The sequence below is a fragment of the Pelobates fuscus genome, chromosome 3 (genome assembly GCF_036172605.1).
Source record: "Pelobates fuscus isolate aPelFus1 chromosome 3, aPelFus1.pri, whole genome shotgun sequence".
In the NCBI taxonomy this organism is placed as follows: Eukaryota; Metazoa; Chordata; class Amphibia; order Anura; family Pelobatidae; genus Pelobates; species Pelobates fuscus.
Genome location: NC_086319.1, coordinates 251,169,333 through 251,241,421, shown reverse-complemented (window position 1 = coordinate 251,241,421; position 72,089 = coordinate 251,169,333). Strand labels below are relative to the sequence as shown.

At 42.7% G+C, this 72,089-nt stretch overlaps 1 protein-coding gene across 1 annotated transcript; it reads right to left on the bottom strand.

The window, feature by feature from the left end:
- Window positions 1–23,483: 23,483 nt before the first annotated feature.
- Window positions 23,484–36,590, bottom strand: LOC134601058 (nucleotide-binding oligomerization domain-containing protein 1-like). Its single transcript, XM_063445475.1, has 4 exons — window positions 36,254–36,590; window positions 29,728–29,814; window positions 28,237–28,404; window positions 23,484–23,997 (listed from the first exon to the last, which is right to left on the bottom strand). Exons 1-4 carry the CDS (start codon window positions 36,535–36,537, stop codon window positions 23,679–23,681), a joined length of 858 nt encoding a protein of 285 aa, XP_063301545.1. The 5' UTR covers window positions 36,538–36,590; the 3' UTR covers window positions 23,484–23,678.
- Between the last annotated feature and the right edge of the window lie 35,499 nt (window positions 36,591–72,089).

The window sequence follows — 72,089 nt, the reverse complement described above, 5'->3', positions numbered from 1 at the left end:
TATATACTGATTTATAAAAAATCCAACTGTGGGGAAACGCAAAGTGTTTAGCCTAGCTAAGCAAGAGGAGTCTAAGTCACTGAGGATATTCCACTTCAGAAGGAGCCCAGAAATATAATTAGAAGACATAATAAAGAATATGTAGACATGCAAAAGCAACTTTCATGTATTTTAATAAATAATATATGCTTAATTAAAATGTGTTAAAATAGTGTTCAAATTCCTACACCTTTATGGGCCTCCATTTATCCCCTTACCTACTTCGCCCATTTCATATTATATAACGTAACTATATGGAAATATTACCATTCATTCATATTATTTAATCTCATAATGTCATTTTAATCATCTCCCTATCTCAAAGATATTTGTTTCACCTTTCAAATTATAATAAAAAGTAAAAGGGAGTCTAAAAAAAGCCTAACTGTAATGCCAAGAGTCCAAACAGCTAGTAAACACAACAGATTTTCTACGGGCAGGGCCGGCGCTACCATAAGGCGGCCCAGGCGGCCGCCTTAGGGCGCATCGGCCCTGGGGGCGCAAAATCAGGCTGACCGGAAGGAGGGAAGCGCACTGCGCTCCCCTCCAACCGACGACCTGTTGTAGCGTGGCCGAGCGCCCGGTTCTGCGGGCGCGCGAGGGAGCACTCTCCCATGTGTGCTTCCTCTTCAGCTCCCTCGCGCGCCGTATACTGATACCGGAGCCGGAAGATGACGTCATCTTCCGGCGCCGGCATCCCTACGCGGTGCGCGAGGGAGCTGAAGAGGAAGCACACATGGGAGAGTGCTCCCTCGCGCCCGCCCAGGAGCCAGCCAGCCACCAAGGGAGCCAGCCAGCCAGCCACCAAGGGAGCCAGGGAGCCAGCCAGCCACCAAGGGAGCCAGCCAGCCAGCCAGCCACCAAGGGAGCCAGGAAGCCAGCCAGCCACCAAGGGAGCCAGGGAGCCAGCCAGCCACCAAGGGAGCCAGGGAGCCAGCCAGCCACCAAGGGAGCCAGCCACCAAGGGAGCCAGCCAAGGAGCCCAGGAGCCCAGCAGCACCACTGGACCCCAGGGAATCCCTTCAGCACTCCAAAAAGGTAAGGAGGCTGGGGGATTAAATTAAAAAACAAAAAACATGTGTTAGTGTGAGTGTTAGTGTGTGTGTCTGCTAGTGAGCGTCAGTGTGTGTGTCTGCTAGTGAGCGTCAGTGTGTGTGTCTGCTAGTGAGCGTCAGTGAGTGTGTCTGCTAGTGAGCGTCAGTGAGTGTGTCTGCTAGTGAGCGTCAGTGAGTGTGTCTGCTAGTGAGCGTCAGTGAGTGTGTCTGCTAGTGAGCGTCAGTGAGTGTGTCTGCTAGTGAGTGTCAGTGAGTGTGTCTGCTAGTGAGTGTCAGTGTGTGCGTCTGCTAGTGAGTGTCAGTGTGTGCGTCTGCTAGTGAGTGGCAGTGAGTGTGTCTGCTAGTGTCAGTGAGTGTATCTGCTAGTGTCAGTGAGTGTGTCTGCTAGTGTCAGTGAGTGTGTCTGCTAGTGTCAGTGTGTGTGTCTGCTAGTGAGTGTCAGTGTGTGTCTGCTAGTGTGTCAGTGAGTGTGTCTGCTAGTGAGTGTCAGTGATTGTGTTACTGTGTGTCTCTTACTGAGTGTGTGTGTGTATTAGTGAGTCTGTTTGATGTCTGTTAGTGAGTGTGTGTTTGTCAGTGAGGGTGTATGTTTTGTAAGTGAGTGTGTATGTATGTCTGTCGCTGAGTGTGTCTGTCAGTAAATGTGTGTCCGTTAGCTGGTGTGTATGCATCTGTTCGTGAGAGTGTGTGTGTATCTTCAGCACTTACCTTTCTCCCTTGGCGCTGGGGATCCCTCCGCCTCTCAGCTCCGAATGCTCTTGCCGCGCACGCATTCAAACCGCCCATAGGAAAGCATTACTCAATGCTTTCCTATGGACGTTCAGTGTTTTAGAATAGCGGAAGCTCCTCTAGTGGCTGTCAGTGAGACATCCACTAGAGGCTGGATTAACCAGCTGCAGGGTTAAAACTAGAGGGACCTGACACCCAGACCACTTCATTGAGCTGATGTGATCTGGGTGTCTGTAGTGGTCCTTTAAGTGTGTGTGCATCTGCATGCACTGGCGTACATACCGCAGTCGCAGGGGTCACAGCCCTGCAACCCCTGTGACCAGGTGCCCGCCGCCATGTGTTACGGCCCCGGCCCGCGCAAAGTAAGCGCGGGGGGGGGGGGGGAGCACGGATCAATTTGCGCACTGGGGCCCCATGGGTCATGTGTACACCACTGCACCTACCCTGGTGTCTGCCGCAGGCTGTGTGGAGGGGGCGAGGATATGAATGACATCATATACCTGCTCCCTGTGTACCACACAGCGCGGCTGGCGCCCTGTGATGGGGCTGGGCTGCAGGACAGGACTCCAAGGAGCCAGACAGCATGCATCCAGGGGACAAGATTGAACTGATGTAAGTATGTAATTGTGTATGTCTCTGTATGTATGTATGTCTCTGTATGTATGTATGTATGTAGGCCTCTGTATGCCTGTATGGCTTTGTATGTATGTTTCTGTATGCCTGTATGTCTCTGTATGCCTGTATGTCTGTACAAAATGTATGTGTCTGTATGTTTCTGTATGCCTGTATGTCTCTGTATGTACAAATGTATGTGTCCGTATGCCTGTATGTCTCTGTATGTACAAATGTATGTGTCTGTATGCCTGTATGTCTCTGTATGTACAAATGTATGTATCTGTATGCCTGTATGTCTCTGTATACCTGTATATATGTATGTGTCTGTATGCGTGTATGTCTCTGTATGCGTGTATGTCTCTGTATGCCTGTATGTCTCTGTATGTATGTATGTGTCTGTATGCCTGGATGTCTCTGTATGTATGTTTCTGTATGTCTATGTATGTATGTATGTGTCTGTATGCCTGGATGTCTCTGTATGTATGTTTCTGTATGTCTATGTATGTATGTATGTGTCTGTATGACGGTATGCCTCTGTATGTATGTCTTTATATGCATGTATGTCTCTGTCTGTGTCTGTATGTCTCTGTATGATTATTTCTGTGTTTGTATGAACCTTATTTTAAACGAGGGTGAGGGGCACCATCTTCGCCTGTGTAACTAAAAATCCTAGCACCGGTCCTGTCTACGGGTTAAACCTTTTCATTATAATAGTTTTAATGGTGATATTGAGGCTGGATATATCCACTAACCAAGAAACAACTAGACAAGAATTGGTTCAAACTATAGTAGTGTAGTAGTAGTAGTGATATAACCATGCAGAACAGCAGGGCTCAAAATTACAAATTACCAATAAGCATTGTCTAATAGCGAATGGAAATTCAATCCAATCTGATGTGAAACTGATCCTCACTGCTTGGGAGGACCCAAGGTGCAAGGTGACAACATGGATGATGTATGTGATTGACAGTTGTAAATTAAATCACTGCTGACATACCTGAGTAAAGGAATAGTAGTTGAATAATAAATCTCCAATAAAATATTAACACTTAATTCCTGTTTAAAAAAAAAACATTGGGAAAGAAGCGACAGATTTTTGGGAAGACGATAGCTACTATTGACATTTGAAATGAATAGTAATGACACTGAGAAGATAGAGAGCTAGGGATTAAACATAAAAAGCTGTAAATCTAAAACAACATGCTGTTCATTAACATACTGAGATGATAAAAAACTTTTAAAGGGGTATAGAAATTCTTTAAAAAATCTACTTGTCCACGGGACTAAAATGGTAACCCAATCCACTTGTACGTCAAGGCCATCCCCCGGAGCGAATAGGGAGGGGGGAGCATGACTGCTGCCCTGAGGAGTTAGCAACCAAAGGATACAGTTGGTTTTACAGTTGAAAGCATTGAATTCTGGGAAAAATTACCAGACTACTGGTGAACAATGCTAAGGGAACCTGGCAGTGTCTTTCCTCTGGTAGTCTCTGTAAAAATGACTATTAAATTGAGTTTCACTCCCTGAGGAAACCTAGCAGTGCTGCTTCTCCTTAAAAAAAAAAAAAAAATACTTTTACCTTCTACTGGGAGTACAGGATGGCCCACACCCCTGCTGGGTCTAGAGAGGCCCTGCTTACCCTATTGCAGGCCTTCCAGAGGACCCATGGGGCTGAATCCTTCAACTCGCTGCTCCACAGTGCCCAGGGTGAGCAGGCTGCTTAGGAGGGGCCGGTGAAGGAAGTGCAGACTAGGAGTGGACATCGGGCCCACCATTCCAGAAATGCATTCCAGACTGTCCCCTAGTCCAGTGAGGAGGTCCAGGTTCGGAGTACCACAAAAGGGTCCGGGGCCGAGTGAGGCTGGCTCCAGGCGGCAGGATGCGGGCAGCGCGAGGCGGAGGAAGGGCAGCAGGTGCTGCAGAAGTCAAGATGGCCGGGCTGGGCCTGGGCAGCAAGATGGCGGTCCCCAAGATGACACCGGAGGTGAGGTGAGGTCCCACAGTCCTCACCCTTCTCTTCCGGTGGCTGTGGAAGTGACGTCGGCGTGTGCGGCCGTACGCAGGAAGAGGCGAGGTGAGGTCCCACAGTCCTCACCCTTCTCTTCTGGTGGCTGTGGAAGTGACGTTGGCGTGTGCGGCCGTACGCAGGAAGAGGCGGAGCGCCTCTCGCTGGAACTCAGGGGGCGCGTACGTGACGTCTGCAAATCTCGCAACGCAGACGTCACAGGCCCCTGCCGAATCCGGAATTCCCAGAGATCCTTGGACTGGGGAATCAAAGGAGAAGCACAGCTGGCTCCCGGCAAGTGGGGCAGGCCAGCTGGTGGTGACGTGCTGGTGGAGGATCTCACCAGCTTCTGGACCGGAGGCCAAGGAGCACCAGGGAGGGATGCAGGATTCCCCTCCACATGCCTGGCAAGTGACGAACTGGAACTCCCTGGGGTGTGAGCCTCCGCTCCACTGGCAGAACAGCAGGTAGGCAGACTGCAGAACCCTCACAGCAAGAAGGACCGGAATTATAGCCTGGGATAGAGAGACCCCTTCTCCTGAACCGTGAGTTGGAGTGTGCTTGCGCTTGGCAGGAGTTAGGGGGGGACTAAGGGCTAGTGGGGGATGGTCAAGGAGAATTGGTGTAATTGCTGCGCTTAGCGCTTGGCCGGTCGGCGCCTGCAGGGACCGTTGGGGCAGCAGACATGCGCAGGGCTCAGCGCTTCCCTCTGGGGCTCCCCCTTCAGGTACAAGTGAGGTGAGTACTTCAGGGGGAACTGTCTGTGACATTGCACCCCTTGGGTTACATGTGTCTTTGGAGGTGAGAGAAAAGATACTTAAGGGTGTGTATGTGGACCTACTATCCTTGGTACCATTTGACAAGGAGTAGGCGGATAGACTGCGTCGGTGTGACGCAGCTGAGGGCGAAAAGGTAAGCAGATCCCCCATACCTCAGGGAATTGGTTGCATCCTATCAGCTAGGTTTCCGGAAAAGGCCCCGTCACTTTTTTTGCATCTGGACTTGATTTGGGGGGCTTATAAGGTGTAAGGGGGCAATGCTGGTTTAAATACGACCAGCAGTTAAAAAAAAAAAAAAAAATACAGCGGTTAGGTCAAACTTGGATTTCGGTGTGAAAGACAGAAACCAGCAGTTAAAAAAATAAAAAATAAAAAAAAAATACAGCGGTTAGGTCAAACTTGGATTTCGGTGTGAAAGACAGAAACCTCATTAATCCCTGTCGTCCATCGGGTTATTACTTTCCATCGGCCGCCGGCACTTCCGGAAGAGCATCGGCGGGTCACAAGAAGGGCAACTGTTGGCTCTTTAATGTTTAAGCCTGAGTGCTCCCACTGTGGTGGGGCTCACCCAGCCGTCCGTTGTTTTAAGAGGTGAAAACCCCACCCGATGTCGGAGTCCAAGGATTACGTTCCTTAGGGAGAGGACGCCATTGAAGGCAGAAAGACAGGTGCCGTGGCTCTCACTCTGTCTCCGGCGTTCCCATTTACTCCATCGGGGGAGGCGTCGTTGTGCCTAGCCTGTCCTCGGTTCCTGGCAGCCGAGCTAGGGGAGGAGGTGAGCTGTAGAAAATCTGTCTTATCCGTCGGGGTCCTCGGTTCATGATGGGATTTCAAAGGAGGACTGTCGGGTGCGATACACTTCTTTTGATCGGGCTTTGGATTTGGTTTGTGGAGTAGTACCCGGGGGCCCTGTTGGCAACATCTGATATCCAGTTGGCTTTTCGGGTGCTGCCAGGTCACCCAGATTGTTTTCATCTGTTGTGGTGTCAGTTTCAGGGTGATTTTTCTTCGACATGTGCCTTCTCATGGGTTGTTCGATTTCTTGTTTTTATATTTTAAGTTTTTAAGTTCCTTGTTGGAATGGATCATAGCGTGGGTGTCGGGCTGTTCTTCCCTCCTTCACTATCTCAACGACTTCTTGTTTGTTGGTTTTCTAATTCATCACAGTGTAGTGGTTTGTCCATCTCTTTCTGCACTAGTCGGGTTCTCAGGTTTGTACGGACTTGTTGTTTCACTTTCATAGGGTTGTGGCGGATTTTGGGGTTCCAACTAGTACGATTTTTCTTCCTGGGGATTTAGATACAGACTAAGCTTCAGGTTGTCATATCTCGTGTCATACCTATGGAGCTCCCTATTGGGCTATTTGAATTCTGTAATCCCAACAGGGCCATTTGATTTTTGGCTGTAAGTCATGCCCATTGGGCGTGCTTTCAGTCACTTACTTTCCTTGACTGTGGTTGGTATTCATCTACCTTTTAACTTTACTTGCCTTTTGGGGGTTTTGTTCCTCATGGGTTACAATGGTCAGACATTTTGGTGCAGTAAAACAGTGTCTAACTTGGCCTTTGAGCTGCTTACAGAGGCTGCTATGATGTTGGCGTGGTCAGATTCCTTTTTGGTGCTATTCCCGATTGTAGTGTCGGCCAAGCTCTGGGTCTCAGCTTTGGCAAAGAAGCAGGTTCTTTACCATGCAAAAAACCTTAGTGTGGTTCATGTTGTTAACCAGTTATCTTTGGGTTCTCTTCTGGTATGCGCTTTATTGCGATGGTTGGTTCTGCATTGCTTGGAATTTAATATTTGTTAGGGTGAAGGTGCCAGGTGTGTCTAATGTATTGCCGACTCTCTTTCTCGCTTCCAGGAGGATGAATTTCAGGAGGTGACTCCAGAGGCAGAAGCTTGTGGAGGGCCCTGAATTCTTCTGGAACCTCAGTTTTGGAACTTGACTGACTTGATTGAGAGATCCCCGTCTCCTAAGTCTTGGGCAGCATACTAGATGGTGTGGGATCAATTTGGTTGGTCTTCTTCAGAAAGTAGGTTGTTATCCACTTAGCCTTTCTTTCTGACTTGCGGCATCGAGGGACATCCGTGTCAGTGGAACAGTATATGTCAGCTCTTTCAATCTTAATGCACTTCATGTGAGGGGAAGATGTGACTAAAGCATTTGCGGTTCAGCGGGTATTGCACTGTTGGAGACGTAAACTGGTGGCGGCCGTTAGGCATCCTGTATTTGTGCACTTTCCATTAGACATAGGTGGGATCCTGCCTGCTATTTATGTTTTCCCATTTTGTGGTACTCCGAACCTGGACCTCCGCACTGGACTAGGGGACAGTCTGGAATGCATTTCTGGAACGGTGGGCCCGATGTCCACTCCTAGTCTGCACTTCCTTCACCGGCCCCTCCTAAGCAGCCTGTTTGCCCTGGGCACTGTGGAGCAGCGAGTTGAAGGATTCAGCCCCATGGGACCTCTGGAAGGCTTGCAATAGGGTAAGCAGGGCCTCTCTAGACCCAGCAGGGGTGTGGGCCATCCTGTACTCCCAGTAGAAGGTAAAAGTAATTTCTGTCTTTTTTTTTTTTTTTTTTTAAGGAGAAACAGCACTGCCAGGTTTCCTCGGGGAGTGAAACTCAATTTAATAGTCATTTTTACAGAGACTACCAGAGGAAAGACACTGCCAGGCTCCCTCAGCATTGTTCACCAGTAGTCTGGTAATTTTTCCCAGAATTCAATGCTTTTAACTGTAAAACCAACTGTATCCTTTTGGTTGCTATGCCAACTCCTCAGGGCAGCAGTCATGCTCCCCCCTCCCTATTCACTCCGGGGGTTGGCCTTGACGTACAAGTTTTTCACCTCTTAAAACAACGGACGGCTGTGTGAGCCCCACCACAGTGGGAGCACTCAGGCTTAAACATTAAAGAGCCAACAGTTGCCCTTCTTGTGACCCGCCGATGCTCCTCCGGAAGTGCCGGCGGCCGACGGAAAGTAAGAACCCGATGGACGACAGGGATTAATGAGGTTTCTGTCTTTCACACCGAAATCCAAGTTTGACCTAACCGCTGTATTTTTTTATTTATTTATTTATTTATTTATTTATTTATTTATTTTTTTTAACTGCTGGTTTCTGTCTTTCACACCGAAATCCAAGTTTGACCTAACCACTGTATTTTTTTTTTTTTTTTAACTGCTGGTCGTATTTAAACCAGCATTGCCCCCTGTACACCTTATAAGCCCCCCAAATCAAGTCCAGATGCAAATAAACGTGACGGGGACTTTTCCGGAAACCTAGCTGATAGGATGCAACCAATTCCCTGAGGTATGGGGGATCTGCTTACCTTTTCGCCCTCAGCTGCGTCACACCGACGCAGTCTATCCGCCTACTCCTTGTCAAATGGTACCAAGGATAGTAGGTCCACATACACACCCTTAAGTATCTTTTCTCTCACCTCCAAAGACACATGTAACCCCAGGGGTGCAATGTCACAGACAGTTCCCCCTGAAGTACTCACCTCACTTGTACCTGAAGGGGGAGCCCCAGAGGGAAGCGCTGAGCCCTGCGCATGTCTGCTGCCCCAACGGTCCCTGCAGGCGCCGACCGGCCAAGCGCTAAGCGCAGCAATTACACCAATTCTCCTTGACCCTCCCCCACTAGTCCTTAGTCCCCCCCTAACTCCTGCCAAGCGCAAGCACACTCCAACTCACGGTTCAGGAGAAGGGGTCTCTCTATCCCAGGCTATAATTCCGATCCTTCTTGCTGTGAGGGTTCTGCAGTCTGCCTACCTGCTGTTCTGCCAGTGGAGCGGAGTCTCACACTCCAGGGAGTTCCAGTTCATCCATGCCAGGCATGTGGAGGGGAATCCTGCATCCCTCCATGGTGCTCCTTGGCCTCCGGTCCAGAAGCTGGTGAGATCCTCCACCAGCACGTCACCACCAGCTGGCCTGCCCCACTTGCCGGGAGCCAGCTGTGCTTCTCCTCTGATTCCCCAGTCCAAGGATCTCTGGGAATTCCGGATTCGGCGGGGGCCTGTGACGTCTGCGTTGCGAGATTTGCAGACGTCACGTACGCGCCCCCTGAGTTCCGGCGAGAGGCGCTCCGCCTCTTCCTGCGTACGGCCGCACACGCCGACGTCACTTCCACAGCCACCGGAAGAGAAGGGTGAGGACTGTGGGACCTCACCTCGCCTCCGGTGCCATCTTGGGGACCGCCATCTTGCTGCCCAGGCCCAGCCCGGCCATCTTGACTTCTGCAGCACCTGCTGCCATTCCTCCGCCTCGCGCTGCCCGCATCCTGCCGCCTGGAGCCAGCCTCACTCGGCCCCGGACCCTTTTGTGGTACTCCGAACCTGGACCTCCGCACTGGACTAGGGGACAGTCTGGAATGCATTTCTGGAACGGTGGGCCCGATGTCCACTCCTAATCTGCACTTCCTTCACCTGCCCCTCCTAAGCAGCCTGCTCACCCTGGGCACTGTGGAGCAGCAAGTTGAAGGATTCAGCCCCATGGGTCCTCTGGAAGGCCTGCAATAGGGTAAGCAGGGCCTCTCTAGACCCAGCAGGGGTGTGGGCCATCCTGTACTCCCAGTAGAAGGTAAAAGTAATTTTTTTTTTTTAAGGAGAAGCAGCACTGCCAGGTTTCCTCAGGGAGTGAAACTCAATTTAATAGTCATTTTTACAGAGACTACCAGAGGAAAGACACTGCCAGGTTCCCTCAGCATTGTTCACCAGTAGTCTGGTAATTTTTCCCAGAATTCAATGCTTTCAACTGTAAAACCAACTGTATCCTTTTGGTTGCTATGCCAACTCCTCAGGGCAGCAGTCATGCTCCCCCCTCCCTATTCACTCCGGGGGTTGGCCTTGACGTACAAGTGGATTGGGTTACCATTTTAGTCCAGTGGACAAGTAGATTTTTGAAAGAATTTCTATATCCATTTAAAAGTTTTTTATCATCTCAGTATGTTAATGAACAGCATGTTGTTTTAGATTTACAGCTTTTTATGTTTAATCCCTAGCTCTCTATCTTCTCAGTGTCATTACTATTCATTTCAAATGTCAATAGTAGCTATCGTCTTCCCAAAAATCTGTCGCTTCTTTCCCAATGTTTTTTTATTAAACAGGAATTAAGTGTTAATATTTTATTGGAGATTTATTATTCAACTACTATTCCTTTACTCAGGTATGTCAGCAGTATAACTGTTTCCTTCACATATCGCTGAAGCGATCTCTCCAGATAAAATTGCTGCCAGCGCAACCCCCTGATTCCACACCACCTAACATTGACCTGGTGATGAGTAATCCCAAGATCCTGGTCATACGACCTCTGGTCTACCTGACAAGCTGCCCAATAAATAAAAGAATGCCCAAGGATCCAAACATATAGAGAATATCTAGCAATAAAGAAATCAACCGAACATTAACCATACCCAGGCACCTATCAAAGGCCGAACATACAATCGAAAACCTGCTCATTCCCACCGACCCAGCAGCCAAATGGAAGAGTCTGACAGACCTAACCTGCTTGCCTGCAGAGTCAGACCGATGCGGAATGAATGAGTTGAATAACCACTATCATTTTTTATTTTTGTTTGGGAGTCCACTCCTAACGAGCGCAACACCAACATAAACATTCTAGTGAATGGATAATAACCCATTTGCATGCACTGGAACATATCTCCAATTATGGACGCTCCAATCCTAATCACTCTGCCACTACCCGCTTGATCAGTATTAAATCGCCAAATTAGAAATTTCACTTCTTTTTGAAACTAAAGAACCTCCTTCCTAAAAAGGGACTCCCTGCCTCTCTCCACACACAGTGACCTCTACTAGCCAGCGCAGGTATTGCAGAGTAATCTCTGTTTATACATAGAAATATGCCGGCATTTGTATTGCCGGTGTTCTATCAAATTTCCCTACCTGTGAAAATCCCCTACCCTCGTTACTTCCGGTGAGGGGAATCAGCTGGACCCTGTGCTGCACATGCGTGCTAGCACTCCTGCTACTCCTCCACAGCAAGGTCCTGGAAGGTAAGTAAAACTAGTTTTACACTTTCATTATAGTTAGTGCATTTACTAAGCTTAGGACATGGGACATTTAGGGTTAATGTTAGGGTTCAAATTAGGGTTAGGATTAGGGACTTGTTCACATCTAGTGATATTTCACATTAGGGGAATATCTTTAAATAGTGATTTCTCACACTCTATTTTAACCCTTCCCCCAAGGGTTAGGGTAAGAATAGAGTGTGAGAGAGGTTAAAATAACTTACCTAACCCTAATTTGAGCCCTTACTTAACCCTAAATGTCCCGTGTGCCTAAGCTTAGTAAATGCATTAACTATAATGAAAGTGTAAAAGTAGTTTTACTTACCTTCCAGGACCTTGCTGTGGTGGCGTAGCAGGAGTGCTCCCCTCACCGGAAGTGGCAAGGGTAGGGGATTTTCACGAGGTAGGGGTATTTGGTAGAACACCGGTTTTACTGCAATACTGGCACTGGCCAGGCAGCCTCAAATACCATAAAATACCAGCCAGGTGGCAACCCTAAGAGTAATGTGTAAAAAAAATAAATAAAAATAAAATGATTTAACATTTTTTTTTTTAAATCAATGGGCCTATTCCATGGGCCTGGGCCTGGGCCTGGAGCTGCAGCTCCATCAGCCCCTATGTTAATCCGGCCCTGTCTGAGGAGGGTATTAAAATTCCAACACAGCTTCTCAATGAATACGCATTAAAAGAGTCGTAATTCTTTAACTCACTCAGAAAGTGGCACTATTTAAAATCTCATATATGTTACAACAATAGAAATACAATGGCTTATTATATTTCAAATATTTCAAATAATGTGGTTGTGAAAAAAGAATTGGCCAGATGGTACAGCATACTAGAAGAACTGGATAAAACATGTAATTCAAAACCTTTTGAGAGCTGGCAAAGGAAACTGGACTTCTGATTGAATCTAGAAGACTGGATAAATAGCGGAGTTAATAAGATTACTCACTGCTTAAACATGGTTGAATTACATTATAAAATCATGCTGGGACTTAGTCCCAGTAAGAATAGCAAAATATAATTTAGATATGAACCCAAACTGTTGGAGATATATTGAAGCAGAGGCTTTCCAACATATATGGTGGAGTTGTAATAAAATTAAACAGGCATGGTCCGATATTTTTGGCATTCTCTCTAATGTAACTAACACCCACCAACGATTCAAAGGGCCCTATTTCATATGGGTTTATATTTGTTATTTAAAAATGACAGGGCTTTATTTATACAGGGTTTGCTGGCTGCAAAGATCATTATAGCTAGGAATTGGCACCGAAATGATATAATAAGAATAGAGAATATAATGAATCAAATGAAACATCAGGCCCAAATCTAAAGGGGATTCTACTCTGTACAACAAGCATGTCAAACTCAAAGGCTAGCATGGGCCAAATAAACAAGGTTTAAGTTCATGTGGGCCGCAAAAAAACAAAAGTTTATTTTGAAGAGTACAGTATAAAAAACCATCATCCCCCTCTACTAAACCCCAGTTCCCCCCTCTATACTTTATCCCAGTACCCTCCTCTACTAAACCACGGCCCTTGTTAAAAAAAAAAACAAAAAAAACAATATTAGCCAACAAGCAGACTCCACTCACATTGCCGCTGCTAGTATGCAACTCCAGAGTCCAGCCTCTGGTATACCCCCAATGGCGCTGTCCACACCCTGTGCCAAAGCGGATCCTCATGCTACTCCTTGAAACCTCGTGAAGGTGGAGCATGTTGACGACACGTTGTAATGTGGCGTTGCGTGCCTCGGTGCACCTCCAGGTCCTCCACTGCCTAGCCGCGGCCATCGCAAAACTGATCAACACACACTCACTGACAGACAGACATACTCACTCTGACAGACACACACACACTGACAGACACACACACACACTCACTCACCGACAGACACACACATTCACACACTGACATACACCCACACACACTGACAGACACATACACTCACTGACAGACACACACACAATCACCTACACATTTACACATTCTTGCACACACGCACATAATTTTATTTATTGTTCCCCACCTTTGGGAGCTGGTGTGGGGCCTCTTCCCGGGGTCCAGTGGGGATCTTCTCTCGGGAGGTCTCCATTCCTGCTCCTCACTGCTCCCTCGCACACGCGGTTTAGTGATGCCAGGTCGGAATGACGTCATATTCTGGCACCTGGCATCACTACAGTGGGCTCGCATGAGGGAGCACTGAGGAGGAGGAAGACGTCCCCGGTCCGTTAAATTTTAGCAGAGTAGGCACCTGCAATTTGGGGAAAGCAGGTGCCTACTCTGCCTTAGAAAGCATGTCAAACTTGCGGCTCGCAGAGTGGCAAAGGTATTCATTGTGGGCTGCAAGTTTGACATGCTTGCTGATCAAATATTATCAAATGTGCAATAGTTGGCTATTAGAATATCCAATCTGATGGTCCACCCACCTATTCCTAACTAGAAAATGTATGACAGCTTAGGATAATCCTTTCACCACGTCACACACGACACATTTCTTTTTTTTTTTTTTTTGTCAATCTTTCTTTTATTGAAGCATTAGTTGAATGGGATACAGAATAAAGAAGAGGGGGTGTACAGTTTACGTACAGTTCAGGAAAACATTAACATAGTACATCATCTCTGTTGTGTGTCTGTCTCAATTTATGTAGTTTATACATTCGTTAAGATTAGGAACCAAAGTAGCACACATATAATATAGTAGCTTATCAGTAACATCAGGTGAATTTTGGCAGTGAAGTGCCTGGGTGTCAGGGTACCTGAAGTCTCTACCTCTGAGAGAGGTAGAGACTTAGAAGTTTATCCGTCCGGACGGCATGTCTCCTCGGTCCCTCGCGGTTCACCCGGTCTTGCAAACGCCGGCCGCGAGGGAGTCACTTCCTTTTCTAGCACGACGTCCGGAAGCCGATGTCATAACGCCAACCCGGAACGGCCTGTCACTCAATTCTTTGGAGACGAATCAGGACTCGTCGGAGGCGTGTCCTCTCTCCCAAACCAGGGTATTTAACAGTGTTTCTCTCATTTACTCATTGCCCTGTCGTGGTTCTAGCTTGTCCTAGTCACTCAGTGCTCGTATATTCTAGTTATCCTTTTGGTATTGACCCGGCTTGTTTGCTCTTCTCTGCTTATCTCTGTTACCCTTGATTCGGCTTGTCTCTCGCTTACCTGTCTTCTGTTACCCTCGACCTCGGCTTGTCTTTGACCATTCTCTACTGTACTACTTACGTTAGTCCGGCCATTCTAAGGTCCGGTATACGTATCTGGCTACTGTTTGTACTCTACGTGTTGGATCCCTGTCCCGATCCTGACATTACGACAGGGCCAATGGATCCTGCAAGTACAAGCAGTCAGCTTGCTTCTCCAGATCCTAGGTTTGAAGCCATGGATCACAGAATGGATCAGATGGCAATAGCGCTACAGGCCCTATTATCTCGTGCCAATAACCCACCAGAGGAGATACGTACTAATCCCATCTCTCCTGTAAGTTCAGGTCTAGAGGTAGCCACAGTAGGTGCTTCTTCTCGCATTACCCCACCAGTACGTTATGGTGGGGCTCCTGAGAAATGTCGTGGTTTTTTAAACCAAATTAGTATCCACTTTGAATTGCAACCTCGCTCCTATCCTACAGATAGGGCAAAGGTAGGATTTATTATCACCTTACTCATTGAGAAGGCTCTGAGATGGGCCAACCCACTATGGGAGAACGATAACCCGTTAGTATATAACTATAACGCATTTGTAGCTGCTTTTAGAAGAACGTTTGACCCTCCAGGTAGAAAGGTTAATGCAGCCAGATTACTGTTGCGCCTGAGACAGGAGAACCGAACACTTGTGGATTATGCACTAGAGTTCAGGTCTCTGGCATCAGAAGTCAAGTGGAATGAGCAAGCGTATATGGATGTATTTTTGAATGGGCTATCAGATATAATCCTTGACGAGGTTGCTACTAGAGAACTTCCTGAAAACTTAGAGGATTTAATTTCGTTCATTTCTCGTATAGATGAACGTTTAAGAGAGAGACAGAACACTCGAGAGAGGAACCGGAGACCTTCCTTTAGGTTAAACCCCGCATTTCCAAGCCCTGACTCCACGGTCTCTCTAATTCCTGAACCTATGCAGATAGGCTATAACCGCCTCTCCGAGGAGGAAAGACAGTACAGGAAAAGGGAGGGGTTATGTATGTATTGTGGAGCCAGAGGTCATTTACTCTCCAACTGTTCTAACCGCCCGGGAAACGCTCGCACCTAAGTTTCTCTAGAGGACAGGCCTTGGGTGTTTCTATTTTGTCCTCTACTCCTAATTATAAAGATCACAGGCTTCTGCTACCAGTTTCCTTAACTTGGGAGAGGGAAGTAGTAAAGGCTATGGCGTTGATAGATTCCGGAGCTGCTGAGAATTTTATCGACCAAGCCTTTGCCACTAAACACAACTTCCCATCCCAGTTAAGGGAGACACCCCTGGCCGTTGAGGCCATAGATGGTAGACCACTACTGGACCCTGTTATCTTTCGTGAGACCATACCCATTAACTTAAATGTTGGTATCCTGCACGTGGAGAATGTATCTCTTATGCTCATTTCGTCCCCTTCTGTTCCCATAGTTCTGGGGTATCCATGGTTGAAGAGACATAACCCTATTATCGATTGGGAGTTAGGGGAGATACTCTCGTGGGGTCAGAGCTGCCAGGAGAGGTGTTTATGCAAGGTTTCTCCAGTGGCTAATATCAACACACCTGGTAGTCCTACTCAGTCCACAGAAAAACAGATACCGTTCCTGTACCAAGACTTAACCCCTTAAGGACACATGACGTGTGAGACACGTCGTGATTCCCTTTTATTCCAGAAGTTTGGTCCTTAAGGGGTTAAAGGCAGTATTCGACAAGAAAAATGCCGATTCTTTACCTCCACACAGGTCATTTGATTGTAAAATTAAGCTTCTACCTGGGACTATGCCCCCGAGGGGTAATGTATATCCTTTATCTGTTCAGGAGAACTCTGTTCTAGAGGAATACATTCGTGAGAATTTAGAGAAAGGATTCATTAGAAGGTCTTCTTCCCCTGCCGGGGCTGGGTTCTTTTTCGTTAAGAAAAAGGATGGCACGTTGAGACCTTGTATTGATTACCGAGGCTTGAATAAAATAACTATCAGAAATGCCTATCCTATTCCATTGATTACTGAGTTGTTTGGTCGTCTTAAGGGCTCCAAAATCTTCACCAAGTTAGATCTCAGAGGGGCATATAATTTGGTGAGAATCCAGCATGGACACGAGTGGATGACGGCGTTCAATACCCGGTATGGTCACTATGAATACACAGTTATGCCATTCGGACTTTGCAATGCTCCTGCAGTATTTCAAGATTTGATTAATGAGGTACTTAGGGAGTTTCAACATGATTGTGTTATTGTCTACCTGGACGACATACTGATACACTCTAGGGAGATTGAGACTCACCATAGACAAGACAGAAAGGTACTACACAAACTTCTGCAACATGGCCTATACTGTAAATTGGAGAAATGCAGCTTTGACCAGTCTCAGATAGACTTTCTTGGTTACGTGATTTCTGGGGAGGGTTTTAAAATGGACCCTGACAAACTCCAATCTATTTTCGATTGGCCTTTGCCCAAAGGACTCAAGGCTATTCAGAGGTTTATTGGTTTTTCCAACTACTATAGGCGCTTCATTAAGGGATACTCTTCTATCATTGCGCCCATTACCAATATGACCAAACAAGGGGCTGATACTAAGACCTGGTCTAAGGAGGCTCTTGTTGCTTTCAAGACTCTCAAAGACCTTTTTGCCTCTGCTCCCATTCTAGTCCACCCTGATACGACTCTGCCGTTCTTACTCGAGGTCGATGCCTCTGAGACGGGAGTTGGGGCTGTTCTGTCTCAAAGGTTAGGGGTGGACAAACCGTTACACCCTTGTGGGTTCTTCTCTAAGAAATTATCTGGGCCTGAAAGCAGATATGACATCGGCGACAGGGAACTGTTAGCGGTCATTAAGGCTTTAAAGGAGTGGAGACATTTACTAGAAGGGACATTACACCCTGTTACTATTTTAACGGATCATAAGAACTTGTCTTATATTGGGGAGGCTAAGCGCTTATCCGCCAGGCAGGCTCGTTGGTCCTTGTTCCTCACTCACTTTAATTAGGTACTTACTTATAGACCTGGTTCTAAGAACTCTAAAGCCGATGCTTTGTCTCGTCAATTTGAACCGTCCACTATAACTGAGCCAGTCCTTTCCTCCATAGTTCCTAAGGGTAATATCATCGCTAACACGAATCTCAGGATTCACTCTCCGTTGCTTGCCGAGATCATAAAATTTCAGCATCTTGCGCCCAGACAGACTCCTGGGGATCGACACTTCGTTCCTGCCACTCTCCAACTAGAAGTGTTACGCTGTTTCCACAACAGCAAGTTGCCTGGCCATCCTGGCATTCGCAAGACGTATGCTCTGATCTCTAAAGATTTCTGGTGGCCTGAGTTACGTAAAGATATTAAAGAATTCATCGGGGCATGTGAGGTTTGTACCAAGACCAAGCAACCCCATTCGCTTCCATGCGGATTTCTGCATCCTTTAGAGGTTCCTGAAAAGCCATGGTCCTGTTTGGCTATGGACTTCATTGTTAATTTGCCTATCTCTAAAAAGCAGACTGTTATCCTCACTGTGGTGGACAGATTTACTAAGATGGCTCACTTCATTCCCTTACCTAAACTCCCATCTTCTCCTGAATTAGCGGAGATATTCGCTAGGGAGATTTTCCGTTTACATGGGATACCTTCCCAAATTGTATCTGACAGAGGGTCCCAATTTGTTTCCCGTTTTTGGAGGTCCTTCTGCTCTCAACTGGGTATCAAGTTAAATTTTTCTTCTGCCTATCATCCTCAGTCTAACGGAGCTGCTGAACGTACCAACCAAAAGATTGAACAGTATTTACGCTGTTTTGTTTCCGAACACCAGGACGATTGGGTCGGTTTGATTCCTTGGGCGGAGTTTGCACACAACAATCTCGTTTGCGATTCTACTCATTCAAGCCCCTTCTTCATGAATTATGGTTTTCATCCATCCATTCTACCTCCGGTTTCTCCTTCCCAAGGGATACCGTCGGTTGATGTCCATGTTGCCAACTTGAGGAAGTTGTGGGACCAGACTCGACAGATTCTTCTGCACAATTCCATGCTGGTTAAGAAACACGCGGATAAACGTAGAAGGGCGGCTCCGGTTTTTGTTCCAGGCGATAGAGTATGGTTGAGCACTAGAAACATTCGTTTGAAAGTTCCTTCCATGAAGTTCGCTCCCCGTTATATTGGACCTTACAGGGTCCTGACTCGAATTAACCCAGTTGCGTATCGTCTAGCTCTTCCATCTGCCTTACGCATTCCTAACTCCTTTCATGTTTCATTGCTGAAACCACTGGTCTGTAACAAATTCTCCTCCAAGATCGCCCCTCCTCGTTCTGTTCAAGTGGAGGGTCAGGAGGAGTATGAGGTTAACTCTATCATTGATTCTCGAATCTCCCGGGGAAGAGTACAATATTTGGTCGATTGGAAAGGTTATGGTCCTGAGGAGAGGAGTTGGGTACCTCAAGAGGATGTTCATGCTCCTCGTCTCCGCAGGGCGTTTCACTCCCGCTTCCCATCTCGACCCGGTTCCTTCCGCCCGGTGGGCGTATCTGAGAGGGGGGGTACTGTCAGGGTACCTGAAGTCTCTACCTCTGAGAGAGGTAGAGACTTAGAAGTTTATCCGTCCGGACGGCATGTCTCCTCGGTCCCTCGCGGTTCACCCGGTCTTGCAAACGCCGGCCGCGAGGGAGTCACTTCCTTTTCTAGCACGACGTCCGGAAGCCGACGTCATAACGCCAACCCGGAACGGCCTGTCACTCAATTCTTTGGAGACGAATCAGGACTCGTCGGAGGCGTGTCCTCTCTCCCAAACCAGGGTATTTAACAGTGTTTCTCTCATTTACTCATTGCCCTGTCGTGGTTCTAGCTTGTCCTAGTCACTCAGTGCTCGTATATTCTAGTTATCCTTTTGGTATTGACCCGGCTTGTTTGCTCTTCTCTGCTTATCTCTGTTACCCTTGATTCGGCTTGTCTCTCGCTTACCTGTCTTCTGTTACCCTCGACCTCGGCTTGTCTTTGACCATTCTCTACTGTACTACTTACGTTAGTCCGGCCATTCTAAGGTCCGGTATACGTATCTGGCTACTGTTTGTACTCTGCGTGTTGGATCCCTGTCCCGATCCTGACACTGGGATGGTCAAGGTAGTGCGTGTAAAAAAAAAAAAAAAAAAAGGCGTGCTAACCCAGTCATGTGTAGGTTCGATTTGGGTGTGTGTGGGAGGAACTGGTATGTGGCTTGAGTGTAACGTGTCAGGCTAGGGATGGGGTGGTTATGTAACTCAACGTAATTTAGGTATGTAAGTGAAATAACGTGTAACTTGCCCTGAGTTGTTAGGCAGGATTATCAAAGTGATCCTGCGGCCGTGTGTATAGCAGTGTAGGTGGTGTAATCACCCCGCTGTTGGCATATAAACAGGTCTCCTGTCTTTATTTCTAATTTGGGCATTTCAGCTATTCAAACCTCGGTTACCTGCACCTAAGATTTGCAGTAATAAATTTTCATCTCCCCTCCTCCCCGTTCCCGCTCCCCCCCATCAAGCCCCCTTCACAGAAACATGAGCATTGATCATTTTAGCACAACTTCAAAGAGCCCCAATAAGGTGGAACATTGGTTATTCATTACTAGACTATTGCTTTCATTTTGTGTGGTTAACTTAGTTTCAATGAGTGTAGCTATAAGAGGTGATGTATATCGAGTCTAAGTAGCAGAACACATAAGTGTTTTTGTAGGTAGTTAAATCATGTGTCTTTGCCGACCTTCTCCGCCACCTATCTATGAGCCGGGATCTAAGCTCCTGTTTGGGTTAGGCGCGAGTTATCGGTGTAACCTGTTATTGAAATTTGTACATACTAGTCTTGAAACCGTCAGTCGCTCGTCAGGGTAATTCTGTCTCGATCGTTCTTGTGTCGAGTCCTGGTGAGTGATTAGATAATGGTGGTCGATAGTGTGTTTGAGGCCTCCGGGGCCCTAGACCTAGCCATGCCTCTCATTTTCAGCCTGCTTGCCCGTGACCCTCAGTTTGTACTATCTGTTTGGTCGCTCGAGCAATTCTGTCGTGCGCTATTTTGGCTGTTTCGTTTTGAGTGCACATCAACGTTTGTGGGCTTGGCCCACACCGGGTTTACATCAGTATAGCGGTCAGGAGCATGAGAGGGAAAGATGAGAGAGAGAAAAGAGAAAGGAAGAAAAAAAAAGGGGGGGGGGGCGGAAGGGAGGGGAGGCCGGGTTATTTTGGATCTTCAGTGGTAGGGGGCACAGCATCCTCTCCCCACCCCTCCACTGTGTCCGGCCGAACACACCCACGGTTCCTAAAGACGTCTTTGTGTTCTACATATCCCTTGCTTCCGTGTGTCCCACTCTGCAGTTTATTTTAGTTTTCATTGTTTCCTGCCTATCTCCCAGAGATGAACGTTAGCCAGGGTGTCCAGGTTTGTATATATCGGTCTGTGGTTCCACGAAGGGAGGCCGTCAGTTGCTCCATCCCGTGGATTTATTCAACTTTAGCCATCCACTTCTGAAGGGTGGGTACTATTGCGGTTCGCCACTTTATGGGGATGAGTAGTTTGGCTGCATTCAGCAAATGCTTAGTCAGCGATTTTTTGTATTTTGAGAGGGGCAGTGGTGTGTGGTGAAGAAGCATCTGGAGCGGTTGAAGCGGGATATCCATGTCTGTGATGTGTTTGATCTGTGAGTGTATTTGTTGCCAGTATGGGGCTATGTTTCTGCAGGTCCACCAGATGTGCAGGACACACAACACATTTCTATGTAGTTTTTATTGTTGTCTTTATGTGTGGCAGTCTTTGCATTGGTAGCAATTCTTTGTATAACAGAACATCTCTGTGTAAATAATATGCAGACATGCAGTTGTTATACAGGGGATATACTGATGTTTAATATTGTGCTCCAATGCATATGTTTGGTCTATGTTATTGTAAAATTCAAATAAAATATTAGAAAAAAAATGGGCCATTTGTATTTGCTTGCATCCTAGGCCAAAAGTTGCCAGCACTAACCTGGCTGACTATATCAAGAATCAAACCAATGTCTAAACAGATACTAAAGATACACTATCTGGTGAACTATCCTATTAAAGTACTACTGTGGGCACCAAGGCCACGTCATGTCATTGATGCAGTAGCCCTGTCGTTTTAGTACTGCAATGCAACGCATTGTCATTTTGTAGATAGCCACTAGAGGGTGCTTTGATGTTTCATGATGAATGTTATTAAATGCGGATCATAGCGATTCAATACTTCACCTAGAGACGCTTTTGATTGAATGAGCATGGCCCTAGAGGCTCATGTGCTTCTCATAATCCTTCTCTATGGGAAGTGGACAGGAAGAGGAGTGAGTGGGATGTTGCGGGAGGTGAATAAGGTGACTGTCTTGGCGCTAGAAACAAGGTAAGCTAAATATATTTAACTCATATATTTAAGCAACGCATGGACAGAGGTCATGGTATTAGCAGGGAAAATATAGTCCAGAAAAAACGAATATTTTCGGGATTAGAACTTCCCCTCATTTATCTTTTCAACAGAGTTCTTATTTTTGATTTATGCTTTATTTGAAAATGAAGGTGAAAGCATGCAAAACTAAAATGAGAATTGGGTACAACCAGCAATAGGTAATGATAATTGTTACTGATCATTATTTTTCTATTTTACTGACTATTTACAGGAACTAGTTCTATTTACATAATATAAACATAAATAAAAAATAAAAAAAAATATATATATATATAATTATTATTGTATCTTATATATTTATTCAATATGTAATATATAAATATAGATTTATTTGTTTTTTCTGCTCTTCTTGTTTTCCTTTACTGGTCACTTCTCACTTGATTTGTGAATATTATCCAAACGTAGTGGCTGTCTCCTAAACATCAATCTTTTTTTCCATCAATCATTTCTTTTTTATGGTGCCACAGATGGAACTCCGAATCATAAATCAATTGTTTGTTCGCTTAAACGTCAATGTAGTGCTTCAGAGATACAGAATTCGGACACACTGCAATTCGCTGAAAACAAATGCACAATTCCAGTAATGATATGAAGCAGTACACAATCTATCTATTGCTTATCATAGCTGTACATGGATTAAACCTATTTTTTTTTACACTTCTCTTTTTTGTAAAGTGTCAATATCATTTTTTAATGGCTGGTTGTCTTATCTGGGTCCAAGAGACCAGCTTACCCTGTCTCAACGTCCACTCCAATGCAGGGGTTAGCTCATTGGCTGAGAGTGTCAGTTGATTGGAGTGCTTAGTCCAAGAGAGCTTACAGAAGCATCTGCTGAGGAACTTCTGGCTCTTGGGAGGTTGTAGTGGAGATAAGAGTGGAGCCTAGCTGATATCAGGTAAGCAGTGAAACTGTTCAAAAAGATTTGACTCTTTACAATGGAGAGGCGCCATGGTACTCCTGACACCATAACCACTATAGCTTGATGTGGTGGTTATGGTGCTTTGAGTGTTTGATTACGTTTTTATTACTAATTACACATAACATAAAAAAGAACATATAAATGCAGAAAAAAACTCAAAGGACAATTAGTGAACATAAAAAAAGAAAAGCAGAAAGGGAAGAGGTAAAATCACCAATTTCAACAAATACTTACAAATTACATACAAGAGCCAATTTTTACCGCAGTTAGAAAGTCAAATACACTATAATGATATTTATAAAGGCCATCCACCTATTAATAAATAATATACGTAAATAATACAATCAAGGGTGTAAAATTAAATCACATATTATGTCCCATTGAAATAATATCTTGTAGCTATATACTAATAACATTTGTCTAATGTTATATCAAATGAGGATTTTGGTGAATAGATAGGCCTGAGTTACATTTTAACATTTAATTATGAATACCTATCTAGATTCCTATCTATGGAATATTTAGTAAATATTGAACTTGAGATTTCCTCACCAAAGCTATTTTTTTTTTTTTTTTTTTTTGCCACTATTAATAAATAGTAATCTCTAACTATTTAAATTGTTGAGACTGCCAATCTGGGGACATGGATATATCATGAATGATAGTTTTTGGATTTAAATTCAGTAGAGTTAACTTATCTGTGGTCCAGCCACCACTGCCCTTCAGTGTGCATGGAAATATCATTCAGGATTTTCCTTATGCAGACTTCATTATCCAATACATAAATCAAAACATGTTATTGGAACCTTGACGCTCAGAGGGAACACATTAGGAATATACTCTACTTCACACCCATATTAGGTAAGTAGTTAAATAGATAATTCATTGTGTTATCAAATCCCCAAAATGTCTATGACATACAGACTTGCTTCTGTTCTGCATGTTTCATTGACTGAATAATATCTCTGATTGAGCGTTTTAATAAAGTCACATCTTTACTGTGATCCACATGACGGAGATCTTGCTGCACAATTTTGAGAAGGTGATGAACCCAATACTTTTGATATTTTTTCCAGCCATCAGATTTTAAACTGTCAACTTGGCCTTTCACATACTTAAAGAATTCGTCATCTTCAGTTATTTTAATCACAACCTTAAGATCTCTTCTCTTCTGCATTAATTCCTTAATGTTTTTCATTCCAATACCATTAAAGTTGTTCATGCACAGTCTGAAACAGAAAGGACAATGAGAAACAGAAGTAGGAAGTAAATCTTTATATATATTAGATGGATGTGTGTCTTGTAGATCTCAAGTACATTTCATAAGCCCTGTTATATAAATAATGTTTTCTATCCCAGAGCCTATAGTACAGAGAAAGAATGACACCACTCTCCTATTTTGGGGGGCAGTCTTGTGAGAACCTATTTATTTCATTTTTTTTTTTTGTTATTTCTTTTTAGAAAGAGACAATCTGCTTTTTGAGTGTGATAAAATTGATTGTCTCTCTCTAACTACTAGACTTCGTACATTAGTGCATTCATTTTCAGATGAAAGTGAATTCATATGAATTTCGGGCAATTCACCCATTCGGGAAAATCGCAAATAAGCGAGTTGTATTTGTAACAAAATAAATAAAAAGCTAACTTCTTGTTGGATGAAAATGTGTCCATTCAATTCATTCGTTCATTCATTCAATCAACATTTATAGATTATCTAATTGCAAGGAGGGAGCTATTGGCTTCCTCCTTGTAGTTAGTATATTTAATTTAGAAATGGCAGGAGCAATGATTCCAGCTGCTTCCTTTCGCCAATCCTGTGGCCTCTGGGATTTGGGGGTTTACATCCTTCCATTCCCCCTCACCTGATGCCACAGCTGAGGGGTTAAAATTAAAATATTTGCATTGTTAGCTTATGAGCTATGCGGTTTGACATAAGAAGGGAACTAGCCATGCAAACATTTCAATTTTAACCACTCACCCACTATATTGGTTTAGGGGGACACAGGGGGCAGGGAATTGGAAGAATGGGGAGCTCTGCTCCTTGCTGCTTCCGTTTATAAACCCACGTTCGATGGGTGAGAGAGAATAAAGAGAACCTATAGTGCCAAAAGTAAGATTCCTTTTGTCAGGACTTTAAAGGGCCACTATTGACAACAAAACAACTGTAGCTTAATGAAGTAGTTTTGGTATAAAAGAGCAAACCCCTGCAGTCGCAATATTCAGTTCTCTGCCATTTAGACGTTAAATCAGTTTTGTATCTGTTTCTGCAAATCTAACCACAACTCCCCTGGCTGTGACTCATCAAATGTAAACTTGCTTTAGAAGTTTCTATCTCCTGCTCTGTAAGCTGAACTTTAATCACACACCGGAGGTTCCTGGAGGATATAGAAGGTTATTAACAAAGCAGAAGATAATATTTTTTTAAATTAACCAAACTGTGCAATAAAGTCAGTTTAAACATTTGATCTCTCTTTAAAAGAAGTGTTTAGGAAGGCTATGTAAGTCACATACAGGGAAGTGTAACTAGGGCTGTATAAACAAAGTGATTTAACTCATAAATGACAGAGAATTGAGCAGTGAGACTGCAGGGGCATGATCTATACTCTAAAACTGCTTCATTAAGTTAATGTTGTTTTAATGACTATATTGTCTCTTTAAGTTCCCTTCTGTTGTTCTGATCTCTGTACACCTCTTATTGCTGATGTCAAATTGAAGTTTAATTTATTTTACCTATCTTGTTTCCAGTACCAATACATGTCTGCTGCAGCCGCCGCTCCGCCTCAACCTTTGTAAGCATGCCTGTTGAATATTCCTCAATATTGTCCAATCCAATGCTTCTCATAGAGAAACACCGGGGCAAGATACACATGCGTTCAAAAACACAGCACTCCTCCAATCAAATCCTACAGCGGCATGTTATTGAAGAGCCATGTCTGCCTAAGTTCTGAAGGTGGAAGTGCCTCTATTGGCTGTAAGAAAGGCAGCCACTAGAGGTGTATTTATTCATTCATTGCAAATATAACTGTTTCTAGAAAATTCAATATGTTACATTGAAGAGATAAAATCACAAGAACACCGGTGCTTTTAGTGTTAGGGTTACAAGATCCAACATGTTTTTTAGGACACTGTGATAAAGTGAAGGCAGAGAGGCATAGGGCATTTAACCCAGGGGGAGTATGTGTTGTATGCAACACAAACTAATGTTTAGTTATGGGTCCCTGGGGTGGAGCATTTGGACTCCTCAGTTTATATACAAGTGGGAGAAATAAGGTCCAGGCCAGGGTTTTAGACTGGCTCCAACCCACTGCTCAGCTGCAGGTAATCAGCTGCAGCAGTGGGAATAAACCCCTCCCTACTAGGCAGGTAAAGGGGGATTGCTGGCTTCCTCACTGGAAGCAGGTAGGAGAGACGCTGTTCTCTCCTGTGAGAGAGTCAAGATTTAAGGTGACTGAGCACTGGGAGTGCAGAAGGAGAGCAGTCAAGGCGACTGAGCGCTGGAGTGCGGAGTGTTGCTATTTAACAAGTTGTGTTGCTGTCTCCTGTGTGGATTTACCAATAAAGTGCCTGGATTATGTAAAAACCAAAGGACTGTGCATGTTGTTTACCCTAGAGGACCGTACTAACTTCAAACAAGGATCACAGACACATTTAATGTTGTCATATTTATGAAAACACATGAAAAGAGTTGCCCTGTAGTATGTATAATGCATATGCTGCAGGATTCTTCATTGCCTAGTTACTTAATCTTATACACTTTCTTCTGAGTGCTACATACTTCGGGGCAACCTTTTTCATGTGCTGCCCATCACTATGTATTATTATTATTATTATCGCCATTTATATAGCACCAGCAGATTCAGTAGAGCTTTAAAATATTATCAGAGGGGGATTTAACTATAAATAGAACAATTACAAGAAAACTTACAGGAACGATAGGTTGAAGAGGACCCTGTTCAAACGAGCTTACAGTCTAAAGGAGGTGGGGTATAAGACACATTAGGACAGAAAATAGCAATCAAATAAGGTGGGAGTGAAGCAGAGCTGGAGGAGAGAGTAGAGTGCTGCCCTTTAGGAGAGAGCAAGGAGAGAGCAAGAGACAGGTATGTAAGGTAGACGTGATATGTGTCCCAATAAAACATGGTGGAAATGGTAACCCTATTTAGCGGTCCTTTAACCCCTTAAGGACCAAACTTCTGGAATAAAAGGGAATCATGACGTGTCAGACACGTCATGTGTCCTTAAGGGGTTAAAAGTTAATTTAGTTTGTCCAGATTTCGTTTGCAAACAAAATTCAGATGAACCAAATCGATTTGTTTTATTCGTACAAAAAAAATCAGACAAACTGAATCTTCTATTTGTGCATAAGTCTACTCACTACATGCTAAAGTCTCACAGACCTTAACATTGTGTTTTTTATTTTAATTTTTTTAGATTAATTATACCTGCAAATAGTTGCACAGCATTGCTGTTTACAGGCTTGCAGCTGCTATTTCCCTTAAAGCGGCACTGTTACCACCAAGGGACTTTGACAAATTTTCAAAGTCCACAAACAATAACATCGCCACTGTTGGTCCGGTGGCCATGAGGGGGGGGGGGCATTTAAGAGATAAGAGCGATTACTTATCTATACCTGTCCCTCACGGGTGCCGCCATCTTGTTGCTCTGCTCCTCTTCAACTCCTGGCACCTAAGCGTGCATGCGCGAAAGTAAAGTATTGAGGTCCATGGGAGATTCCTCATGTTGTGTGACAGTAAGATTTTCTGTATGGAGCATGTATGTCAGTGAGCTTTTCGTAGTGAGCATGCTGTGTGACAGTAAGCTTGTCAGTAGTGAGCATGTTTGTGTCAATGAGCTTTATTGTAGAAAGCATGTGTGTGTCGGTGAACTATTCTTTAGTGAGCATGTGTGTGTCAGTTAGCATGTGCGTGTAAGTGAGCTTGTGTGTGTCAGTGAGCTTGTCTGTAAGTGAGCTTGTGTGTGTCAGTGAGCTTGTCTGTAAGTGAGCTTGTGTGTGTCAGTGAGCATGTGTGTGACAGTAAGCTTGTCTTTAATGAGCAGCATATTCTGTGATAGTGAGCTTGTCTGTAGTGAACATGTGTGTGTCAGTGAGCTTGTCTGTAGTTAGCTTCTGTTTGTGTCAGAGTTTGTATGTACTAAGTTTGTATGACATGCCTACATAGGGCTTGCATTCATTTTTTTTCCAGGGCTGCTTTGTATCTCCAGTCCAGCCCTGTCTGGACACCAATCTGCCAGCCTTAATAGTAAATTGCATAGATCTTTAAACTAACTTTCAAGCATTACTGAATTCAGTAGCAGTGCAGTTATTTACACTACCTAGCAAATCAAAGTACTACTCTGGACTCTGGGAAGGGACTCTGCAATAATCATATTTGATACAACACAGGGATGTGCTGCAATCTCACACTTTGCCTTTCTATCAAACGTTTGGAAGAAGGTAAAATACTCACATGAGTTTTTTCAGTGTTTTGTTTGCACATAAACTGGACACCATGTTTTCTGTTCCTTTATCTTGTAATTCATTGTCACATACATTTAATATCTCCACTGACGTGTTTGTTTCAAGCGCTTGCCAGAGGTTATTAACACCTGATGGTCCCAGTTTATTGACTGCCAGGCTAAAGAGTAGAAAATAAAAAGTGAGCAATAGTAAATGTTATCATTAACTCCCTTAAAAACAACTTGAAAAATAAGGTGGTAGGGAAAAAAAGTAAAACATAACTTATTACTAATACTATTAATTACATACAAGAAATCCAAGTTGTAAACCTATTGATATAGATGTCTGCCTTTACTATCGATATCTTCTTATCTTGTCTAAATATGTAATAAATATCCCTCATGTAATTCTTTGAAAGTTATTTCAAAATGGTCTTACTGTTGAGGATAATTATATGCAACAAAGGACTATTATTACATTAATAAAAATAAATGCAAAATGATATATATAGTTTATAAATGCCCCTTGGTTTTAATTGCTTATTTGATGGAGCAAATAAGCTGGGATGCCCATCGGTAAGGAACCTTAATCACTGTTGATGTTGTGGACTACATCTACCATAATGCTCTTACAGCCATAATGTTGGCAATGCATCAGGGAACACGGTCGTATGAATTATAGAGTATGACCTTGCAGACACCCCCTATTGAACTCAAAATCAGTATTAAAAAACAAAGGTATTATACACATAGTGGGGTATAGATCTCAGAGTTAATGAAGGAAACAGAAATAGCTTAGTAAAGAAGAGACCATTAGCCTAACTAAAAATCTATTTGAGCTCAGATTTAGCTTAGAATAATTTATTAAGATATACATACATGTAGACCATGATATAAATGAATGTAACATAATTCATACTGTACATCAAGTGCTTTACGGGTTATCACAGTGTCCCTTCTTTCTCACTTTATAAAAGTGCCAAATTTAAGAGAAATTTGTACTTTTTATAAAGCTCCTTGGATGCATCCTCCTGACTGCAAACAGACAGCTGGGAGGTTATTCTTCCAAATTCATTTTGAGTGCTAACTCCAGATAGAAGTGATGGGTTCTCAAATAGAAGTATTAATTTCAATGTTTTTCAATGAAAAGTTGTTAGGGTGCAGCACTGCAACTAATGCACATTGGCCTTGTCTCCCATTTCTTCTCTCACCGCAGCTCCCCTGTGATCATTACTAGTAATGATCTCTTGGGGTTGGAGAGGAGCTGCAACAAGGAGAAACGGACATGCCTAAATCTGTCAGTCTCCAGGTACAATATCCCAGCACCATGACCACTATATTAAGCTGTAGTATTTTAGGTACTCCCTTTAGTGTCCCTTTCATTTTGTATTGTGATGCAAACCAAATCTCTTCTGGCATGATATCACAGTGCTGTTGTGGGCTAAAGTATAGCTACTAAAATCAACGACAATGTAAAAAAAACTAAAAAATAAATTACTTACAAAAGTTCCTTTATCTCACAGCCTGAATGTTCAAGAATACTTCTCAGTATTAGCCCTGATTCCTTTGTCAACATGTTCGAGCTTAAACTGAGAAACAAAACATAGCTTTTATTACTTATAGCAATCAGCACTATGCAAGTAATCTAAATGGCATGACGTCATATATTGATACAATGATGTATTATATCTTTAGTTACATATAAAATGTAATTATAACTTCTTAAACAAACACACCAAGCACCATAACTACTGCAACCTGCAGTGGCAGTTATGGTGCCAAAAGGCACATTTGTTTATATGTTGTCCTCAACGTGTGACTCTTACCAGGAAAGGTTAAAGGAAAGGTTAAAGGATCTTAACATGTATAGCATGGAGGAAAGACGAGACAGGGGGGATATGATAGAAACATTTAAATACATAAAGGGAATCAACACAGTAAAGGAGACTATATTTAAAAGAAGAAAAACTACCACAACAAGAGGACATAGTCTTAAATTAGAGGGACAAAGGTTTAAAAATAATATCAGGAAGTATTACTTTACTGAGAGGGTAGTGGATGCATGGAATAGCCTTCCAGCTGAAGTGGTAGAGGTTAACACAGTAAAGGAGTTTAAGCATGCGTGGGATAGGCATAAGGCTATCCTAACTATAAGATAAGGCCAGGGACTAATGAAAGTATTTAGAAAACTGGGCAGACTAGATGGGCCGAATGGTTCTTATCTGCCGTCACATTCTATGTTTCTATGTTTCTATGTTTCTATATGTTTGCCACTTTTTACTCTCCCTATTCCTCCTCTAGCTGCTTGTAAACAAGTCCCTTGTCAAGGTACATATAGGGATTACTATTACTATATTCTTAATTGACCAATTGTGTCTATGTGTATACTAATGATTCACATTCTCGTGTTATTTTTAGCTTTTTTCTTTTCTTATTTTCCAGTCATGTGTACGAAATCACTATTCTTCTCTATCAGAAGCCTATATAGGCAATGTTTTCCATGTATTGAACTTTGATATGCTATCAATAGATGTGAATGATAAAAATCAAAACACTGTTTAAGTACTGTTTGACAACTTACCTGCTAGACACCCATCACCAATTACAGTGCTGCGAGAAGTACCGGCCCCAGCGCTAAGCCTAGCCATGCAAGGCTGCCCTTATTGGCTGATTCATCTGATGCTCTTAGCTAATAACCTGGTTCTGCATGGCAGAGATGAGCTCAGTGAAGCTAACAGAAGCTCCTTGTAGGACCTTCCATAGCAGGGGAGGCTACAGCTGGTGCACATTAAGACCCAGGTAAGTTGCCAACCCATTCTTAAATGGTTTGACTACTTGCGGTGGGAAAGTGCCAGAGCAATCATGGCAGCATAACCCCTACATCAGGGTGCAGTGGTAATGATGTTTGAAGTGTTCCTTTCAAATGGTCTGTCTTCATACCATAACAACTACAGCTCATAGAGTGATAAAAACAAACAAAACAAACCTATTGACACTATTACCATTTGTTGGGGGGGGGGAGTGTTTTAGTCTTTTTTGTTTCTTGTTTGTTTGTTTTTTTCTTTGTTTTGTTTTTTAAGAAAATGTTTTAACCCCTTCCCGTCAACCTTGTGCTTCAGTTAAGGACCATTGACGGAAAATTTCTGTCATTTACTAAAGTTAACCCCTGATCGCGGCGATTGCGGGGTTAACGCTCACCCGGCAGACCGGGAGCACCGGGTCGCGCTGCCCCTGCAGCAGTGATCGCTCTGACAGGCTGTCAGAGCGAGCACATGTGCTGCAGGGACTCACAATCCGCCTCCCTGCGCTTCCGTGTTCACTGTCAAGCGCAGGGAGACGGATCAGTGCTGATCCTCTTCTCCCTGTAAAATTTATTTTTCAAAAATTAATGTTAAATCCCCCCTCCTTTCCCCTGCTTTAATAAAATTAACCCCTTCCCTGCCAATTGATCACTGACTACAGGGCAGGCACTACATTTTACGGTCATCTGATTTTTTTTTTAACTCAGGGGTTAAATTTATTTTATTAATTAATTTAAAAATTATATATTTAGCTAGCTGGGATGGGTGGAAATTAGTGGGGAATTGGGGGATTTGGTTTTAGGCTAACTAGGGGTTAACATTAAAAAAAGTTTTAAAATAAGCTTTAAAAAGTTTTAGAAATTTAAAAAAAATATGTTTTAGTAACGTTTAAGTAAAAAAAAAAAAAAATACCACCCCCTTTACCCAGTCTAAATAAAAATTAACCCCTTCCCTGCCAGTTGATCACTGCCTACAGTGATCAAAATACAGATCACAGTATTATACTGTGATCTAATTTCTTTTAACCCCTGAGGAGGATTCATTTTTATTTATTTTTTAACCCTAGGGGTTTCAATTTATTTAATTAATCTAAAAAATGTTTAATTATATATTTTGCTAGCTGGGGTGGGTGGGAGTTATGGGAACGTGGGGAATTTACGGTTAGTGCTGCTTACTGCTAGTTAGGGGTTAAAGGTAAAAGAAAAGTTTAGAAAAAAATTTTAAAGTGTCAAAAAAGTTAAAGTGTAAAACATTTAATAAGTAAAAAAAGTTTAAAAACAAGTTTTACAAAGTTAAAAAAGTTTTACAAAGTTAAAAAATACATAAAAAAATGCTCATTACCACTACACTTGGAACATACTAGCGAGAAAATTATCCCATGCTAAGGTTTACAATATGCCTTTTGAATTACCCCGTGGTGTATTCTTTAATAAATAGTATGTGTTTGTGGGGAAGTTTGAATAACCAGCCAGCTAATCTACTCCAAAATGGAACATGGACACAGCGTAAAACTTAAGTTAGGAAAAAACTGGCTGTGTCTCAAATGTGCCCCTGCAACATCCACATATACCTGGCAAAGGTACATACGGGGGTATTGCTGTACTCAGCCGACATAGCTGAGCAACATATGAAGTATTATACAGTGGTAGTACACATAAGGTTTGCAAAATATACACTTTGTGTGTCAAAAAGGCAGAAAAAATGCTTATTACCACTACACTTGGTACAAGCTAGCGGAAAAATTATCCCACGCTAAGGTTCAAAATATGCCTTTTGAAATAGCCTGGATGTGTTCTTTAAGAAATGGTATGTTACATGAAATCAAAGCCCTTTCTGTCCTTTAAAAAACAGTATATAATATGTGTCGGTGCACAGGGGCGGACTGACCGGTCGGGCACTTCGGACATGGTCCGAGGGCCCGGCCGGGAGGGGGGCCCGCCATCAGGGGGCCCGGCCGCCCCTTTAAATGCTGCAGCCGCCTGAGCGCTCTCTTTAGAGCCTCAGGCGGCTGCAGCTTCTCAGCTCCCCTGTAGCGTGGCCGAGCTGCTCTGCAGTCCGCGGTGCCCGGCCGGAGTGATAGGAAGTTGCACACTCAGTGTGCACCTTCCTATCACTCCGGCCGAGCACCGCGGACTGCAGAGCAGCTCGGCCACGCTACAGGGGAGGGGGTAAAAACAGAGAGGGAGGGGTAAAAACAGAGAGAGAGAGAGGGAGGGAGGGGGGTAAAAACCGAGAGGGAGGGGTAAAAACAGAGAGAGAGAGAGGGAGGGAGGGGGGTAAAAACCGAGAGGGAGGGAGGGGGTAAAAACCGAGAGGGAGGGAGGGGGGGGGTAAAAACAGAGAGAGTAGGGGGGGTAAAAACAGGGAGGGGGGGTAAAAACAGAGAGGGAGGGGGGTAAAAACAGAGGGAGGGGGGTAAAAACAGAGAGAGACGGGAGGAGGTAAAAACAGAGAGAGGGAGGGGGGTAAAAATAGAGAGAGAGGGAGGGGGGGGTAAAAACAGAGAGGGAGGGGGGTAAAAACAGAGAGGGAGGGGGGGTAAAAACAGAGGGAGGGGGTAAAAACAGAGAGAGAGGGAGGGGGTAAAAACAGAGAGAGGGAGGGGGTAAAAACAGAGAGAGAGGGGGGTAAAAAAAAAGAGAGAGAGGGGGTAAAAACAGAGAGGGAGGGGGGTAAAAACAGAGGGAGGGGGGTAAAACAGAGAAGGAGGGGGTAAAAATAGAGAGGAAGGGAGGGGTAAAAACAGGGAGGGAGGGGTAAAAACAGAGAGTGGGAGGGGGGTAAAAACAGAGAGAGAGGGAGAGGGGGTAAAAACAGAGAGAGGGGGGGTAAAAACAGAGAGAGAGGGGGGTAAAAACAGAGAGGGAGGGGGGTAAAAACAGAGAGGGGGGGGGTAAAAACAGAGAGGGGGGTAAAAATAGAGAGGGGGGTAAAAATAGAGAGGGAGGGAGGGGGTAAAACAGAGAGGGGGGGTAAAAACAGGGAGGGAGGGCTAGAGTTCACTCTCAACACTGTGACCACCAGGGATTCCTGGGGGTCGCAGTGATGAGAGTGAACTCTAGCCCCATAAACACACTGCCCCCACACACCATACACATTTACACACATTGCCTCACACACATTTACACACATACACTGCCCACCCATACACACACAGCCCCCCATACTAACATTGCCACACACATACACAGCCCCCTCATACACACATTGCCCCACACACCCTACACATTCACACACTACACCCCCTCACACACACTGAACCTTTCACACACACTGCACTCCTTACACATTGCACCACTGCTCCTATACCCTACTACAGCCTCATATCCCAGCAGACCCCAGGTAAGTTGTCAAACTGTTCTTAAACGGTTTGACTACTTACTCTGGGAGGCGGGCCCGGCCCTCCTGGCACCATAAAGACTACACAGAGCAGTAGTGGTTATTGTGCATGGATTATTTCTTTAAATAATCTACAAGTGCCCCAGTAGCCAGCAAGCCAGCCAGCCCACAGGCCAGCCAGCCAGCCCACAGGCCACCAGTTAGGCTTACAGCCAGCAAGCACACAGCCTGCCAACCGCAGCCAGCAAGCCACAGCCTGCCAGCCAGCAAGCCACAGCCAGCAAGCCACAGCCTGCCTGCCGCAGCCAGCAAGCCAACAGCCTGCCAGCCGCAGCCAGCAAGCCCACAGCCTGCCGGCAGTAGCCAGCAAGCCCACAGCCTGCCAGCAAGCCCACAGCCTGCCAGCCGCAGCCAGTAAGCCCACAGCCTTTCAGCAAGCCCACAGACTGCCAGCCAGCAACATTAACTAAGGTAAGAGGAGCCAACTTGGCCTAGGTATCAGCGAGCTATGTTGTGTTGCTATATTGTGAATAGGAACCAGAGTGTTGGAGAGACCCCCCTCCAGGCCCCATTAGACTCCATTGTAGTCTCTAATGGGACCTGGAGGAAATTCTTTCTAACACACTCTCTAAAGGACACTGAGATAGCCTCTGCTAGAATGCTCCCCCCCTCCATGGCCCATTAGCCCTCAATTGTAGTCTCTACTGGGGCCTGGAGGCGACTGTTTCCAGCAGGGACACTGAGATGGCCTCTGTTAGAAAGACCCCCCTTCCAAGCCTATTAGACTCCATTGTAGTCTCTAATAGGGCCTGGAGGGGATTCTTTCTAACACACTCTCTAAAGGACACTGAGATAGCCTCTGCTAGAAAGACCCCCTTCCATGGCCCATTAGCCCTCAATTGTAGTCTCTACTGGGGCCTTGAAGGGATTATTGCACTTTTGTTCCTTGTGTCTAAAGATTGTGTAGGGTGTGGCTGGAGGCGGTGCATGGAGGCGGGACATGGGTGGCGCTTGCTGTGGAGTATGGGTGGGGCCTGTAAGGGGGCCCTTGATTTGGGGCCCTTGAGGGTTCTCAGTCCGCCCCTGTCGGTGCAATAAACGAGAGAGATGCAAATTGCAGTTGAACGCAACCAGCAAGAAAATGCAAAAATTGCTTGTGCCATTAAGCGTAAGACAAGCATCTGAAGCTGTGTCCTTAAGGGGTTAACACAAACAACCTTCCCCCTCTTCAGCCGCATTACCTCTGTTTTCTGAAGTGTGATTTTGTTTAATCTGGATTGCCGGGAGTCATGGTGGCAGGTGGTAGACAAACAATATGGAACAATATATGGAACAAAATAAATTCAATCGATCTATTGATGTAAACAAATCTCATATAAAAATATCTGCCCTTAAACATTTCATAAAATGTGAAATGAAGTCTTCAAATTATTTTGGGTTTACTGTTATGACTATTACATAAACAAGTATATATGTTTGGGTTATTAAAGATTAAACAGTTGAATAACATTGTGAACAATATTGCTTCTTTTAAAATTCAATGCTATGGCAACGCCTTCAATCCCAGAGACAATAGGAATGTAAGAGATGCAATTTTATATGTTTATGATCTGATGCTCTTCACAACTCTATGAGTGGTCTATATATATAGAGCTGTGAATTAAAGCACAGTTCATCAAATTATACTAACATAATAGTAGCAATTCTGGAATATGAGGACATTTTACATTTTTACATCTTTAGCTTGGTAACCTTGGTATTTCCTTGGGAAAAAGTCAGATAGGCATTAAGCAATGAAGAATATAATTAAGGAGTTAAGAAGTTTACATCCGATAATATTTGCTATATTTGATAGTTGTTCATCAGGATTTAAAGATTCTCTACTTACTTTACATATGTAGAATTCCTTATGACGGTCTGCAATTGGTTTAAATGTTCATTCCTAAGATCACACATTGTTAGGTTGAGTTCTTCTAACTTTGACTTCTCCAAGCTATAGTGCATAGCTCTGATATCCAGAGCATTTAGCGAAGTGTTAAACAAATTCACTGATGTGAACATACTGGATAAGTGTCCAGTAAGACTATTCTCTTGGAGCTCATAGATGCAATGGAAAAGGTTGAGTAGTTTTGCAGAAGAAGGTTCTTTCTTAATCCACACTTCAAAGTACATTTCTAAATATGGCACTCTCTGGAGATTCCTTCCACTAGTGTACAGACTATCCATATTGGAATACATAAAAAAACCCATGAAGAAATTTTGAAAATTATCAAAAACAATATTTTGATTCATATTTGTACTTTGGAGCAGAATGTGTGTTCTGCTTTGTCTTTCTGGGATATTCCCCCAGGTCCATGCATCTAAACATTCAAGGATTCCCTCGGAGTTACATATTGTCCATGCACAGTGTAATGCTGCAAACATGTCTCTGATGCTGGTATGTCTGTACTGTAAAAGACCAGTATTACTGGTCCGCTTGAAAAAGAACTCTGAAAAACTTTCCAGTAGTCTTTGAGTATGCACACAGCCTTCTCCCAGATCTTGCACATTGATCTCCTCTACACCAGCAAGTAGGTTATTGTAGGACAATTCAGACATGTTCTCAACCATGATTTTAATTTTGGATGGAAGGTTGCTGCTGGTGCTCTGCATTTTCATTACACAGCATGGTTCAGTGCTTTCACTCTCATGGGACAATGCATTCGCCAAGCAAACCTTTAGAAGGGAGGACATCATTTCACTGCGTGTGGCTAATCTCTGTAAATTAGGACTACACAAGCCTTGATTTTTGGAAAGCTCATACAGAGCACTACTTAAGAGTGGGATTGAGACTAAACTGGACAAGTTATGTTCTTCTATAAAATGGTAGATACTTTGGGATATCTCATCCGAACAGAACTTCTTGTAGAACTGCTTAATCTGGTCATCTGTAAATTCTTGCATTATAAATGTTCTTTCAAAATATTCACCAGTTTTCTCTACATTTTCACTTTTTAGTCGTGATGTTACAAGGATGTCTGTGTTAGGAAGAAGCGTTTTACTCAAAATACTTAAAACTAGATTTTCTATTGGAAGTGGTGTTTCATTGTTAACTGTATTTCTTATGGCATTTTCTTCCTCATTAACAATGAATTCATCAAATCCATCAAGTATAACAAGAAGTCTGCCTGATTCTAGAAGTTCTGGAAGAACTTCTTCAAGATCCTTACACTTGTTTATCAGAAGTTCATTCACACTCACTGGTTTCTTAATACTCTTCAGCTCGGTGAATGTAAAATAAACCACACATTCATAGTACATGCTATTTTCCCTAAAAGCCCATTTCTCCAGCAATCGTTTTGAGAAGTAGCTTTTCCCTATGCCAGCTTCTCCTGCTAGTAGCATCCTCTTAGAAGATAGCACCATATTTTCTTTAGTGAAGAGTTCCTCTGATGGTAACGTATCCGTTTTCCTGCGTAACACAATATTACAAGCTATATTCTCCGAATGCATATTCATTGTTCTCCATTCAGGAATGAAAAGTGTCCTAGATATAAAACAATCTGCTCCATGTTCCTCTTGTGAATTTGAGTTAAATGTTTTCCGAATGTGTTCTTTGTATTTTTCAATATATTCTAATATATAAAAAAATATATATTCAATTAAATGGTTTTCCAAAAATGTTCTTCACATTTTTCAATATATTCCAAAAACAAATAAATGCATAGGTTTGATTTTTAGTTACCATTATTTGTTAACATATATTTCAAGCAAACATATTGTGGAGAATATCTGGTACCATAAAATCAAGAAAGAATATACATCATGTGGACACATACTGAACATATAAAAAAACACTGCAGGAATAAAACATATGAAAAGTCATATAAAGCCATTCAATATGTATTCAAAGTCACAAATAGCACTATGGCAATCACCTTTGGTATTAAAATAAATAGGTACATGATAAAAGAAAATCCACATACGTTTTACCTGTGCAAACCTGATTTATTTGGCCTTTTCATTCAATGCAATATTTTGTTGATATAGAACTCTCTGTTGCTTTACTGTTTATATTTGTCATATCTCTGGTCAGCCCTTGTTGTTGTTGCACCGGTCCCCTTCATTTGGCAGACATCGAATCTTGATCCTCCATGATCCAGCACTCGACCAATGCCAAATGTGCGTACACACGCATGCTAGGGGGAATGTGCATTGACGTTGGAAGTCACTATGATGTGGAATGTTTTGGTTCCACCCTATTTAAATACACAGTATAGCCCAAACATATGTAGGCAAAACATCCAATTATTGTACTCACACCCCAGTTGTTCCTCAACTAATCACTACATATGCGAGCCTATTCAAATCCTTCTCTGACATAATTTCCTTACCCTGTCATGGTCTTAGAAGCACAAACGTGTAGTATAATTTTCAGCATGTTTTCTACTTTTTACTTGGCTCAGTTATTCAACTACTCTTATTTCTGGAATCCCTGAAATTTTTTGTGTACTCGTTAATCCAACCTTCTCCTATCCTTGATCTTGACCTGTTTATAGTTATCCTTATTTTCTAGTCAGACTATATTCTATACTCCTTACATTAAGCTTGGTCACTCTAACTCGGTAAGAAGTGCTGTATCTATTTTAGTAACCATTGACTCTCGCTTGCATGTTGTGGTAGTACCTTGACAAAGACTACATACTACATGTTACATGTTTAAATATTATATGTAAATACAACTTTAGATGGAGAGCATTTTTGCACTGGAATTAAACATGAACACGCATGCATAGATATTTATTTTTCTCTATGTGATGCAAAGAAAGATAGCACATATATTACCATTTCTGTCTTTCCTCAGCAATGGTTTTGATTCTGTTAAAATAAAATAAAACAGTTTAGTAGTTCATATTGTGGCGGGAATGCTGCCTGTTTGTGAATTGCTGTATTATATTCTGTGTTTTCCCATTATTTTCGTATGAATGTGCCTGCTCCCCATTCGGGAGGTCCTACATGAAGGGAATACATTCACGTCCCAAACAGGGACCACCCTGATGACTCATTTAGAATGACTGAAGCTGACTGAAGAAGCACTATTTGAGAGTGAAACGAGAATTGGCCATTTTTAAAGGACTTTTATTTGAGGACTTTTATCATCTTTGTTTTTATATTGATTTTATACCAATAAATTCACCATTTTCATTTAAGACCTCACTCAAGTTCTTTTTGGAGCCTCCAAGGAATCCTCACAGGTGTAGTGCCATCCCCATTCAAATTGGCACAATACCTATACACCTAGAGCCGGGATCCGTACGCTCAGGACCAGGTGAGCACCACATTTATTGAACACATATTTGTGTTATTTATCATCATAAATCTACACATTGGTCTGCTTTCCTTTTTGTATTCCCGAGAAATTCTCCAAGCCGAAGTAGGAGGGTGGTGCTACCAAAACAGTACACAAGCCTTTATACGGAGCCAGTGTTTCCTATATACAGGCTCCCTGAAATGTGAGTGTAATATTCAGCACGATATTATCATAATCACTGCGAAGCAATTTAAAGTACCATCTACACTATATTGTATTTTTTGTATTTTACTTTGACATGTACTCCATATTGTACCATTGAATGAGACTACGTTTTGGTAAGCCATATATGTGTTTGAGCGCTCCACTTATAGGTGTAGGTCTTTGTCACTTACACCGCACCAATATTTACTAAATTTGTTCAGTGGAATAGAGGATATTTCCACACTAGTGTATTGAGCTGCCTGTAAATCACTTTTTGACTCTTCTGAGCACTTGTGTCATACACACTCCTCCTTAAAAAGAGGAAACCTTTGATTGGCATTTAGAATGTGGGTTTAGAACCTTTGCACCTCGCAATGAGGTGTCAAGACCACAAACTGCAAGGAGAGCCTCAGCGCGTGCCTCCCCTTGGTGGTGGCCCATTCGTTATATGAATGCCGTCCAGTGGGAGCAATGAGGACCTCCCCACTGCCCCTTGGAATGTTCGCACCAATCAATTAAAAAGTTGGCAACTTGCAACATGAGTGTGAAACCGCAAGGGAAGTAATTAATGAGTGCTCCCCTAGGTGACCGCCATTCATATAGGTGGACGGTGGCCAGGAGAGCATTCGTGTCCCGAAAGGAGACGCTTCCCTTGCCTGGTTTTACCCAGGTATCCTGCGAACAGAGGTGGTTCGTGGCGGTTACCGTTCTGGGATTGGTGGTGATACTCTTTGGGGACAATGGCGGTTTGGCGGGCTTTCTGTAACTGGGAGTCCAGGAGGCGGGAAGCTTTCCCGCGCTGGGGCTCCCAGGTACAGAGGCTCCTGGGATGAAGACCCATCGGAGGTTGGAAACCCTGAGGATGGGTGGCGGGAACAGGGGACAAAGGGATTGGAGTTCAATTTCCATCAGGAGACCCCTGGGAGAGGGAGGGCCCTGGGAGGTGACATTGAGTGGCGGGAACAGAGGACAATGGGACTGGGGTATAAAGTTGTCGTTGTACCCCCAGGACTGTTTGTCATCCGGTTACTAGGTGGGAAATGGGTCTCTCTGCATTTTAGCTGACTTCATTCTAGAGAAGGATGTGGCTGAGCAGGGACAACCAACCGGGTTGATTGAAGGCCCGCTACTAATATGATGTTTTATATGTAATTTACCAGTTTCTAGCACTTTAGTGATACAATATGTAATAAAGATCTTTTAGAACAATTAACTATGTATCTATAGACTTTCAATACATTTTAAAATGTTTGTTTAAATCTATGCTGCAATATCCATGGTCAAAGGGATACTCTAAACAACTTTAGCTTAATGAAGCAGTGTTGCTATATATATCATACCCTTGCAGTCTTTCTACTAAATTCTCTAACATTTAGCAGTTAAATCACTTTTGGCTTTGACTCACAAAGTCTCCATTCAAAAAACAGTTTCACTTTCAGTCATATCTTCCAGCACACTGCTTACTTGAGAATTTCTTATCTGTCCTTCTCTGTTAATTGGACCTTAATCACAAACAGGGGGGTCCTGCAGGTTCTAGAAGTCAATTAACCGGAGATGAATTTTACATAAAACACACTGCTCATTAAGAGCTAAAAAATTTAGACTTATTTTTCAGCAAGTGTGTATGGAGGCTGTGTGAGTCACAGCCAGGAAGATGTGGCTAAAGCTGTATAAACAAAGTAATTTAACTCCTAAATAGCAGCGAGACTGCAATGGAATTATATATATGTCACAACTACTTCATTTTGGTGTCCCTTTAAGATGTCAATATAAAATCAAAAACATGTTCCAAAAATGATGATCACTCAAATTTCCAAAATCTACAAATTTTCCATCAGAGTGATATGGTTTTTTTCTCCCTATAGCGCAAATGTGAATTTAAAAGAAGAGTGTAGTATAAAAGATAAAATAATACTATATACTACATGAAGAATGAACTTGATGAAGAGTGTTTTCCTTTAGTGGACATATTTTTTTCTGTTTAAACTTTTTTTCACCAAAGTTTCCATTAGGTATTTTTTTTTTTTTTTACAAAATATATAGTTAACCCCTTAAGAACCGCTGACGGTTCAGGACCGTCAGCGGCAAAACGTGCGTTTGGACCGCTGACGGTCCTGAACCGTCATAACGGTTTTGGGCAACTTACCTGATCGCCGTCGGTCCCACGGCGGCGATCAGCTCTCCTCCCGGTCCAGGGGGACTGCCTGTCTGCCCGGGCAGTCCCCCCTCGGCAGATCAGGACCCCACGGCCATGTGATCACTCGATCACATGACCGCAATAGGGGTCTTTGTATCTGCCTGCAGGGGGACTGTCTGTGCTGACAGGCAGTCTCCCTGCAAGTAAAAAATCATAAAATAAAGTGTAAAAAAAAAAGAAATCAGTGTAAAAAATATAATAATATGTGTATATATATATGATATATATACATGTATTATATCTATATATACCTATATATAATATATGTATATATATCATATATATAATGTCACACTAAGTGTATTTTTATATTTATATATACGTATATTAATATAAAAATACACTTATATTTAAATTACACACGAATATATACAATATATATAATAACTATATATATGGTATATATATATTATTATAAAATACAAATAATATGTTAATAAAAATAAATAACAAAAAATAAAAATAATTTTTAATAATTAAAAAAAAAATTATATATATATTCAATTTTATTCTAACAGTATTTTGATATTGATATATATATATTTATATCAAAATAAACTTAGAATGTAATGATATATATATCTATGTATAAATAAATAAATAAAAATAATACGAAATATACATATGTCCACATACAAAATTACATTAATAATTTCATAAATATACACGTAGACGTCAAATATATAAATATGTATATATATTAAAATTCTACGTGCATATTTATGTAATATTTTTACCTAATTAAGTAATTTTAATGATTGCAATTTGAGGGACCTGCCTGCCAACCCAGGCCAAAAGTCCAGATAATTTAATTTGCTAGCACTGTGCTTAACCCTGTAACTTTCTATGACACCCTAAATCCTGTACATGGGGGTACTGTTTTACTCGGGAGACTTCGCTGAACACAAATATTAGTGTTTCAAAACAGTAAAACATATCACAGCGATGATATTGTCAGTGAAAGTGAAGTTTCTTGCATTTTTCACACACAAACAGCTCTTTCACTGAGGATATTATTGCTGTGATATATTTTACTGTTCTGATACACTAATATTTGTGTTTAGCGAAGTCTCCTGAGTATAACAGTACCCCACATGTAGAGGTTTTATAGTGTTTGTGAAAGTTACAGGGTCAAATATAAGGCTTGATTTTACTTTTTTTTTTTTTATTGAAATTTGTCAGATTGGTTAGGTTGCCTTTGAGAGCGTATGGTAGCCAAGGAATGAGAATTAGCCCCATGATGGCATACCATTTGCAAAAGAAGACAACCCAAGGTATTGCAAATGGGGTATGTTCCGCCTTTTTTAGTAGCCACTTAGTCACAAACACCGGCCAAAGTTAGCGTTTTTTGCATTTTTAACACACAAACAAATATAAATGCTAACTTTGGCCAGTGTTTGTGACTAGGTGGCTACTAAAAAAGACTGGACATACCCCATTTTAAATACCCTGGGTTGTCTACTTTAAAAAATATGTACATGTTAGGTGTGTTTCTGGGATTTATGACAGATAACGGTGTAACAATGTCACTATTGATACATTTAAAATATATATATATTGAAACAGCAATTTCCTACTTGTATTTATAGGCCTATAACTTGCAAAAAAAAGCAATAAAGCATGTAAACACTGGGTGTTTTTAAACTCGGGACAAAATTTTGAATCTATTTAGCAGTTTTTTTCATTAGCTTTTGTAGATAAGTAAAAGATTTTTCAAGTAAAAGTCCAAAAACATGTTTTTTTTTTTATTTGTCACCATATTTTATTATTTTTTTTAAATACAATATATGACATAATATAAATACTGGTATGTAAAGAAAGCCCTTCTTGTCGTGAAAAAAACAATATATAACTTGTATGGGAACCGTAAATGAGAGAGCGGAAAATTACAGCTAAACACAAACACCACAAAAGTGTTAAAACTGCTCTGGTCCTTAACGTACAAACATCGCAAAAACAGGCCGGTCCTGAAGGGGTTAAGAAATTTATAATCAGAGTAAATACATAAAAATACCACAGGCGACTTATTTCATAAAGTAAACATTCATGTGTTATTTTCAAATTATTATTACCACTATCTTTTTACAAATAGTTTAAATAGTTTGATATTTAGTTAGGAAAACACTGCTACAAATGTCCATTAATAAAAAAATATTTATAAAAAACTATATTTAAAAAAAAAAGTGATGCACACATACCTTCTGATGGACGCTTTTTTGTTTTCTTCCCTACGTATAGAAGTCCAATGAGCATCAGAGCAAAGCTTATTAATGATAATACTTTAACAAAATAATATCTCTTAAAAATTGCTGTTTCCTTATCTGCAAAATAAAAATATCTTCATTTTGGTAAACAATTAGGTACTCATACTAAACATTCAAATAATTTACATGTGCTCAACTCCCCCTTGGGGGGACAGAAAAAATAATACAAAATACAAGACAAATACTGGATATTTTGGCCAAGCAATGGTAATAAAAGCTAAGAAAAAGAGAGACAGAAAGAGCAAGATAATGTCAGACATTCCAGGATCACCCTGGTAGAATCCTGGATGGCCACGACAAACCACCAAGCAAAAGTATCAGCATAACAGACAAAATGATGGCCAGCATGGGTTCATCAATGTCTAACAAGAAAAAAATCAAAGTATTGTAGAAATTAGCAGATAAATGTACATCTTTTGCCAATAATTGATCTCTTCTTATGCTACTAATGTCTTTTCAAGCTTTTGGAAAACCAATTATGGATACCCTTTTTGCTCTAAAATCTTTTAATAATGTATTACATTGTACTTGATAATTCTTCTGTTCTGCACAGTTCCTTTTTAACTTTTTAAGAGCTGATCTTTAGGTATACAGGTCAGCCACTATTCATAATGTCCACTATTAATATCAATAAAACTATTCACATCTCTTTTTTTTTTTTTTTAAATAGTCGTTTTGAATTTCATCCCAATCTATAAAATGTTTAAATCTGAAAAAAATATGAATATTTTCCCCCCCCAGATATATTTAGATGTCAAACTAATACCCCAATTATACACATTAAGGTAAGTTGTTTTTTTATTTTTCCTCCTAACCTTTCCAAGTAAAAATTATATCATCAATGATACGGAAATAGGTTACCAAACTCTGTGCCAAGTTTGCATTGATCCAGATAAAAACATCCTCCCAATGTGCCATCAATAAATTAACAAATCTGGGAAAATGTAACCCCCCTTGCCATTCCAACCCACTGGATAATCAACCTTGAACCAAAAATAGTTATTCCTGGCTAATCATGGCAGCATGGGTAGCTCCGCCCTCAGGACCAGAACATGACAGGAAATAGATTTCAAATTAGACTAAGAGGCACCAGTCTTTTTTATGTCCTCAGACATACAGGAGTTTCCTAACATTTTTTACCTTTTTATTTTTTACCACCTTCCCACGTGTACCATGGGTCTCCCAGACAAAGTTCAGACAAATACATACTACAAATACTTTTGATAAAACATTTTTGCTGAAAGACAGGCATAGTACTTTATTGGTTTAAAAAAATATTTTACTGCCTAACATCTTCTATTATGTTTAAAATTAAACTAATGTTGAATTAATATTTTTATCAATTGTTTTAATAGATATGTCTTAAAGGAACACTATAGTCACCTAAATTACTTTAGCGAAATAAAGCAGTTTAAGTGCATAGCTCATTCCCCTGCAATTTCACTGCTCAATTCACTGACATTTAGGAGTTAAATAACTTTGTTTCTGTTTATGCAGCCCTAGCCACACCTCCCCTGGCTATGATTGACAGAGCCTACATGAAAAAAAAAAACTGGTTTCACTTTCAAACAGATGTAATTTACCTTAAATAATTGTATCTCAAGCTCTAAATTGAACTTTAATCACATACAGGAGGCTCTTGCAGGGTCTAGCAAGCTATTAACATAGCAGGGGATAAGAAAATCTTAATTAAACTGAACTTGCAATAAAGAAAGCCTAAATAGGGCTCTCTTTACAGGAAGTGTTTATGGAAGGCTGTGCAAGTCACATGCAGGGAGGTGTGACTAGGGTTCATAAACAAAGGGATTTAACTCCTAAATGGCAGAGGATTGAGCAGTGAGGCTGCATGGGCATGTTCTATACACCAAAACTGCTTCATTAAGCTAAAGTTGTTCAGGTGACTATAGTGTCCCTTTCAGGCTGTTTTTTTGCAAAAGGTTCTCTAAGATTAGCAGTAATGTTTTTATATGGACTTAAAGGCATATTCATTTAGAAGTTAGGGCATTGCATATACATAATGTGGTTTTGTAATGCTACCAATCAGAGGACTCAAATATCGGACATTCGATGCAGGGTACGCCCATAAGGCAGACTTAAATAAAATGACATTGACTGAGAGGTGTAATCTGAGGAAGCCAATAGAGGCGAAACGCGTCATCGCACTTTACTGAATTATGTCATTGACACAGGACGTCATGGACCTCATCCTCAAGAACAAGCATGAGTATCCGAGTATTCTAGAAGAGCTGTGAGTACTGTGCAGAAAGAAGGATCAACAGACCTGCCTGCTGTTTTTAAATTACAAGAAATAAAGTTGACTGATTTGAACCTCGGCTATCCATCATATTCACTGAGGAGCCACACTCCTAGTACACTGGGACACAGTATCAAGCACAGATAGACTGAGCAGTCTATTATCTGCTCAATCGATTAGCCCCGGATGTGTATATTTAGGGTTAGGCCCTCTTGGTTGGAATTATACTCTATTTAAGACCTTCCTTTTGATTCTGTTTATTACCTGCTCAATGTTTGTCAGTACCATAAATATATTATATTGTAAAATATATGTTTTACAATATTACACTATTATGTTGGTTGCATATTGGAAAGCAACTTTTGATGAAGTACTGTAAGTGAAATACTATTTGCTGTGTTGCACAAAGAGGGATATGCACTCTTTAAAATTTGTGTTTGAAATGTGTGCACTTGTTTAAAACAGAATTTTGTGAAATAGTGCACTTTAAATTATTGCTTTAACCCCTTAAGGACACATGATGGAAATATTCCGTCATGATTCCCTTTTATTCCAGAAGTTGTGTCCTTAAGGGGTTAATGATTCTGCAAAAGCACATGCATTATGCACTTTATTAAAAATAAATATTGGATTTGATTGAGTATAGTACACAAAGATTTTTTTGGCACAATTTTAGAGGTACTCAAACTTTATACTTTTGGTTATAAAATTCATTTGAAGACTACTTATATCTTTCCTTTACACCTCCAAGGATAGGTGGGAGCAATGACATGTCATCACAACACCATGCGCGCGGTTAGGTGGAGCTGGCGCTGGTACGGATAATGTGAAAGTTGAGACCAGGGGATGAAGGGAATAGCTGCAGTCTTTTTTCTAACCCACTGGGTCAGTGTTTGTGGAGCTGAACCTGGAGAATTACTATCATTACCCCATTAGCTTGAATGATAAAGAACAAGCCAGAGTGCAGATACATTCCTACCTCAAAGTGGACGCAGCTGTATACTGTGCTCCTGAGTGCAATACGAGGAGCAATGTAGTTTTGAGGCAGCAATGGGGAAAGAAGGAGAAAAGGAGAATAGAAAAACAGGACCAGAGCTAACAAGACCAAAAGGGAGAGGAGAGAGAGAGAAAAGAAACCAGAAAACTACTATTGAAGACCAGATTAGTGAATCAAAATATACTAAGGATACCACTTGTATTCCACATTTGGCATTTTTCAAGATCTTACTCTATCCTAATTGGTGTAATTTGTATAGGGGGGAGAGAGGAAAGGGGAAGGAAATGGAGACAAAGGTTGAAATATAACACAAAATACATTAAGACAGAAGTCTTTAACAATAAATAATAAAAATATAAGATAAATAACAGAGGAGTTAGAAGGTCTAGATAAGGCAACAAATAAACTCTGAATAAGCTACAAAAATCTTAAATACCATTGAATTGTTGTACAATCAGTGTTCCTAGTTTGTTTTTTGTTTTTTATGTTTGTTCTTGTTTTTTTTATATTTATGTTTTTCACAAGTACTTTTTAAGTGTCTAAAGTAAGGAAGGGAATACAAAAGAGAAAGGAGTGTTTGCAAGAGTGATTTTGACAAACTATGTATGCCCATTTAGTAGAATATCTTATTAGACACAAGCAGGGCCGGTGCAAGGATTTTTACCGCCCTTGGCAAAAGTAAAGTTTTGCCGCCCCCCCCCCCATGTGACATCACAATGCCCCACCCATATGATCTGCCATGTTAACTAACGCCAGTGCTGCAGTGCCGCCGTGTTTACATTAAAAGGCCTGCAGGGACAGGCTATAGACACCAGAACAACTACATTAAGCTGCAGTGGTTCTGGGGACTATAGTGTCCCTTTAATGTGAGGTAAATTAGAGATTAGTGCCACAAATAATATACTAGATTGCCTACTTACAACCAGATGAGGATGATGATGGGCTCTAGCTGCAGTCTGGCTCCACTGGTCTGGTGTAGAACAGGCTCTCTGGAGGCCGTTTGTAACTGTGGTCACAAAAATCAATGTTCTGGGAGAACGGGAAGCAGCTACATTTTTGGGGGGCCCTTTACACAGCTCAAGGTCTGGGTCCCAGGGTCCACCTTCATGTTCCACCAATGAGTTTGTTCACAGGGGGTGGAGTGTGTAGGGGATGTCCTGATATGTGTGTAAGGAATGCATTGTGTGAATCTGTGTTTGTATGTGTAAGGGCTGCAAAGTGTGTGTAAGGGGTGCATTGAGTGTGTGTAAGGAATGCATTCTGTGTTTCTGTGTGTGTAAGGAATGCATTGTGTGTTTCTGTGTGTGTAAGGGATGCATTGTGTTTAAGGGTTGTATTTCTTGTTTGTGTGTAATGCGTTGTGTGTGTAATGCATTGTGTGTTTTTCTGTGTGCAAGCGGTGCATTGTCTTTGTGTGTAAGGGGTGCATTGTGTGTGTGTGTGTGTGTGTGATGGATGTCAATCTCTCCATCCTCCCTTGTCACTCTCTTCTCCCCCTCCCCTCCTTTGTCACTCTCTTCTCCCCTCCCTTGTCACTCTCTTCTCCCCTCCCTTGTCACTCTCTTCTCCCCTCCCTTGTCACTCTCTTCTCCCTCCCTTGTCCCTCTCTTCCCCCCTCCCTTTGTCACTCTCTTCTCCCCCCTTGTCACTCTCTTCTCTCCCTTGTCACTCTCTTCTCCCTCCCCCTCCCCACTCTCATTCCCCCTCCCTCCCCTGTCAATTCATTTCTTTCCCCCCTACCTTTCAATTCCTTTCTCTTCCCCCTCCCTGTCAATTCCTTTCTCTCCCCCCTCCCTGTCAATTTCTTTCTCCCCCCTCTTTCTCTCCCCTCCCTGTCAATTTCTCCCCCCGTCAATTCCCCCCATTCCCTGTCAATTTCTCCCCCCCTGTCAATTTCTCCCCCCCTCCCTGTCAATTTCCCCCCCCCTCATTGTCAATTTCTCCCCCCCCCGTGTCAATTTCTCCACCCCGTCAATTTCTCTCCCCCCCTCCCTGTCAATTTCTTCCCCCCGTCAATTTATTTCCCCCATCCCTGTCAATGTCTTCCCCCCTGTCAATTTCTTCCCCCCCTGTCAATTTCATTCTCCCCCCTCCCCTACCTCTGTTGTAGCCCTGTATGGTCAGCGGGTACAGGGAGCTTTTGTTTCCTGTATCCGGCCGGACTAAAAGGAAGTTCACACTCAGATGCTCCCTGAACCCACGGACCATACAGAGCTCAGCCACGCTACAGTGAGGGAGTGACAGGAGGGAGCGCTACCCTCCTGTCAGCCCCTCTCCTCATGCTGCGCCCGGGCGGTGCGCCCTCATAGACGCACGAGCCCGGGCAAAGCTGCAGCCGCCTGAGTCTCTCTACAGAGCGCTCGGGCGGCTGCAACATGAGGGGGGCCGCTTCCCAAGGGGCGCCCTAGGCGGCTGCCTAGTCCCCCTAACAGGTAGCGCCGGCCCTGGACACCAGGTAGAAGCTTTTTCTGAATATTAAATGATTGCAATTGGTCACATCTGATTTAATCTGTGACTAGTGTATAATTATATAACTTATCAAGAGGTATACATCTATAAGTCTGCAAGGGAAGCTACTAAAGCTACTAAAGAGTAAAGGAAATCTTAAAAATTGTCACTGATAAATATATATTTTTTTAAATACGAAGAAATGGAATTTAAAATAAATGCTGCAAGATGGCTGGAAAAAAAAACAACGGAAAATAAAACACAAACAAAGAAGAAGGATGCTAAACCTGAAAAACTTTTATCCTCCCCCACTACCCCCACCTCCCCCCCCATACCATAAACACAGGTATGGAGAGGTCAATAATGAATGAGTCTGAAAAAGCAACAACACATCTGACAGAGCAATCAGGAAAAGAAAAAACAACTCCTATGAAAGAACAACTCATAACACAAGAACACCTTATGACCACACTTGATCACCAATGTGAGAAAATGTAACACGAAATTTACTTAATCACACACGATCTAAAAAAGGATATTGTGACATTAGGGAACAGATTCAAAGAACATGAAGAAAAGGTTATAAAGATTGAGACACAAACCCTGATGTATAAAGAAATAAAAAAACAAAACAAGAAAAAAATTGCAGTGCTGGAACAAAAAATTGCGGCTATGGAGGACCCCTCCAGATGAAAGAATTAAGGATTAAGAGCAATACCTTACAAACAAATTTTTTTTCTCAAAAATGGGTGTGACACAAGAAGGTCATATACATTTATGGGATAGATATCACATTCTATGTTTTTATGTTTCTATGTTTTTATGTCATAGAATGGGAAAGCCACCTTGTTCAGCAGATGATCCACCTAGAGACGTGCTTTTGTCTCTTTCTTCATCGCCCTTAAAAGAGAAGATCTTAAGAGCGAAGAAGACAACTGTATTACAAGAACCTTATCAAGAAATTATAATTTTACCAGACTTATCATTTTTTACGAGAACCAAGAGACGTGCATTTTCAACAACAACAGAAATATTTAGGAAGAAAAATATTAGGGACTCCAGTAAAGATTATTCTTACTTATGATTATAAATCATTGTCATTTGACACTCTGGAAAAATTAAGAAACTGGGCATTGGATAACAAAATATTAGAAACTCTATGGTGTTACATGAGGAAATTTATAAATAGGATGTTTTTTTTTTCTTTCTTCAAGTATATATCTGTGTGTTTTAAAATGTAATTGCTCTTTTTGCTCTTTTTTTTTTGTAATTCTTTATTTTTATTTGTGCATATGAAAACAGATTACATGTATTCTTGCAGTGCCACAACAGCGACTGCAGGCGGATTTTGAACATCAAGTTGTCATGGCATGCAGTGAAAAGCAGCACATTTTTTGTTGTTGTTATTTTTCATGCAAAAGTATCTTGTTAAATAAGACAAGTATATTAGTGCGTAGATTACAGTGCTAGACAAAGAATTACAGACACTCTAATGCCTTGCCAAGACATCATTAACATGAACTATTACTAAGTATGCGTCTGAACTAAAAGCTGGTTCATCAATCTAGTAAACAATATAACCTTGTAAGATTAGCCATGCAGGTTGAGCATTGTAAAGCTTAAGACATACGTAGAGTCCACATAATGTATGCCCCGGCGCGCCCTGTGTGTGGTAGAGCCAGGCGGTCCTTGTGGGGTCGGCTGATGCCTGTGCTAGAGGCAGCAGGTGTTGATGCACCAGGATTTTCGGTGGTCTGGATCAGCTACCCGCACGGTGACTCCTGGTGGTTGAAGCAAAGGCTGTATACGGTTGGATAAGGAGCTGAGAGTTGGTTAGGTGCTAGTCCCCAGGTGAGTTTTCGCCATTGTTTGTGGCTGTCTCCGTTGAGCCCAGGTTGCGACCAGGAAGGGGCCAGGGCTGAATGCCGCCGGGTCACATGGTTGCCATTACGGACTGTGTGCCGTCGTTGGATGCCTGAGGGAGTGGATAAGGTCTTTTGCCGCCGCTTGCTTTGGGGCTTGTCTCTTCCACTCCATCTCCCCCTGGGGGACTACAGAAAAAAAAATAGAAGATTACCTTAAAAATATGGACTTACCAAATCCATCTAGGGAATTATTAGGAACAGACGGTTTTGACGCTTCTTTTTATGAATTATTTCTAAGAGAACTGACCCCACATTTGGTGGATGCTTTCAATGATTTCGCCGATAAAGGAGTTATACCTAAAGAGATGTTATATGGAAATATAGTTCCCATTAACAAGCCAGGTTAAAATCCAGAAGAAATCCCCAGTTACCAACCAATCTCTCTTCTAAATTCAGATTTAAAAATATATGCAGCCATAATAGCAGAGAGACTAAAATTAATTTTAGACACGGTAATTCAAAATAATCAAGTGGGATTTTTCCCATAAGAATCCTAATAGGCTGTAACGGACCGTTTTGCACACAAGAGGTTAAAAACCGTTTAGGCGATATTCCCCTTTCCAGATGCACCGACAGCTACTGTAAGCACCAATCTCCCGAACTGCAAACACATGAATTCACCAACTCCCGAACAGGAAACAGACGAATACTGAAAACAGCCAAACAGGAAAAGCATACAATCAGCTTACACTCCTGGCAATCAGCATACAATACAATTCCCCCAATAACGAGACGACACTTCATTTTGAGGGTCAAGCATAGTCTGGTTTACTGGGGCTAACTGCCCGGCTTTTATGCACCTGGTGGACACTCCCCTAGGGGACCAGATGGGAAACTGGGAAACATATTGGACATTGACCAATCACAAACTTACAATCCCACAATGCATCACAATCCCTCCTCTCTGTCCTGGAGATAATTGGGAAGTAATCCAATTATCTCCAAGGACAGAGGCAAAACTCCATTAACCACATGGCAGACAAAGGACAATAAAAGACATAAAATTACATACTGTTACATTTATCACATAGAACATACATATTCTACCTATCCCCAGATAGCTTAGATCTGAGCGCACATTATTACCGGATGGCGCTCAGATCACATACATACAGTTCAATCGCCATGGAGTCTTTCATACAGTCTTTCAGTATACGGCTGGGCTCTATGGCATAGCTATCTGGGGTAGCATGGCTTTAACAGTCCGCAGAAAGGCACGAACCAGCTTTTCTGCAGGGAAAAAGAAATGGGGCCATAGTCCAGCGGCAGGAAGCGGGCGACCAGGCTCCTCCAGTGGACAGTGGCGAGGCTGGTTTCGCCACATTGGCCATTTAAGATCACTTATAAATATATATAATCGCTCCCGACTTAACTACGTGCCCCAGCTGACTCTGTCATTGAATGCCGAAAAGGTATTTGACAGAGTTGGCTGGGGATATATGGCGGAATCATTGAAGGCATTCAGGGAAGAAGGGAAGAATTTCTGAGGCAATAATGGCTCTTTATACCAAACCAAGGGGCAGAGTAGTAGAATCCGGCATTATGTCGCTGTTGTTTTATTTAACGAATGGCACACGACAGGGGTGTCCTTTATCACCCCTTCTGTATGTGCTTTCATTGGAACCTCTAGCCAGGAAAATTAAAAACCATTCTAAAATTCAAGGATTTGACAAAATGAATACACAGATAATAAAATGATATGCTGATGACATTCTATTGACTGTTGAAGATCCATGCAAATCGATTGATTGCATTATGGATTGTATAAAGAAATACTCTTCGATATCTAATTACAAATTAAATGAAACAAACTCTATAGTGATACCTTTAAATATGTCTAGTGCTCAAATAAATTATTTGAGGTACAAATATAAATTCAAATGGGAAAATAGCCATTTCTCATATTTAGGTATTAAAATATCTACTAAACCTAGTGAATGGATGGAAATTAATTCACTTCCTTTGATAAAAGACATGAACAGATCATTTAAAGAATGAGGATCATTGGAAATGTCATCGTGGGGGAAAATAAATACCATAAAGGCCTATATACTACCAAAAGCAGGAAACGAAGAGGGATGAAACCCATAATTGGAGAAGAAGGGAGTCATTTTACTGCTTGTATGAACTTAGTTGTTATATGCAAATTCGGCCATGGGCAACCATGTAATCCAATCATACTGTAGGTGGGAACAATAGCATCGTAAATATTGCTCTAAGCATTGGTTAACTCTTTCAGTTTGCCCATTGGTTTGGGGATGATAAGCGGAAGATAGTTTACATTGAATACGAAGAGAAGCACACAATGCGTTCCAGAATTTGGAGGTAAACTGGGTTCCACGGTCTGATATGATTTTGTCTGGAAGTCCATGAAGTTTCACTATATTATCGAGGAATACTTTTGAAAGTTCAGATGATGATGGTAATTTCTTCAAAGGGATAAAATGGGACATTTTTGTGAAGCGGTCCACTACTACTAAAATGGTGGTATGATGTTGAGAAGGGGGAAGTTCCACCAAGAAGTCTATGGAAATGGATTGCCAAGGTCTTTCCGGAATCGGTAGATTCAATAATTGACCAAAGGGTTGATGATGTTCAGATTTGGATCTTTGGCAGGTTGAACAGGTTTTGACATAGGATTCGATGGTGGTGTCCTGGCGAGGCCACCAATAATATCTTTTGGATAATTCTAGGGTCTTTTTTATACCAGGATGACCAGCCAGAGGAGAATCATGAATGAATTCGAGTATTTTATTTCTGAATGCGGGAGGAATGTAAATCCTGTCATTGAAATAATAGAGACCATCTTTCTGTGATAACTTAATTGATTTAGGAAGTTCAAGAGCATCTTCACTTAGGCCTTTTATGTCATCTATAAGGGACGTTAAGACTCCGATGACTGTATGTGGAGGTTCCAATTCAAGGTCTTGGTGAAAGGGCATCCGCTTTTTTGTTCCTAGATCCGAGTCTAAAAACAATTTGAAAATTAAACCGGGAGAAGAAAAGATTCCATCTTACTTGCCTAGCAGAGAGAGTTTTGTTGGAGTGAAGATATTCAAGGTTTTTATGGTCAGTATAAACTATTATAGGAGCTTGTGTTCCTTCGAGAAGATGTCGCCAGGTTTCTAAGGCTGCTTTTATACTCAATAATTCTTTTTCTCCTATAGGGTGATTTTTTTCGGCAGGAGACATTGAACGTGAGAAAAAGGCAACTGGATGAAGAGGATCTTGAGGAGTTTTGTGTTTGGAGAGGACAGCTCCGATGGCTGTTTCTGAAGCATCTGTTTCAAGGACATAGAGACATGTGGGGTTTGGAAGTTGAAGAATAGGAGCAGTTGTAAATCTTCTTTTTAATTCATCGAAAGCTTTTTGAGCCTTTTCATTCCAATTGAAAGGATGCTTTTTGCTGTTAAGTGAATTAAGTGAATGAGCTACGTCAGAGTAATTTTTAATACATTTTCTGTAGAAGTTGGCAAACCCCAGAAAACATTGTAATTATTTTACATTAGAAGGAATGGGCCAGTTGAGGATACAATTGATTTTAGAACTATCCATGCTTATTGAATGAGGAGTAATAACGTAACCTAAAAAGGTTATCTCATTGACGTTAAAAATAAATTTTTCTGTATAATTTATGAGTTCTAAGTCTGGGCAACACCCATCTCACGTGTTTTTTGTGTTCCTCAGGAGTATAAGAATATATAAGAATGTCATCTAAATAAATGATAACACAGACGTCTAAAAGATCCCTGAAGATGTCATTTATAAAATGTTGAAAGGTTGCAGGGGCGTTGCAGAGGCTGAAAGGCATCACAAGATACTCGTAGAGGCCATATCTTGTTCGGAAAGCAGTTTTCCATTCATCGTTAGCCTTGATTCTAATGAGGTTATATGCCCCACGGAGCTCAAGCTTGGTGTAGATAGTAGCAGTTTTTAACCGTTCAATCAATTCATTTATCAGGGGAAGAGGGTAACGATTTTTAACTGTTATTTTGTTTAAAGCTCTGTAATCTATGATGGGACGTATAGTCGTGTCTTTATTTCTCACAAAAAACATACTGGAGGCAGCAGGTGAGCTGGAAGGTCTAATGAACCCCTTACGGAGGTTTTCATCCAAGTATTCCTTGAGGATTTTTAATTCAGATTCAGAGAGAGGATAGATGTGCCCAAAAGGTATGGGGGCACCAGGTATGAGGTCTATGGGACAGTCGTAGGGACGATGAGGTGGGAGTGTTTCAGCTTCCTTTTTACTGAATACGTCTGAGAACTCAGAATAACAGGAAGGTATAGTTGGTTCTTCAATAGTCTGAAAAATTGGAATATGTTGTAAGCATGTCTCCTTACAATACGCAGAGTTAAAGGTGAGAGAGAAGCTAGACCAAGTAAATTGTGGGTTGTGGTCCCTTAACCAGTTGATTCCTAGTATGACTGGATAAAGAGGAGAAGAGATAATATCGAATATAAGATATTCTGTATGAGTATGATGGGTGGTTGTTCTTACAGGAATAGTTTCATTAATTATAGGGCCCGAGGATGTGAGGGAGCCGTCAATCACTCTGACAGAAACAGAAGTGCTTTTGCGAACACAAGGAATTTTATTTTTTGTTACAAAGGATGAATCGATGAACACCCCGTTTGCCCCAGAATCAATGATGGCTTCAGTCGTAATTCTTTCTTTGTCCCACTGTAATATGAGAGAAATAGAGGAAAATTGAGTGATTGATTTAGAAGGAAGTGCACTTAGTATAGAAGTGGTATGAGCATGCTTACCGCCCCTTGGCCGTTTCAATAAGGGGCAATCTGGGATCAAGTGATCTTGCGAGGCACAATACATGCAGAGGTTTAGTAGACGTCTTCTAGTTTTTTCTTCTAGTGTGAGGGGACTTCGTATAGTGCCTATTTCCATAGGTTCATTTGGTAATGATGGTTTTTCAGTTGTTTTTGAAGGACCACATGTTTTTTTCCATGATGAACCCGAGAGAGCTTTTTCGGCCTTTCTTTCTCTAAGCCTTCTGTCAATGCTGATTGATAGTTGAATCAGCGCGTTTAAAGTAGTAGGAAGTTCAGTTCTAGAAAGTTCATCCTTTACTGCTTCGGATAACCCAATGCGAAACTGGTTGCTCAGGGTTATGTCATTCCATTGAGTTTCTATTGCCCATCTTTTAAACTCAGCAATGTAATCTTCGACAGGTCTATGTTTTTGCTGTAGGGTTCTGATGGTTAAATCAGCTGTAGACTGTTTGTTAGGATCTTCATAAATAATTAAAAAAATTCATCCAATGAGTCTAAGATGGGATCGTCATTTTCCAAGAAGGAGTGGGCGCAGGCCATAGGTTCACCTCTTAGGAAGGAGATAACTGAACAAACCTTAGATCTTTCAGTGGGATAAGATCTAGGTTTTAGAGCAATTAATAACTTGCAGGAATTAAGAAACTCCCTGTATTTGGATCTATCTCCAGAAAACTTTTCGGAATTACAGACATCAGGGTCGCTAGCTGAGTGCATAACAGTATGAGGAGTATGGGTTTGTAAGTCTCTGACATAAGTAAGAATCCGTTCATTTGTAACCTGGAGGTCTTGCATGCCTTGGGCAAGTGTATCGACTCTTTGATTCAGCATAGTACATTTTGAATCGAAATCTGCTGGATCCATTACAGAGGCTGGATTATTCTGTCACGTTTACATAGATTGATATGGAGCGCAACTGCAGATTTCTTAGGATTTAAATTGATAATTAGAAAATTAGAGAATAAAAATAGGAATTGTCTATTCAATATAGGAAAATACAGGTACTGTATCTTTAAATACTTTGCTGTTGGTTTAATTGGAGTATGCAGCTTCCTATATACATGCAATCTAGCACAATTGGTGTTTGCAAGATTAGGTTAATGAAGAAAGCTATCAATGGAGTTATAACAGCAGAGATTCGTTTTGGTTTAAGGATAGCAGGTCAGGGAGCAGCTGGTGCCTGAATGCTTAACGGGCTTGAGAGCAGTAAAGTTCTTATCACAGATGAAACAATTGACTTAGCCTCCAGAGGGTGAAATTCAGGTTCCGGAGTTCTCCTCCGGGGAGGTTCTTTCTGAGACAGGATGAGAGAAGTCCAGATACTAGCCGTGGTCGAGGAGAGGAGAAGGAGGTTAGTTCGAGTTCCAGTCCGGTTCGGTACACAGGTAGGTTGCAGAGAAACTTTCAGCCGGTTTGATATCGCGGTAACGCTGTTCAATAATCCAGCGTCTTGTATCTGGCGCGGTCGCATTATGTAGCGTGGCGAGACCGCGTCAGAGAGGGGGTGTGGCTAAACTCCGTCAACCCGGAAGAGACAAGGAATTACCGGTAGCTGGGGCATGACAGTCCCTCAACAGGCATGAAAAGACCCCATTTGCACAAGGTTGGATGCCAAGCTACTCATTTCCCGTTCCTCCTCCTCACTGATGTCAATGAAGGTATGTTCTTCACCCCAGCCACGTACAACACCACGGGTACCAGATAGGTGACAACGAGCACCCTGGGATGCCTGTTGTGGTTGGTCTTGCTCCTCCTCCTCCTCAAAGCCACATTCCTCCTCTGACTCCTCTTCCTCACAATCCTCTTCCAGCGTTGCCGCAGGTCCAGCAAGCGATGCTGATAAGGCTGTTTCTGGTGGTGATGGTGACCACAACTCTTGCTCTTCCTCTTCCTGCTCATCTACGGCCTGATCCAGCACTCTTCACAGGGCATGCTCCAGGAAGAAAACATGGTATGATGTCGCTGATGATGCCTTCGGTGCACCTGACTAAATTTGTCACCTCCTCAAAAGGACGCATGAGCCTACAGGCATTGCGCATGAGCGTCCAGTAACGTGGCAAAAAATTCCCAGCTCCCCAGAGGCTGTCCTAGCACCCTGGTCATACAAATATTCATTAACAGCTTTTTCTTGTTGGAGCAGGCGGTCGAACATTAGGAGTGTTGAATTCCAACGTGTCGGGCTGTCGCAAATCAAGCACCTCACTGGCATGTTGTTTCGCCGCTGGATATCGGCAAAGTGAGCCATGGCCGTGTAGGAACGCCTGAAATGGACACACACCTTCCTGGCCTGCTTCAGGACGTCCTGTAAGCCTGTGTACTTATGCACAAAGCGTTGTACGATCAGATTACACACATGTGCCATGCACGGCACATGTGTCAACTTGCCCAACTTCAATGCCGCTAACAAATTTGTTCCGTTGTCACAAACCACTTTGCCGATATCCAGTTGCTGCGGAGTCAGCCACTTTTCCACCTGTGCGTTCAGGGCGGACAGGAGTGCTTGTCCAGTGTGACTCTCTGCTTTCAAGCAAGTCAAACCCAAGACGGCGTGACACTGCCGTATCCGGGATGTGGAATAGTACCTGGGGAGCTGGGGGGGTGCCGTTGATGTGGAGCAAGACGCAGCAGCAGAAGAGGACTCAGCCGAGGAGGTTATGGAAGAGGATGGAGTAGGAGGAGTAGAGGAGGTGGCAGCAGGACTGCCTGCAAGTCGTGGTGGTGTCATCAACTCCTCTGCAGAGCCATGCATTCCATGCTTGGCAGCAGTCAGCAGGTTTACCCAATGTGCAGTGTAGGTTATATACCTGCGCTGACCATGCTTTGCAGACCAGGTATCAGTGGTCAGATGGACCCTTGCCCCAACACTGTGTGCCAGACATGCCATTACTTCCTTTTGCACAATCGAGTACAGGTTGGGGATTGCCTTTTGTGAAAAGAAATTTCTGCCGGGTACCTTCCACTGCGGTGTCCCAATAGCTACAAATTTTTTGAATGCCTCAGACTCCACCAGCTTGTATGGTAAAAGCTGGCGGGCTAATAGTTCGGACAAGCCAGCTGTCAAACGCTGGGCAAGGGGGTGACTTTCTGACATTGGCTTCTTACGCTCAAACATGTCCTTGACAGACACATGACTGTGGGCAGATGAGCGGGAACTGCTCAAGGCGGGAGACGGAGTGGCGGATGGTTGAGAGGGGGCAAGGAGGACAGCAGTGGTTGACGTGGCTGAAGATGCTGGACCAGGAGGAGGATGGCGGCTTAGAGTAGGCGTGCTGCTTGTACTCATGTGTTGATCCCATAGGCGTTTGTGATGTGAGATCATGTGCCTACGCAAAGCAGTTGTACCTAGGTGGGTGTTGGACTTCCCACGACTCAGTTTATTTTGGCACAGGTTGCAAATGGCATCGCTGTTGTCAGAGGCAGACACACAAAAAAAATTCCACACTGCTGAGCTCTGCAATGACGGCATTCTGGTGGTGGACACAGCATGCGTTGATTGGCGTGCTGTCGAGCTGACCCCGGGTGCCGATGCATGCTGTCTGACTGTGCCACTAGCTCCTTGCGACGACCTCCCCCTGCTTCCAACTCGTCTCCTTCTCCTCCTCTCTGTCTCCCCATCTGAACTTTTGCCCTGTTCTTCTTCTTGCCGAGCGGGCACCCACGTGACATCCATGGACGCATCGTCATCATCAACCGCTTCACTTGTATATGACAACTCAGCAAAGGAAGCAGCAGCGGGTACAACATCATCATCATCATCACACCGTACGTCCATGTGTGTAATGCTGCCTGCCTGAGACATATCCCTGTTATCTACATCCTCTGGCAATAATGGTTGTGCATCACACATTTCTTCAAACGGATGTGTGAATAACTCCTCTGACATACCAAGTAAAGCGGCTGTGGTGCTAGTTTTGGTGGTGGCGGCAGGCAGGTGAGTGGTATCTTGAGAGGTGCCTGAAGCTAAGCTGGAGGAGGATGGTGCGTCAAGGTTCTGAGCAGAGGCTGTAGAAGATTGGGTGTCCTGTGTTAGCCAGTCAACTATGTCCTCAGAAGTTTTCAAGTTCAGGGTACGTGGCCTCTGAAAACTGGGCATTATTCTAGGGCCAAAGGGAATCACAGCACCACGACCACGATGGCCCCTGCGGGGTGGCCTGCCTCTGCCTGTCATTTTTTGGGGATTAGTGGTACTATGCGTGCAAGCTACTGTGACACCAGATATGAGTGGCAATGTGCACTGGCACAGTTCTGCAGAGCACATGCTGAAGGCCTGACACAGCCGCTTGAAGGACACTGACTGGCTGCTATTAGCTTACACTGGAAACCTTTTATTCTTTGTAAAAGCATGCTACAGAGACACCAGATTTGAGTGGCAATGTGCACTGGCACAGGTCTGCAGAGCACAGGCTGTAGGCCTGACACAGCCGCTTGAAGGACACTGACTGGCTGCTATTAGCTTACACTGGAAACCTTTTTTCTTTGTAAAAGCACGCTACAGAGACACCAGATATGCGTGGCAACTGTCAAAGTACGCTGGCAGGGTTGTGCAGGGCACACGCTGAAGGAAGGCCTGACACAGCCGCTTGAAGGACACTGACTGGCTGCTATTAGCATACACTGGAAACCTTTTTTCTTTGTAAAAACATGCTACAGAGACACCAGATATGAGTGCCAACTGTCAAAGTACGCTGGCACGGTTGTGCAGGGCACACGCTGAAGGAAGGCCTGACACAGCCGCTTGAAGGACACTGACTGGCTGCTATTAGCTTACACTGGAAACCTTTTTTCTTTGTACAAGCACGCTACAGAGACACCAGATATGAGTGGCAACTGTCAAAGTACGCTGGCAGGGTTGTGCAGTGCACACGCTGAAGGAAGGCCTGACACAGCCGCCTGAAGGACACTGACTGCCTGCTATTAGCATACACTGGAAACCTTTTTTCTTTGTAAAAGCACGCTACAGAGACACCAGATATGAGTGCCAACTGTCAAAGTACGCTGGCACGGTTGTGCAGGGCACACGCTGAAGGAAGGCCTGACACAGCCGCTTGAAGGACACTGACTGGCTGCTATTAGCTTACACTGGAAACCTTTTTTCTTTGTACAAGCACGCTACAGAGACACCAGATATGAGTGGCAACTGTCAAAGTACGCTGGCAGGGTTGTGCAGGGCACACGCTGAAGGAAGGCCTGACACAGCCGCTTGAAGGACACTGACGGGCTGCTATTAGCTTACACTGGAAACCTTTTTTTCTTTGTAAAATCACGCTACAGAGAGATTTTTTAAATGTAAAGCTTAAGCTATTGTGACAACAGATATGAGTGGTGGCACTGACTGTGCAAATGGGCACAGCATCCAGCCTGACACAGAAGCTGGCAGGCAGGCAACTGCTCTTCTATTACAGTGAAAACAATTTTTTTTTTTTAAATGTAAAGCTTAAGCTATTGTGGCAACAGATATGAGTGGTGGCACTGACTGTGCAAATGGGCACAGCATCCAGCCTGACACAGAAGCTGGCAGGCAGGCAGGCAACTGCAATTACATTACACAGAAAAAAAAAAAAAGCAGACTGATGTTCTAGCCCTAAAAAGGGCTTTTTGGGGTGCTGTCCTTACAGCAGAGATCAGATGAGTCCTTCAGGACTGTAGTGGACACTGAATACCCTAGCCTAGCTATCAATTTCCCTATCTAATCAGCAGCAGCTACCCTTTCCCTCCTCTCACTAAGCATGCAGCTTCCAAATGAATCTAAAATGCTGGGAGGGAGGTGGGAGGGTCTGCTAGGGAGGGTGTGCTGCTGATTGGCTGGAATGTGTCTGCTGACCGAGAGGCACAGGGTCAAAGTTTGCTCAATGATGACGAATAGGGGGCGGATCGAACCGCCCATGTGTTCGCCCGCGGTGGCGAACGCGAACACGCTATATTCGCCAGGAACTATTCGCCAGCGAACAGTTCGGTACATCACTACAGTCAAGTGAGACCAGCATGCTGGAGAGGTGGAGGGGTCGGATTCAAGTAGGTGAGAGATGCTGAGCGGCAGACCTAATAGGAGCAGTAAATCTCTTGTGCATCCTATTGTCTATAGACAATAGGCCGCCGCACTCCAAAACCCCCTGCAGGAGTCAACACCCAAGGTAGGAACATTGGGGAAATGCTCCTGAGACCGGCACAAACCGCGCCAAGGCCCGCGGACCACCCGCAAAACATGGCCCCTGTCCCAGAAACAGAGGGAAGGATGACCCCAGAAATGCAGCACCCCCAGGTCGGGCTTACTAACCCCCAGACCTCACCAGAGGACTCAGCCCCCACCACTAAAGGGGATCTAAAAGTGCTCCTAGCAGATATATAGAGGCTACTGGCTGCTGACATAGCCCTGATTAAAAGAGATGTGCAAACAGTCACAGACCGAATCATAACCACAGAAACAGACATAGCAGGAGTGCAGAACAATATGTCCACCCTGAAAGACTCACTTCAACAGCAACACACAGAACAACAAGTACTAGCAGCCCAAATAATGTCCCTCGAAGACAGACAGCGGCGAACACACATAAAAATCTGCGGCATACCCAACACCATCACCACTGAAGAACTGCCGCACTATACGCAACGCCTCCTGACAATGATCCTGCCACACTCAATAGCAAAGAAAATCACTCTGGACGGTATATATCGTGTAACAAGTTCTGTCCGCATCACACAAGATACCCCCAGAGACGTAATCTTACGCTGTGTCACCATACATGACAAGATTCAAATAATGACTGCCCTGAAGGGCAAAACGCCACTAGAATTTGAGGATGCAAAACTTTTGTTTTTTCAAGATCTCACCAGAGCCACACTACTCAGACGTAAAACCTTTGGTGCGGAGATGACCACCCTATGTGAAGCAAACATACCATACAGATGGGGCAACACCGGCTCCCTACTTGTCTATCACGAAGGGAACACTCACAACCTCACCTCCCCGACGGGAGCTCCGGCCTTCCTGACTGCCCTAGGACTCCAACCGGGGCCACACGGCACTACAGAAGACAACCAAAACGCAACCTGGGACCAAACGGCTAGCACTTCAACCGTATCAGCGATGACGAGCCTGCAGCCCTTGAATACCTGACCTCATATAAAGCATGGCAAGTGCACACACATGCTGCTGCACTGCTATCCTCATGCTACACACTCACACACACTGCTACCCACACCCTTAATCATAGGCGTGCGCAGCCTATTGCATTAGGGTGTGCACCCTAAAGCACAAACACACGGCGCATGTGTATATATGTAATATATATTTATATATATATATATATATTTATTTATATATACATACATACATACACACATATACACACACACACATACACTGCTGTGTATGTGTGTGCTGCTCGTGTGCTGTGTGAGGGTGGTTTGAGGGTGCTGGTAGTGTGCTATGTGGGTGAGGGTGTTTGTGTGTGTGTTTGTTAGGGTCCTGTTACTGTGCTGTGTGAGGGTGCTGTGTGTGTGAGGGTGCTGTTTGTGTGATGTGTGCGTGTGATGGTGCCGTTTGTGTGATGTGTGTGGGTGTCGTGTATTTGTGAGGGTGCTGTTTGTGTGTGTTTGTGAGGGTGCTGTTAGTGTGCTGTGTGTGAGGGTGTTGTGTGTTTGTTAGGGTGCGGTTAGTGTACTGTGTGTGTGAGCGTGCAGGCTGTATGTTTGGAGGGATTGTGGAGGTGGGGGCAGATTAGTAAATATCCCCCCTCCCTACCTTATATAGGGAGGGGGATCCTTGCTGCCATGTGCCATCCCTGGTGGTCCAGTGGAGAGTGAACTCTAGCCTGCGGGGCTAGAGTTAACTCTCACGAGATCTGAGTGTTGCCGTGGCAATGCTCAGATCTCGTGAGAGGAACCTGGCGGAGCTGCTGTCTAGAGCTCCCTGGGTCCTCTACTGCCTCCCTCCATGTTGCTGTGGGCTGGTGAGGTAGATCTTTGATCTCCCCGCCAGCCCATGGAGGCTTAGAGCAGAGCCGGCACTCAGATAGCGCCGACTCTGCGTGAGCCGACAGGGGAGATCCGGAGATCTCCGGTGAAGTCCTGGGGAATAAAGTGTGGGAACTCTTTTCCCACCTCCCAAAAAAAATAATATACACGTGTGTGTGCGTATATATATATATATATATATATATATATATATATATATATATATATATATATATATATATATGCGTGCACACACAGACTGACACATACACAGACACACATATATGCGTGCACACACACACATTCACAGACACCCACACACCCATACACACACACACTCACAGACACACACACACATTCAGACACACACACTCTCAGACACACACCTACATTCACAGACACACTTACAGACACACATACATACATTCACAGACACACAGACACATACACACATTCACTCACAGACACATACACACAGACACACACACATTCACAGACACACTCACTCACAGACATATACACACAGACACACACACACACATACATACATTCACAGACACAATCACTCACAGAAACATACACACAGACACACACACACATACATACATTCACAGACACAATCACTCACAGACACACATACATACATTCACAGACACAGTCACTCACAGACACAGACACACACATACATTCACAGACACACTCACTCACAGACACATACACACAGACATACAGTCACAGACACAATCACTCACAGACACATACATACAAATTATTATTTTTTAATTAAAAAAGTCCACCCAGCCTCCCTACCTGGAGTGCTGGCGTGGACTTGTCCCTGGGGTCCAGTGGGTCGGTCAAGCGCCGGTCTCCACTCAGCCGCGGCGAGGGAGCTGTGTGCTCTCTGCTCCCTCTCGCCGCGCGGGCTGTCTGTTGTAGCTGGGAGCCGGAATATGACATCATATTCCGGCTCCCAGCATCAGCAAACAGCGCGCGGCGAGAGGGAGCAGAGAGCACACAGCTCCCTCGCCGCGGCTGAGTGGAGACCGGCGCTTGACCGACCCCAATGACAGGGGGAACATAGGGTGAGGAAGGGGGAGCTGAGTGCCTGCAGGAACAGCGTTCCTGCTCAAATAAAAGTGCAGGAACGCTGTTCCTGCAGGACTCAATACATAGGCGTGCCACGGGGATTAGGGTGTGCCCAGGCACACCCGGCACACCCCGTGCGCACGCCTATGCCCTTAATGTTAGACACATGCAGCTACAAACACTAGTACACTCACACTGCTACCCACACCTAAACTGTTATATGTAATATGTGTATGTGTATCTTAGTTACATAGCTACATAGGCTGAAAAGAGACTTGTCCATCAAGTTCAGCCTTCCTCACATATGTTTTTTGCTGTTGATCCAAACAAAGGCAAAACTCTGAATTAGAAGCATTTCCAATTTTGCAACAAACTAGGGGGGAAAATCCTTCTTGACCCCAGAATGGCAGTCAGATTGATCCATGGATCAAGAAGCATTCTCAAAAAACTTGTAACTTCAAATAACTTGGGAATTAAATAAACTTACTAGTAAGTACTTAGTAGTCAACTTACTAGTAAGGCCAATTACTTTTCTACACTATTAAAACTTGAATAGTGAATTACCTGTGATGAAAAGATCGATCCATGATGCATGTTTATTTTTTAAATAAACATAACAAACATATTTTCCAGAATCAGAATGTTTCAATCTCTTCAATAAAAGAGACAGATTTCCTTTGGAAAATTCTTGTGGGAACATCTGGGTTCGTCCTTGAAAGATAGTTCCCTGATATTCTGGATGATTTTCTCCATAAAATATCCTATGAACAACCACATTGTTTTCTGTCTGCCAGTTCACAATAAGTTTTTTCAGATCAAATTCATCTTCATATTTTATGGCACACGGTAAGAGGACATCTTCTTCCACAATTCCAGATATCACGGTGGGTGGTGAACAGAAACAAGCTTGAAAAAAAAATTTCTGGAAATTATTAACATGTAATGTGATGTGATCTAGACAACAAAAGCTAAATTTCTTGAAAACGTTTAGTCTCAGTAAATATATATATATATATATATATATATATATATATATATATATATATATATATATATATATATATATATATATATTATAAAACATTGGCATAAAATTTAATTTTACCATTTTTGTCAATATAGGAGTCAGAAAGGCAGACATCAACATTTTACCTAATGCAGTGACAGATGGGTTGGTTCACAGCGCCATATAGAGTCAGGGCCAAAACAGTATAAAATGGGGTTTGGGAACACAACTATAACATGCATTTCTTACAAAGTATGAGGTCTGTCCGGAAAGTATCCAGCCATGTAATGAGACCTTTATTGAAGAAGATACAAGTTACAAGAAACATTTTACACAGGAAAATGATGCATTAGTCCTTTAAAGTAGGCACATTGGGACCTCGCACAGTTCTCCCAGCATCTCTTCAACTGTTCAAAACAGTTTGCAAAATCCTTTGTTGGAATCACCATCAGCGGCCTCATCGTATACATTTGTTTATACAAAGTCTACATCACCATTGAAGATGGTGGTGTAACTGCAAACCTGTGCTGCACATTTGGTAAATAATGTGAACTAGTCTAAACACAATCACTAATTACGCAGTAAACCCACACAACTGTTACATAAATGCTTGATGGTTGTCTCTTTTAAATAAGTAACTAAAGGAATATAAATAAAAGACATTCCTTTTGAATATGCTTGTAAGCTTACCTTCAGTAAGTTTGTATACTCTACATCATGGGTCGTCAACCTGGTCCCTACCGCCCACTAGTGGGCGTTTCAGGATTCCAGGTGGGCGGTAGGGATTTTCAATTTTTTTTTTTTATAAATTGGGCAGGCGGGCGGGCGCGAGCCGGCGGTACCACTGTGACTGGGTACCGCCATCACCACTTGCGGCCTTTGCCGCCGAGGCCGCATATGGAGGGGTCCATCGGGTGGCCCATGCTGTCAGGGCCACCCGATGGATGTGGATTGTGAGGGGGCCCGGTCAGCGCTGGGCGCTTTAACAGCGCGACCGGGCCCCCTGTGATGACATCAAATCTGCTGGGAGGAAGTGATTCCCCGGTCACTCCTCCCAGCATACAGAGAGCCGCGCGGGAGGAAGGAGGAGGAGGGAGTCAGAGTTGGAACTCTGACTCCCATGCACCTGAGCCACCACTGGACCCCAGGGAAAGTCACCCTCCTGCACCTTAAAGGTAGGAAACAGGAGGGTGACTTAAATATAATGTGTGTTTGTTTGTGTATGTGTCTTTGTATGTATGTCTTGTGTGTGTCTTATGTAAGTGTCTTGTGTGTGTATGTCTGTATACGTGTCTTGTCTTTGTATGTATGTCTTGTGTGTGTCTTATGTGTGTGTGTATGTCTGTATATATGTGTGTCTTGTCTCTGTATGTATGTCTTGTGTGTGTCTTATGTATGTGTCTTGTGTGTATGTCTGTATACATGTGTCTTGTGTTTGTATGTATGTCTTGTGTGTGTGTCTGTATGTGTGTCTTATGTATGTGTCTTGTGTGTGTGTATGTCTGTATACATGTGTCTTGTCTTTGTATGTATGTCTTGTTTGTGTCTGTGTGTATGTCTGTATATATGTGTGTCTTGTCTTTGTATGTATGTCCTGTGTGTGTCTTATGTATGTGTCTTGTGTGTGTGTGTATGTCTGTATACATGTGTCTTGTCTTTGTATGTATGTGTCTGTGTGTATGTCTGTATATATGTGTGTCTTGTCTTTGTATGTATGTTGTGTGTGTGTCTTTGTATGCATGTCTTGTGTGTGTGTTTGTATGTATGTTTTGTGTGTGTGTGTGTGTGTCTGTGTGTGTGTGTCTTTGTATGTATGTCTTGTGTGTGTGTGTCTTTGTATGTATGTATTGTGTGTGTGTGTGTGTGTGTCTTTGTATGTATGTCTTTGTGTGTGTGTGTCTTTGTATGTATGTCTTGTGTGTGTGTGTCTTTGTATGTATGTCTTGTGTGTGTGTGTGTGTGTGTGTGTCTTTGTATGTATGTCTTTGTGTGTGTGTGTCTTTGTATGTATGTCTTTGTATGTGTCGTGTGTGTGTGTCTGTCTGTATATATGTGTGTATGTATGTGTGTCTGTCTGTATATATGTGTGTATGTATGTGTGTCTGTTTCTTGTGTCTATCTGTATGTGTATGTGTCTTTGTATGTATGTCTTTGTGTGTGTGTGTGTGCCTGTCTGTCTGTATGTGTGTCTGTATGTATGTATGTATGTGTGCCAGTCAGTTATAGTGGGATACCTAGCTCAGCCTTCCTACTGGGCATTGCTATAAGGAAGGTTAAAAAAAGGGGGAAAAAAGGTGGGGAGGGGAATTGAGGAGGGAGAAGAGGGGAGCTGACGCACAGATGAGAAATCATATTATGCGCAAACAGAGAAGTCGTCTGAATATCACCGAAAGAGGAGACCTTCGTTTGTTCCTTACAACCTCAAGGATCTCATTAATCACTAGTAAAGGTAATTTCAATTTACTTTATTGTTTTCTCATTAAACTTTTTATAAAGTTAAAAACATTATAAACATGCATTAATTGCAAATAAAAAGATAAATGTACGTACATTTATTTTTTTTAAAACACCCTCCTTTCGAAAAAAATATTCCGCGCTTGCGCGAAAACTGGTGGGCGGTAAGGAAATTTTTTCAACCAAAAAGATGCATTAGTGGGCGGTAGTTAGAAAAAGGTTGACTACCACTGCTCTACATTGTCACCTGTCTGTTTTGACTCTCATTCCTTGTTTATTTTAATGTGAACTTTGTTGAAGATTTAGTCATGATGTCTTGTATTGTCCTGTCGGTTAAGCAGTATTCAAGGACCATGACACCTTAATAATCACTTGTTAGATGGTCCGATGAAGTGGTATTTGATATCAATATGCTTTTACCTATGATGACAAACTGGATTCCTTGAAAGAGCTTCTGGATTTTTTCCAAAGACCTGAACTGGTCCATATTGACATTGATTATCCATTTCCCAGAGTAACTGCATTAGATGCATTCTTTCGTGTGTAGTCACTGCTAAATCCATGTATTGAGTTAACATGAAGACAAAGCTATAGAAGACAGTTTGAACTGCTCCATTCTCAAAAGAGGAAGAGGTATGGACAAAGAACACATTTAGGGCACCTTAGAATTATGGGCATATGAAAAAATATTTACGTGTCACTTCATGTAATGTCTCATTGTACAAAAGAACATAGATTCTGGTTAACTACAGCAGGCTATACAGGGAGTGCAGAATTATTAGGCAAGTTGTAATTTTGAGGATTAATTTTATTATTGAACAACAACCATGTTCTCAATGAACCCAAAAAAATAATTAATATCAAAGCTGAATATTTTTGGAAGTAGTTTTTAGTTTGTTTTTAGTTTGAGCTATTTTAGGGGGATATCTGTGTGTGCAGGTGACTATTACTGTGCATAATTATTAGGCAACTTAACAAAAAACAAATATATACCCATTTCAATTATTTATTTTTACCAGTGAAACCAATATAACATCTCAACATTCACAAATATACATTTCTGACATTCAAAAACAAAACAAAAACAAATCAGTGACCAATATAGCCACCTTTCTTTGCAAGGACACTCAAAAGCCTGCCATCCATGGATTCTGTCAGTGTTTTGATCTGTTCACCATCAACATTGCGTGCAGAAGCAACCACAGCCTCCCAGACACTGTTCAGAGAGGTGTACTGTTTTCCCTCCTTGTAAATCTCACATTTGATGATGGACCACAGTTTCTCAATGGGGTTCAGATCAGGTGAACAAGGAGGCCATGTCATTAGATTTTCTTATTTTATACCCTTTCTTGCCAGCCACGCTGTGGAGTACTTGGACGCGTGTGATGGAGCATTGTCCTGCATGAAAATCATGTTTTTCTTGAAGGATGCAGACTTCTTCCTGTACCACTGCTTGAAGAAGGTGACTTCCAGAAACTGTCAGTAGGACTGGGAGTTGAGCTTGACTCCATCCTCAACCCGAAAAGGCCCCACAAGCTCATCTTTGATGATACCAGCCCAAACCAGTACTCCACCTCCACCTTGCTGGCGTCTGAGTCGGACTGGAGCTCTCTGCCCTTTACCAATCCAGCCACGGGCCCATCCATCTGGCCCATCAAGACTCACTCTCATTTCATCAGTCCATAAAACCTTAGAAAAATCAGTCTTGAGATGTTTCTTGGCCCAGTCTTGACGTTTCAGCTTGTGTGTCTTGTTCAGTGGTGGTCGTCTTTCAGCCTTTCTTACTTTGGCCATGTCTCTGAGTATTGCACACCTTGTGCTTTTGGGCACTCCAGTGATGTTGCAGCTCTGAAATATGGCCAAACTGGTGGCAAGTGGCATCTTGGCAGCTGCACGCTTGACTTTTCTCAGTTCATGGGCAGTTATTTTGCGCCTTGGTTTTTCCACACGCTTCTTGCGACCCTGTTGACTATTTTGAATGAAACGCTTGATTGTTCGATGATCACGCTTCAGAAGCTTTGCAATTTTAAGAGTGCTGCATCCCTCTGCAAGATATCTCACTATTTTTGACTTTTCTGAGCCTGTCAAGTCCTTCTTTTGACCCATTTTGCCAAAGGAAACAAAGTTGCCTAATAATTATGCACACCTGATATAGGGTGTTGATGTCATTAGACCACACCCCTTCTCATTACAGAGATGCACATCACCTAATATGCTTAATTGGTAGTAGGCTTTCGAGCCTATACAGCTTGGAGTAAGACAACATGCATAAAGAGGATGATGTGGTCAAAATACTAATTTGCCTAATAATTCGGCACTCCCTGTATGATTATAGCTATGAGACAATGATTAAGATTTGTTTTGCCTCTTTTGGCCAAAGTGACATTTCATGAAGATGAACTATTAAGGGTAAATGACTTAAAATGCAAGCAGGTGGAGTCTCAGAAAGATGTTTCTAAATTCAAAAGTTTAAGACAACGCAAGTACAATTCTGCTAAAGCCAAATATATGTGTCCTGTTTTGTTTTATTTGTTTTTACATTTAATATGTATTTTTTATTTAATATGGTGCAATAATAATGAAAATAATAATCATGGCCATATAAATAGCTCCAGGTAAGTCTTTTAATGGGATTATAATGTGTGTAATATTTTGTCTGCATGTAGAAATTGGAAAAGTTACCTGAAATCACCAAGCTTTCTAATGCGTAGACTCTCAGTAGTATCTGGCAAGCATTTTGAATGGAAGACATATTAAGGTTATTTTACCTGGAAAGAAAAATACAAACATTACTGTCTAGAAATGTATAAACAGATGATTAACCTACTTAATCAGGTTTACATAGATTTATCTAATAC

Coding starts and splice junctions, on each gene's coding strand:
- LOC134601058 (XM_063445475.1), bottom strand. CDS start 36,537: ATGTACTTTGAAGTGTGGATTAAGAAAGAACCTTCTTCTGCAAAACTA. Junction 29,815..36,253: donor AGGAATTCTACATATGTAAA/GTAAGTAGAGAA, acceptor TTTGTTTCTCAG/TTTAAGCTCGAACATGTTGA. Junction 28,405..29,727: donor TGTGAGATAAAGGAACTTTT/GTAAGTAATTTA, acceptor TCTACTCTTTAG/CCTGGCAGTCAATAAACTGG.